Below are 72089 nucleotides of genomic sequence, written 5' to 3' on the forward strand. Positions count from 1 at the left end.
TGGTTATATACATTTAACCAGCCAGAACAGAGTCAGTGCCCTCAACTGAAGAGACAGTTAATCTCCTGGTTATGTATATTTAAACAGCCAGCACAGCGTAAATGCCCGAAACTGAGGAGATTTTAAATCCCCTGGTTATATATATTACACCAGCCAGCACAGAGTCAGTGCCCTAAACTGAGGAGAGAGTTAATCCACTGGTTATATATGTTTAACCAGCCAGCACAGCGTAAATGCCCTAAACTGAGGAGAGTGTAAATCTCCTGGTTATATATATTTAACCAGCAGGGTCAGAGTCAGTGCCCTAGACTGAGGAGAGTGTAATTGTCCTGTTTATATATATTTAGCCAGACAGCACAGACTCAGTGCCCTAAACTGAGAAGAGGGTAAATCTCCTAGTTATATATATTTAACCAGCCAGCACAAAGTCAGTGTCCAAAACTGAGGAGAGTGAAAATCTCCTGGTTATATATAGGTAAAGAGCTAACACAGTTACACCACCCAAAACTGAGGAGAGTGTAAATCTCCTGGTTATATATACTTAACCAGACAACACAGAGTCAGTGCCCTAAACTGAGGAGAGTGTAAATCTCCTGGTTATATATATTTAAACAGCCAGCACAGCGTAAATGCCCTAAACTGAGGAGAGCGTTATTCACCTGGTTATATATATTTAGCCAGCCAGCACAGACTCAGTGCCCTAAACTGAGCAGACTGTAAATCTCCTTGTAATATATATTTAACCAGCCAGCACAGCGTAAGTGCCCTGAACTGAGGAGAGAGTAAATCTCCTGGTTATACATATTTAACAAGCCAGTATAGAGTCATTGCCCCAAACTGTGTAGAGTGCAAATCTCCCGGTTATATATATTTTACATTCAGGCGCAGAGTCAGTGCCCGAAACTGAGGAGAGTGTAAATCTGCTGGTTAGATATATTTAACCAGCAAGCGTAGAGTAAGTGCCCTAAACTGAGGAGAGTGTAAATCTCCTGGTTATATATATTTAAACAGCCAGCACAGAGTCAGTGCCCTAAACTGAGGAGAGCGTAAATCTCCTGGTTAAAAATATTTAAACAGCCAGCACAGAGTCAGTGCCCTAAACTGAGGAGAATGGACATCTTCTGGTTATATATATTTGACGAGCCAGCACGGAGTCAGTGCCCGAAACTGAGGAGAGTGTAAATCTCCTGGTTATATATATTTGAACAGCCAGCACAGAGTCAGTGCCCTAAACTGTGGAGGGTGCAAATCTTCTGGTTATATATATTTAACCAGCCAGCACAGAGTCAGTGCCCGAAACTAAGGACAGTGTAAATCTCCTGGCTTTATGCATGCAACCAGCCAGCACGGCCTCAGTGCCCTAAACTGTGGAGATTTATAAATCTCATGGTTATATATATAATTAACCAGCCAGCACAGAGTCATTGCCCTAAACTGAGGAGAGGGTAAATCTCCTGGTTATATATATTTAAATAGCCAGCACAGTTTCAGTGCCCTTAACTGAGGAGAGGGTAAATCTCCTGGTTATATCTATTTAACCAGACAGCATAGAGTAAGTGCCCTAAACTGAGGATAGTGTAAATCTCCTGGTTATATATTTATAAACAGCCAGTACAGCGTAAGTGCCATGAACTGAGGAGAGAATAAATCTCCTGGTTATATATATTTAACCAGCCAGCACAGAGTCAGTGCCCCAAACTGAGTAGAGTGCAAATCTCCTGGTTATATATCTGTAAACAGCCAGCACAGAGTCAGCGCCTGAAACTGAGGAGAGTGTAAATCTCCTGGTTATATATATTTAACCTGCAGGGTCAGAGTCAGTGCCCTAAACTGAGGACAGTGTTATTCTCTTGGTTATATATATTTAGCCAGCCAGCACAGAATCAGTGCCCTAAACTGAGGAGAGTGTAAATCAGACTCAGTGCCCTAAACTGAGGAGAGTGTAAATCTCCTGGTTATATATATTTAACCAGCCAACACAGACTCAGTGCCCTAAACTGAGGATGGCGTAAATCTCCGGTTTGTATATTTGTAAACAGCCAGCACAGCGTAAGTGCCCTGAACTGAGGAGACAGTAAATCTCCCGGTTATATATATTTTACCAGCAGGCGCAGAGCGAGTACCCGAAACTTAGGAGAGTGTAAATCTCGTGATTAGAAACATTTAACTACATAGCACTGACTTAGTGCCCTAAACTGAAGAGAGTGTAAATCTCCTGGTTATATATATTTAGCCAGCCAGCACAGAGTCAGTGTCCTAAACTGAGGAGAATGTAAATCTCCTGGTTATATATATTTAACCAGCCAGCACAGAATCATTGCTCTAAACTGAGGAGAATTTAAATCCCCTGGTTGTATATATTTAAACAGCCAGCACAGAGTCAGTGCCCTAAACTGCGGAGAGTGTTATTCTCCTTGTTATATACGTTTAAGCAGACAGCACAGAGTCAGTGGCCTATACGGAGGAGAGTGTAAATCTCCTGGTTATATATCTTTACCCAGCCAACACAGAGGAAGTGCCCTAAACTGAGGAGAGCGCAAATCTCCTGGTTATATATAGTGAAACAGTCAGCACAGAGGAAGTGCTCTAAACTGAGGAAATGGGAAATCTTTGTGTTATATATATTTAACCAGCCAGCACAGAGTCAGTGACCGAAAGTGAGGAGAGCGTAAATCTCCTGGTTTTATATATATTTAAATAGGAAGCGCAGATTCAGTGCACTAAACTGAGGAGAGGGTAATTCCCCTGGATACATATATTTAACCAGCCAGCACAGAGTCCTTGCACTTACCTGAGGCGTGTGTAAATCTCCTGGTTATATATATATAACCAGCCTGCACGGAGTCTGTGCCCTAAACAGAGGAGAGTGTATAACTCCTCGTTATATATTTATATAACCAGCCAGTACAGAGTCATTGCCCTAAACTGAGGAGAGGGTAAATCTCCTGGTTATATATATTTAAATAGCCAGCACAGTTTCAGTGCCCTTAACTGAGGAGAGGGTAAATCTCCTGGTTATATCTATTTAACCAGACAGCATAGAGTAAGTGCCCTAAACTGAGGATAGTGTAAATCTCCTGGTTATATATATTTAACCCGCCAGCACAGAGTCATTGCACTAAACAGAGGAGAGTGTAAATCTCCTTGTTTTATATATTTTACCAGCCAGCACAGACTCAGTGCCCTAGACTGTGGAGAGGGGATATCTCCTGGTTATATCTATATTTCAAATGCCAGCACAGAGTCAGTGCCCTAAAATGAGGAGAGGGTAAATCTCCTGGTTATATATATATTCAACCAGCCAGCAGAGAGTCAGAGCCCCAAACTGAGGAGAGTGTAAATCTCCTGGTTATATATATTTAAACAGCCAGCACAGAGTCAGTGCCCTAAACTGATGAGAGGGGAAATCTACTGGTTAAATCTATATTAAATCTGCCAGCACAGAGTCATTGCCCTAAACAGAGGAGGGTGTAAATCTTCTGGTTATATATATTTAACCAGCCAGCACAGACTCAGTGCCCGAAATTGAGGAGTGTGTAAATCTCCTGGTTATATATATTTAACCAGACAGCACAGAGTCATTGCCCTAAACTGAGGAGAGTGCAAATCTCTTGGTTATATATATTGAACCAGCCAGCACAAAGATATAGCGCTCAACTGAGGAAGGTGTAAATTTCCTGGTTATATATATTTAACTAGCCAGCATAGACTCAGTGCCCTAAACTGAGGAGAGTGTAAATCTCCTGGTTATATATATTTAAACAGCCAGCACAGAGTCATTGCCCTGAACTGAGGAGAGTGTAAATCTCCTGGTTATATATATTTAAACAGCCAGCACAGAGTCATTGCCCTGAACTGAAGAGAGTGTAAATCTCCTGGTTATATATATTTAAACAGTCAGCGCAGAGTCAGTGCCCTAAACTGAGGAAAGTGTAAAACTCGTGGTTATATATATTCAACTCACCAGCACAGAATCAGTGCCCTAAACAGAGGAGAGTGTAAATCTCCTGGTTATATATATTTAAACAGCCAGCACAGAGTCAGTGCCCTAAACTGAGGAAAGTGTAAAACTCGTGGTTATATATATTCAACGAGCCAGCACAGAGTCAGTGCCCTAAACGTAGGGGAGTATAAATCTCCTGGTTAGATATATTTAAACAGCCAGCTTAGAGTCAGTGCCCGAAACTGATGAGAGTGTAAATCTTCTGGTTGTGTATATTCAACCACCCAGCACAGATTCAGTGCCCTCAACTGAGGAGAGGGTATGTCTCCTGGTTATATATATTTAAACGGACAGCACAGATTCAATGCCCTAACCTGAGGAGAGTTTAAATCTCCTGGTTATATATATTTAACCAGACAGCACAAAGATATAGCTCAACTGAGGAGAGTGTAAATCTCCTGGTTATATATATTTAACGAGCCAGCACAGAATCAGTGCCCTAAACTGAGGAGAGTGTAAATCTCCTGGTTATATATATTTAACCAGCCAGAACGGAGACATTGCCCTTAACTGAGGAGAGTGTAAATCTCCTGGTAATATATATTTCACCAGCCAGGACAATGTCAGTGCCCTGATGAGAGTATAAATCTTCTGGTTGTGTATATTCAACCAGCAAGCACAGAGACATAGCACTAAACTGTGGAGAGTCTAAATCTGCTGGTTATATATATTTAAACAGCTAGCACAGAGTCAGTGCCCTAAACTGAGGAGAAGGTAAATTCCCTGGTTATATTTATTTAAGAGCCAGCACAAAGTCAGTGCCCTAAACTGAGGAGAGCGTAAATATTATGGTTATATATATTTAACCAGACAACACCGAGTCAGTGCCCTAAACGGAGTAGATTGTAAATCTCCTTGTTATTTTTATTTAAACAGCCAGCACAGAGTCATTGCCTTAAACTGAGGAGAGTGTAAATCTCCTGGTTATATATATTTAACCAGCCAGCACAGAGTCATTGCCTTAAAGTGAGGAGAGTGTAAATCTTCTGGTTGTGTATATTCAACCAGCCAGCACAGATTCAGTGCCCTAAACTGAGGAAAGTGTAAAACTCGTGTTATATATATTCAACGAGCCAGCACAGAGTCAGTGCCCTAAACTTAGGGGAGTATAAATCTCCTGGTTAGATATATTTAAACAGCCAGCTTAGAGTCAGTGCCCGAAACTGATGAGAGTGTAAATCTTCTGGTTGTGTATATTCAACCACCCAGCACAGATTCAGTGCCCTCAACTGAGGAGAGGGTAAGTCTCCTGGTTATATATATTTAATCGGCCAGCACAGATTCAATGCCCTAACCTGAGGAGAGTTTAAATCTCCTGGTTATATTTATTCAACCATCCAGAACAGAGTCAGTGCCATAAATTGAGGAGAGTGTAAATCTCCTGGTTTTATATATATATTTAACCAACCATCGCAGATTCAGTGCCCTAAACTGAGGAGGGTTAAAATCTCCTGGTTATATATATTTAACCAGTCAGCACAGAGTCATTGCCCTAAACTGAGGAGAGTATTAATCTCCTGGTTATATTTATTCAACCATCCAGCACAGAGTCAGTGCCTAAATTGAGGAGAGTGTAAATCTCCTGGTTATATATAATGAACCAGCCCGCACAGAGTCAGTGCCCTAAACTGAGGAGAGTGTAGATCTTCTGGTTATGTATATATTTAAGAAGCCAGCATAGAGTCATTGCCCTAAACTGTGGAGAGTGTAAATCTCCTTGTTATATATTTTTAAATAGCCAGCACAGAGTCAGTGCACTAAACGGAGGAGAGGGTAAATCTCCTGGTTAGATATATTTAACCAGCCAGCACAGACTCATTGCCAGAAGTGAGGAGAGTGTAAATCTCCTGGTTATATATATTCAACAAGAAAGCACAGAGTCAGTGTCCTAAACTGGGAAAAGGGAAAATCTCCTGGTTATATATGTTTAAACAGCTAGCGCTGAGTCTGTGCCCTAAACTGAGGAGAGGGTAAATCTCCTGGTTATATCTATTCAACCAGCCCGCACAGAGTCAGTGCCCTGAACTGAGGAGAGTGTAAATCTCCTGGTTATATATATTTCACCAGCCAAAACGGAGACAGTGCCCTTAACTGAGGAGAGTGTAAATCTCCTGGTAATATATATTTCACCAGCCAGCACAATGTCAGTGCCCTAAACTGAGGAGAGTGTAAATCACCTGGTTATATATATTTAAACAACCAGCACAGAGTCAGTGCCCTAAACTGAGGAGAGGGAAAATCTCCTGGTTACATATGTATTACTAGCCAGAACAATGTCATGGCGCAAAACTGAGGAGAGTGTAAAAATCCTGGTTTTATATATATATTTAACCAGCCAGCGCAGAGTCAGTGCCATAAACTGAGGAGAGTGTAAATGTCCTGGTTATATATATTTAACCAGCCCGCATAGAGTCATTGCGCCAAACTGCGGAGAGTGTAAATCTCCTTGTCATATATTTTTTAAACAGCCAGCACAGAGTCAGTGCCCTCAACTGAGGAGAGGGTAAGTATCCTGGTTAGATATATTTAATGGGCCAGCACAGACACATAGCGCTAAACTGAGGAGAAAGTAAATCTCCTGATTAGAAATATTTAAACAGCCAGCACAGACTCAGTGTCCTAAAGTGCGGAGAGGGGAAATCTCATGGTAATATATATTTAAACAGCCAGCACAGAATCATTGCCTTAAAGTGAGCAGAGTGTAAACAGCCAGCACAGACTCAATGCCCTAAACCGAGGAGAGTGTAAATCTCCTGGTTATATATATTTAACCAACCAGTACAGAGTCAGTGCCCAAAACTGAGGAGAGTGTAAATCTCCTGGTTATATATTTTTAACCAACCAGCACAGAGTCATTGCCCTAAACTGAGGAGAGTGTAAATCTCCCGGTTATATATATTTACCAGCAGGCACATAGTCAGTGCCCTAAACTGACGAGAGTATAAATATCCTGGCTATATATATTTAAACAGCCAGTGCAGAGTCAGGCCTGAAACTTAGGAGAGTGTAAATCTTCTTGTTATGTACATTTAACCAGCCAGCACAGATTCAGGGCCCTCAACTGAGGAGAGGGTAAGTCTCCTGGTTATATATATTTAAACGCCCAGCACAGATTCAGTGCCCGAACCTGAGGAGAGTTTAAATCTCCTGCATATATATATATATATATATATAACCAGCCAGCACAGAGTCATTGCCTTAAACTGAGGAGCGTGTAAATCTCCTGGTTATATATATTTAAACAGCCAGCCCAGCCCTAAAGTGAGGAGAGGCGTACTCTCCTGGTTATATATATTTAAACAGCCAGTATAGAGACATTGCCCTAAACTGAGGAGAGTTAAAATCTCCTGGTTATATATATTAAACCAGCCAACATAAGTCAGTGCCATAAACTGAGGAGAGGGTTAATCTCCTGGTTACATATATTTAACCTGACAGTGCAGAGTCAGTGCCCTAAACTGAGCAGAGTTAAAATCTCCTGGTTATATATATTAAACCAGCCTGCACAGAGTCATTACCCTAAACTGTGGAGAGTATAAATCTCCTGGTTATATATATGTAACCAGCCAGCACAGATTGAGTGACCTAAACTGAGGAGAGTGTAAATCTTCTGGTTATGTATATTCAAACAGCCAGCACAGAGTCAGCGCTCTCAACTGAGGAGATGGTAGGTATCCTGGTTATATATATTTTACCGGCCAGCACAGAGACATAGCACTAAACCGAGGAGAGTGTAAATCTCCTGGTAACATTTATATAAACAGCCAGCACAGAGTCAGTGCCCTAAACTGAAGAGACTGTAAATCTCATTGTTATGTACTTATTATTCCAGCCAGCACAGAGTCATTGCTCTGAACTGAGTAGAGTGTAAATCCCCTGGTTATATATATTTAAACAGCCAGCACAGAGTCATTGCCCTAAACTGAGGAGAGTGTAAAACTCGTGGTTATATATATATAACGAGCCAGCACAGACTCAGCGCCCTAAACTGAGGAGAGTTAAAATCTCCTGGTTATATATATTAAACCAGCCAGCACAGAGTCATTGCCCTAAACAGTGGAGTGTACAAATGTCCTGGTTATATATATGTAACCAGCGAGCACAGACTCAGTGCCCTAAACTGAGGAGAGGGTAAATCTCCTGGTTATATATATTTAACCAGCCAGCACAGAGTCATTGCCTTAAACTGAGGAGGGTGTTAATCTCCTGGTTATACATATTTAAACAGACAACACAGAGTCAGTGCCCTAAACTGAGTAGAGTGTAAATCCCCTGGTTATATATATTTAAACAGCCAACATCGACTCAATGCCCTAAACTGAGGGGAGTTTAAATCTCCTGGTTATATATATTTAAACAGCCAGCACAGAGTCAGTGGCCTAAACTGAGGAGAAGGTAAATTCCTTGGTTATATTTATTTAACCAGCCAGCACAGAGTCAGTGCCCGAAACTGAGGTGAGTATAAATCGCCTGGTTATATGTATTTAACCAACCAGCAGAGAGTTAGTGCCTTAAACTGAGGAGACTGTAAATCTTCTGGTTATATATATTTAACCAGCCAGCACATCGTAAGTGCCATAAACTGAGGAGAGTGCAAATCTCCCGGTTATACATTTTTAACCAGCAGGCGCATAGTCAGTGCCCTAAAGTGAGGAGAGTGTAAATATCCTGTTTATATATATTTAACCGGCCATCACAGATTCAGTGCCCTAATCTGAGGAGACTGTAAATCTTCTGGTTATATACATTCAACCAGCCAGCACAGAGTCGCTGCCAAACACTGAGGTGAGTGTAATTCACCTGGTTATATATAGTTAACCAGCCAGAACAGATTCAGTGCCCGAAACTGAGGGGAGAGCATAAATCTCCTGGTTATACATATTCAAACAGTGAGCACAAAGGAAGTGTCCTAAACTGAGGAGAGGGGAAATCTTCTTGTTATATATATTTAAACAGCCAGCACAGCATAAATGCCCTAATTTGAGGAGAGTGTGAATCTCCTGGTTATACATATTCAAACAGTGAGCACAAAGGAAGTGTCCTAAACTGAGGAGAGGGGAAATCTTCTTGTTATATATATTTAAACAGCCAGCACAGTGTAAATGTCCTAATTTGAGGAGAGTGTAAATCTCCTGGTTATATATATTTAGCAAGCCAGCACGAAGACAGTGACCTAAACCGAGGAGAGGATAAATCTCCTGGTTTTATAGATATATATTTCACCAGCCAGCACAGAGTCATTGCCCTGAACTGAGGAGAGTGTAAATCTTCCGGTTATATATATTTAACCAGCCATCACAGATTCAGTGCCCGAAACTGAGGAGAGTGTAAATCTCCTGGTTATGTATGTCCAACCAGCCAGCACAGTCAGTACCCTAAACTGAGTAGAGTGTAAATCCCCTGGTTATATATATTTAACCAGCCAGTACAGAGTCAGTGCCCTAAACTGTGGAGAGAGTAAATTTCCTGGTTGTATATATTTAACCAGCCAGCATGGCATAAGTGCCCTAAACTGAGGTCAGTGTAAATTTCCTGGTTATGTATATTGAACCAGCCAGCACACAGTCATTGCCCGAACTGAGGAGATTGCAAATCTCCAGATTTATATATTTAACCAGCCAGCGCAGAGTCAGTGCCCGAAACTTAGAACAGTGTAAAACTCCTGGTTATATACATTTAACTTGCCAGCACAGAGTCATTGCCCTAAACTGTGAAGAGTGTGTAATCTCCGAGTTATATATATTTAACCAGCCAGCTTAGAGTAAGTGCCCTAAACTGAGGGTAGTGGAAATCTCCCGGCTAGATATATTCAACCAACCAGCACAGAGTCAGTGCCCTAAACTGAGGAGACTGTAAATCCTCTGGTTACGTATATTTAACCAGCCAGCACAGACTCATTGCCCTCAACTGAAGAGAGTGTATATCCACTGGTTTTATATATTTGACCAGCCAGCACAGACTCAGTGACCTAAACTGTTGAGAGGGTAAATCTCATGGTTATACATATATTTAAAGAGCCAGCACAGAGTCATTGCCCTAACCTGCGGAGATTGTAAATCTCCTGGTTTTAAATATTTAACCGGTCAGCAAAGATTCAGTGCCCTAAACTGAGGAGAGTGTAATTCTAATGGTTATATATATTTAACCAGCAAGCACAATGTCAGTGCCATACACTGCGGACAGTGTAAATCGCCTGGTTATGTATATTTAACCAGCCAGCGCAGAGTCACTGCCCGAAACTGAGGAGAGTGTAAATCTCCTGGTTATATATATTTAACCAGCCAGCGCCGAGTCAGTGCCCTAAACTGAGGGGAGAGAGTAAATCTCCGATTTATATATATTCAAATAGTCAGCACAGAGGTAGTGTCCTAAACTGAGGAGAGGGGAAATCTTCTTGTTAATTGTATTGAACCAGCCAGCACAGCGTCAGTGACCGAAACTGAGAAGAGTGAAAATCTCCTGGTTATGTATATTTAATTTCCAGCACAGAGTCATTGCCCTGAACTGAGGAGAGAGTAAATCTCCTGGTCATATATATTTAAACAGCCAGCACAGAGTCAGTGCACTAAACTGAGGGGAGAGCGTAAATCTCCTTTTTATATATATTCAAATATTCAGCACAGAGGTAGTGTCCTAAACTGAGGAGAGGGGAAATCTTCTTGTTATATGTATTTAACCAGGAAGGACAGCGTCAGTGACTGAAACTGAGAAGAGTGAAAATCTCCTGGTTATGTATATTAAAGAGCTCGCACAGAGTCAGTGCCCTAAACTGAGGAGAGTGTAAATCTTCTGGTTATATATATTCAACCAGCCAGCACAGAGTCACTGCCCGAAACTGGGGAGAGTGTAAACCTCCTGGTAATATATATTTAACCAGCCAGAGCCGAGTCAGTGCCCTAAATTGAGGGGAGAGCGTAAATCTCCGATTTTTATACATTCAAAAAGTCAGCACAGAGGTAGTGTCCTAAACTGAGGAGAGGGGAAATCTTCTTGTTATATGTATTTAACCAGCCAGCACAGTGTCTATGACCGAAACTGAGAAGAGTGAAAATCTCCTGGTTATGTATATTTTAAAAGCCAGCACAGAGTCATTGCCCTAAACTGAGGAGAGTGTAAATCTTCTGGTTATATATATTTAACCAGACAGCGCAGAGTGAGTGCCCTAAACTGGGGAGGGTGTAAATCTCCAGCTTATTTCAGTAGATTTCAGAATCTCGTGGGGGCGGCACGGTGGTGCAGTGGTTAGCACTGCTGCCTCGCAACACCTGAGACCCGGGTTCAATTCCCGCCTCAGGCGACTGACTGTGTGGAGTTTGCACATTCTCCCCGTGTCTGCGTGGGTTTCCTCTGGGTGCTCCGGTTTCCTCCCACAGTCCAAAAATGTGCAGGCCATGTTAATTGGCCATACTAAATTGCCCATAGTGTTAGCTAAGGGGTAAATGTAGGGGTATGGGTGGATTGCGCTTTGGCGGGTTGGTGTGGACTTGTTGGGCCGAAGGGCCTGTTTCCACACTGTAAGTAATCTAAAAAATCTAAATCATTGCCTTAAACTGAGGAGAGTGTAAATCTCCTAGTTATATATATTCAACCAGTCAGTGCACTAAACTGAGGAGAGGATAAGTCTCCTGCTTTTTTATATAAATATATTTAACCAGCCATCACAGAGTCATTGCCCTAAACTGAGGAGAGTGTAAATCTCCTGGTTCTATATATTTAACCAGCCAGCTCAGACTCAGTGCCCTACATTGAGGAGAGGGTAAATCTGCTTGTTATATATATTTAACCAGCCAGCACAAAGTCAGTGCCCTAAACTGAGGAGAGTGTAAATCTCCTGGTGATATATATTAAAGAGTTAGCGCAGAGTCAGTGCCCTAAACTGAGGAGACTGTAAATCTTCTGGTTATACATATTCAACCAGCCAGTACAGAGTCACTGCCCGAAACTGAGGAGAGTGTAAACTTCCTGGTTAAATATATTTAACCAGCCAGGGCCGAGTCATTGCCCTAAACTAAGGGGAGAGCGTAAATCTCCTACTTATGTATATTCAAGCAGCCAGCACAGAGGTAGTGCCCTAAAGTGAGTAGACTGTAAATCTCCTGGTTACATATATTTAACCAGACAGCGCACAGTCAGTGCCCGACACTGAGGAGAGTGTAAATCTCCTGGTTATATATACTTAAACAGCCAGCACAGCGTAAATGCCCTAAACTGAGAAGAGTGTAAATCTCGTGGTTATATATATTTAACCATCCAGCACAGACTCAGCGCCCTAAACTGAAGAGAGTGTAAATCTCCTGGTTATGTGTTTATTTAATCAGCCAGCACAGAGTCATTGCTCGAAACTGAGGAGAGTGTATATCTCCTGGTTATATATATTTAAACAGCCAGCACAGAGTCAGTGCCCCAAACTGAGGAGAGTGTAAAACTCGTGGGTATATATATTTAACAAGCCAGCACAGAGTCAGTGCTCTGAACGGAGGAGAGTGTAAATCTCCTCGTTATTATATTTTGACAGCCAACACAGAGTCATTGCCATGAACTGAGGAGAGAGTAAATCTCCTGGTTATATATATTTAACCAGCCAGCACATAGGCAGTGCACTAAACTGAGGAGAGCGTAAATCTCCTGGTTCTATATATTTAAACAGCCAGCACACCGTGAATGCCCGAAACTGAGGAGAGTGTAAATCTCCTGGTTATATATATTTAACCAGCCAGCACAGAGACAGTGCCCGAAATTGCGGAGAGGGTAAATCTCCTGGTTTTTATATATATATATATATATAAATTTAACCAGCCAGCACAGAGTCATTGCCCGAAACTGAGGAGAGTGTAAATCTCCTGGTTATACATATTCAACCAGCCAGTACAGAGTCAGTGATCTAAACTGAGGAGAGGGTAAATCCCCTGGTTATGTATATTTAACCAGCCAGCACAGAGTCACTGCCCGAAACTGAGGAGAGTGTAAACCTCCTGGTTATATATATTTAACCAGCCAGCGCCGAGTCAGTGCCCTAATCTGAGGGGAGAGCGTAAATCTCCTTTTTATATATATTCAAATAGTCAGCACAGTGGTAGTGTCCTCAACTGAGGAGAGGGGAAATTTTCTTGTTATATGTATTGAACCAGCCAGCACAGCGTCAGTAACCGAAACTGAGAAGAGTGAAAATCTCCTGGTTATGTATATTTAAAAAGCCAGCACAGAGTCATTGCCCTGAACTGAGGAGAGAGTAAATCTCCTGGTTATATATATTTAACCAGCCCGCACATAGTCAGTGCACTAAACTGAGGAGAGTGTAAATCTCCTGGTCCTATATATTTAAACAGCCAGCACAGCGTAAATGCCCAAAACTGAGGAGAGTGTACTTCTCCTGGTTATATATTTTTAACCAGCCAGCACGAAGTCAATGCCCTAAACCGAGGAGAGGATAAGTCTCCTGCTTTTATATATATATATATATATACTTTTATATATATAAATATCTATTTAAACAGCCAGCACAGAGTCATTGCCTGAAACTGAGAAGAGTGTAAATCTCCTGGTTCTATATATTTAACCAGCCAGCTCAGAAATAATGCACTACATTGAGGAGAGGGTAAATCTCCTGGTGAGATATATATATAAATTTAAATCGCCAGCTCAGAGTCATTGGCCTAAACTGAGGAGAGTGTAAATCTTCTGGTTATATATATTTAACCAGCCAGTACAGAATCAATGATCTAAACTGAGGAGAGGGTAAACCCCCTGGTTATGTATATTGAACCAGACAGCACAGAGTCATTGCCCTAAACTGAGGAGAGTGTAAATCTTCTGGTTATATATATTTAACCAGACAGCGCAGAGTGAGTGCCCTAAACTGGGGAGGGTGTAAATCTCCAGCTTATTTCAGTAGATTTCAGAATCTCGTTGGGGCGGCCCGGTGGTACAGTGGTTAGCACTGCTCCCTCACAACCCCAGAGACCCGGGTTCAATTCCCGCCTCAGGCGACTGAGTTTGCACATTCTCCCCCTGTCTGCGTGGGTTTCCTCTGGGTGCTCCGGTTTCCTCCCACAGTCCAAAAATGTGCAGGCCAGGTTAATTGGCCATACTAAATTGCCCATAGTGTCAGCTCAGGGGTAAATGTAGGGGTATGGGTGGATTGCGCTTTGGCGGGTTGGTGTGGGCATGTTGGGCCGAAGGGCCTGTTTCCACACTGTACGTAATCTAAATCATTGCCTTAAACTGAGGAGAGTGTAAATATCCTGGTTATATACATTTAACCAGCCAGCACAGACTCAGTGCCCTAAACTGAAGAGAATGTAAATCTCCTGGTTATGTATTTATTTAATTAGCCAGCACAGAGTCATTGCTCTAAACTGAGGAGAGTGTATATCTCCTGGTTATATATATTTAACCAGCCAGCGCCGAGTCAGTGCCCTAATCTGAGGGGAGAGCGTAAATCTCCTTTTTATATATATTCAAATAGTCAGCACAGAGGTAGTGTCCGAAACTGAGGAGAGGGGAAATCTTCTTGTTATATGCATTTAACCAGCCAGCACAGCTTCAGTGACCGAAACTGAGAAGAGTGAAAATCTCCTGGTTATGTATATTTAAAAAGCCAGCACAGAGTCATTGCCCTGAACTGAGAAGAGTGTAAATCTCCTGGTTATATATATTTAACCAGCCAGCACATAGTCAGTGCCCTGAACTGAGGAGAGAGTAAATCTCCTGGTTATATACATTTAACCAGCCAGCACAGAGTCATTGCCCTAAACTGAGAAGAGTGCTAATCTCCTGGTTCTATATATTTAACCAGTCAGCTCAAAAATAATGCCCTACATTGAGGAGAGGGTAAATCTCCTGGTTATATATATATATATATATAAATTTAACGAGCCAGCACAGAGTCATTGGCCTAAACTGAGGAGAGTGTAAATCTTCTGGTTCTATATATTTAACAAGACAGCGCAGAGTGAGGGCCCTAAACTGAGGAGAGTGTAAATCTGCTGGCTATATATATTTAACCAGCCAGCACAAAGTCAGTGCCCTAAACTGAGGAGAGTGTAAATCTCCTGGTTATACATATTTAACCAGCCAGCACAAAGTCAGTGCCCTAAACTGAGGAGAGTGTACATCTCCTGGTTATATATATTAAATAGCTAGCACAGAGTCAGTACCCTAAACTGAGGAGACTGTAAAACTTCTGGTTATACATATTCGACCTGCCAGTACAGAGTCACTGCCCGAAACTGAAGAGAGTGAAAACCTCCTGGTTCTCTATATTTAACCAGCCAACGCCGAGTCAGTGCCCTAAACTGAGGGGAGAGCGTAAATCTCCTATTTATATATATTCAAACAGTCAGCACAGAGGTAATGTCCTAAACTGAGGAGAGTGTAAATCTCTGGGTTATACAAATTTGACCAGCCAACACAGAGTCAGTGCACTAAACTGAGGTTAGTGTAAGTCTCCCGGTTAGATATATTCAACCAGCCAGCACAGAAACATTGCCTTAAACTGAGGAGAGTGTAAATCTCCTGGTTATATATATTTAACCAGACAGCGCAGAGTCAGTGCCCTAAACTAAGGAGAGTGTCAACCACCTGGTGAGATATATTTATCCAGCCAGCGCTGACTCAGTGCCCTAAACTGAGAAGACTGCAAATCTCCTTGTTATATTTATTTAATGAGCCAGCACAGAGTCATTGCCCGAAACTGAGCAGAGTGTAAATCTTCTGGTTATATATATTTAACCAGACAGCGCAGAGTCATTGCCCGAAACTGAGGAGAGTGTAAATCTCCTGGTTATATATATTTAACCAGCAAGCACTGAGTCAGTGCCCAAAACTGACGTCAGTGTAAATGTCATGGTTCTATATATATTTAACCAGCCAGCGCAGCCAGCCAGCACTGAGTTATATATACTTTAACAGGCCAGCACAGAGTCAGTGCCCGAAACTTAGGAGAGTGTAAATCTCTGGGTTATATATATTTAACCAGCCAGCTTAGAGCCAGTGCCCTAATCTGAGGGTAGTGTAAGTCTCCCGGCTAGATATATTCAACCAACCTGCACAGTGTTCGTGCCCTCAACTGGGGAGAGGGAAAGTATCCTGGTTATATATATTTAACCAGCCAGCACAGATTCAGTGCCCTAAACTGAGGAGAGTGTAAATCTCCAAGTTATCAATTTAAACAGCCAGCACAGAGTCAGTGCCCTGAACTGAGGAGAGGTTAATTCTCCTGGTTATATATATTTAACCAGCCAGTACAGAAGCAATGATCGAAACTGAGGAGAGGGTTAATCCCTTGGTTATGTATATTGGACCAGCCAGCACAGAGTCAGTGCCCTAAACTGAGCAGCGGGTAAATATCCTGGTTATATATATTTAAACAGCCAGCACAGCGTAAATGCCCAAAATTGAGGAGAGTGGAAATCTCCTGGTAACATATATTTAACCAGCCAGCACAGAGTCATTGCCCTAAGCTGAGGAGAGTGTAAATCTCCAAGTTATCAATTTAAACAGCCAGCACAAAGTCAGTGCCCGAAATTGAAGAGAGGGTAAATCTCCTGATTATATATATTCAACCAGCCAGCTGAGTCAGTACCCTATACTGAGTAGAGTGTAGATCACCTTTTTATATATATTTAACCAGCGAGTACAGATTCAGTGGTCTAAAGTGTGGAGAGGGTCAATCCCCTGGTTATATATATTGAACCATCCAGCACAGAGTCATTGCCCGAAACTGTGAAGAGTGCAAATCTCCTGGTTATATATTTTTAACCAGCCAGCACAGACTCAGTGCCCTAAACTGAGGAGAGTGTAAATCTCCTGGTTATATATATTTAACCAGCCAGCACAGACTCAGTGCCCGAAACTGAGGAGAGTGTAAATATCCAGGTTACACATATTTAAACAGCCAGCACAGAGTCAGTGCCATAAACTTAGGGGAGTATAAATCTCCTGGTTAGATATATTTAAACAGCCAGCTTAGAGTCAGTTCCCAAAAGTGATGAGAGTGTAAATCTTCTGGTTGTGTATATTCAACCACCCAGCACAGATTCAGTGCCCTCAACTGAGGAGAGGGTAGGTCTCCTGGTTATATATATTTAAACGGCGAGCACAGATTCAATGGCCTAACCTGAGGAGAGTTTAAATCTCCTGGTTATATATATTTAACCAGCCAGCACAAAGATATAGCGCTCAACTGAGGAGCGTGTAAATCTCCTGGCTGGATATATTCAACCAGCCAGCACAGAGTCATTGCCCTAAACTGAGAAGAGTGTAAATCTTCAGGTTACATATATTTAACCAGATAACACAGAATCTGTGCCCTAAACGAGGAGAGTGTAAATCTTCTGGTTATAAATTTTCAACCAGCCAGCACAGATCCATTGCCCGAAACTGAGGAGAGTGTAAATCTCCTGGTTGTATATATTTTAACAGCCAGCACAGAGTCAGTGCCCTAAACTGAGGAAAGGGTAAATCTCCTGGTTATGTATATGCTTAAACTGCCAGCACAGAGTCATTGCCCGAAACTGTGGAGAGTGTAAGTCTCCCATTTATCAATGTAAACAGCCAGCACAGAGTCAGTGCCCTAAACTGAGGAGAGGGTAAATCTCCTGGTTATATATATTTAACCAGCCACACAAAGTCAGTGCCCTAAACTGAGGAGAGTGCAATTATCCTGGTTATATAAATTAAAAAACCCAGCACAGATCATGTGCCCGAAACCGAGGAGAGTGTAAATCTCCTGGTTATATATATTTAACCACCCTGCACAGACTTAGTACCCTTAACAGAGCAGACTTTAAATCTCCTGGTTATATATATATTAAACCAGCCAGCACCGAGTCAGTGCCTTAAACTGTGGACGGTGTCAATCTCCTGGTTATATATATTTAACCAGCCAGCACAGACTTAGTACCCTTAACAGAGCAGACTTTAAATCTCCTGGTTATATATATATTAAACCAGCCAGCACCGAGTCAGTGCCCTAAACTGAGGAGAGTGTAAATCTCCTGGTTATATATATTTAACCAGCCAGTACAGAGTCAGTGATCTAAACTGAGGAGAGGGCAAATCTCCTGGTTATTTGTATTTAACCAGCCAGCACAGACTCAGTGCCCTAAACTGAGGAGAGTGTAAATCTCCTGGTTGGATACATTTAACCAGCCAGCACAGATTCAGTAACCTAAACTGAGGAGAGTGTAAATCTTCTGGTTATGTATATTTAACCAGCCAGCACAGACTTAGGGCCCTAAACTGTGCAGACGGTAAATCTCCTGGTTAAATATATATTGTCCAGCCAGCACAGTGTCATTCCCCAAAACTGAGGAGAGTGTAAATCTTCTGGTTATATATATTTAACCAGATAACACAGAGTCAGTGCCCTAAACTGGGGAGAGTGTAAATCTCCATGTTATATATATTGAACTAGCCAGCACCGAATCATTGCCTTAAACTGAGGAGAGTGTAAAACACCTGGTTATATATATTTAAACAGCCATCACAGAGTCATTGCCCTGGACTGAGTAGAGGGTAAATCTCCTGGTTATATATATTTTAACAGCCAGCACAGAGTCAGTGCCCTAAACTGAGGAGAGTGTAAATTTCCTGGTTATATATTTTAACCAACCAGCACAGAGTCATTGCCCTAAACTGAGGAGAGTACAAATCTCCCGGTTATATATATTTACCAGCAGACGCATAGTCAGTGCCCTAAACTGACGAGAGTATAAATATCCTGGTTATATATATTTAAACAGCCAGCGCAGAGTCAGGCCTGAAACTTAGGAGAGTGTAAATCTTCTTGTTATGTACATTTAACCAGACAGCACAGATTCAGTGCCCTCAACTGAGGAGAGGGTAAGTCTCCTGGTTATATATATTAAACCAGCCATCACAGATTGAGTGACTTAAACTGAGGAGAGTGTAAATCTTCTGGTTATATATATTTACAGAGTCAGTGCCCTAAACTGAGGAGAGTCTAAATCTCCTGGTTATATATATATTTAACCAGCCAGCATAGCGTTATTGCCCTAAACTGCGGAGAGTGTAAATCTCCTTGTAATATATTTTTAAACAGCCAGCACAGACTCAGTGCACTAAACGGAGGAGAGGGTAAATCTCCTGGTTAGATATATTTAACCAGCCAGCACAAAGTCAGTGCCCTTAACTGAGGAGAGGGTAAATTTCCTGGTTATATTTAACCAGCAGGTGCAAAGTCAGTGCCCAAAACTGAGGAGAATGTAAACCACCTGTTTTATATATTTAAACAGCTAGCGCTGAGTCCGTGCCCTAAACTGAGGAGAGTGTAAATCTCCTGGTTATATATATATTTAACCAGCCAGCACGGACTCAGTGTCTGAAATTGAGGAGAGGGTAAATCTCCTGGTTATATATATACATAAATTTAACCAGCCAGCACAGAGTCATTGGCCTAAACTGAGGAGAGTGTAAATCTGCTGGTTATATATATTTAACCAGCCCGCACAATGTCAGTGCCCTAAACTGAGGAGAGTATAAATCTCCTGGTTACATATATTAAACCACCCAGCACAGATTGAGTGACCTAAACTGAGGAGAGTGTAAATCTTCTGGTTATGTAAATTCAAACAGCCAGCACAGAGTCAGCGCCCTCAACTGAGGAGAGGGTAGTTATCCGGGTTATATATATTTAACCGGCCAGCACACATTCAGTGCCCTAACCTAAGGAGAGTTTAAATCTCCTGGATATATATATATATATATGTATATATATATATATATATATATATATATATATTTAACCAGCAAGCACAGAGACATGGCACTAAACTGAGGAGAGTGTAAATCTCCTGGTTATATATATATTTAAACAGCCAGCACAGAGTCAGTGCCCTAAACTGAGGAGAAGGTAAATTCCCTGGTTATATTTATTTAAGAGCCAGCACAAAGTCAGTGCCCTTAACTGAGGAGAGTGTAAATCTCCTGGTTATATGTATTTAAATAGCCAGCACAGTTTCAGTGCCCTAAACCGAGGAAAGCGTAAATCTTATGGTTATATATATTTATCCAGACAACACCGAGTCAGTGCCCTAAACAGCGTAGGTTGTAAATCTCCTGGTTATATATATTTAACCAGCCAGCACAAAGATATAGCGCTCAACTGAGCAGAGTGTAAATCTCCCGGTTATGTATAATGAACAAGCCCGCACAGAGTCAGTGCCCTAAACTGAGCAGAGTGTTAATCTCCTGGTTATATTTATTTAACCATCCAGCACAGAGTCAGTGCCATAAACTGTGGAGAGTGTAAATCTCCTTGTCATATATTTTTAAACAGCCAGCACAGAGTCAGTGCCCTAAACTGAGGAGAGTGTAAATCTCCTGGTTATATATATTTAACTAGCCAGCACCGAATCATTGCTTTAAACTGAGGAGAGTGTAAAACACCTGGTTATATATATTTAAACAGCCATCACAGAGTCATTGCCCTAAACTGAGTAGAGGGTAAATCCCCTGGATATATATATTGAATCAGCCAACACAGAGTCGTTGCCCTAAACTGTGGACAGTGTCAATCTCCTGGTTATATATATTTAACCAGCCAGCACAGACTTAGTACCCTTAACAGAGCAGACTTTAAATCTCCTGGTTATATATATATTAAAACAGCCAGCACCGAGTCAGTGCCTTAAACTGAGGAGAGTGCAAATATCCTGGTTAAATACAATTAACCAGCCAGTACATTTTCAGTGACCTAAATTGAGGAGAGTGTAAATCTTCTGGTTATGTTTATTCAACCAGACAGCACAGACTTAGTGCCCTAAACTGTGCAGACGGTAAGTCTGCTGGTTGAATATATATTTAACCAGCCAGCACAGAGTCATTGCCCTAAACCGCGGAGAGTGTAAATCTCCTGGTTATATAAATTTAAACAGCCAGCACAGATCATGTGCCCTGGACTGAGTAGAGGGTAAATCTCCTGGTTATATATATTTTACCAGCCAGCACAGAGTCAGTACCCAATACTGAGAACAGTGTAAATCCCCTGGTTATATATGTTTAAACAACCAGCATGGAGTCAGGGCCCGAAACTGAGGAGAGTGTAAATCTCCTGGTTATATATATTTTACCAGCCAGTACAGAGTCAGTGATCTAAACTGAGGAGAGGGCAAATCTCCTGGTTATTTGTATTTAACCAGCCAGCACAGACTTAGTGCACTAAACTGAGGAGAGTGTAAATCTCCTGGTTATATATATTTAATCAGCCAACACAAACTTCGTGCCCTTAACAGGGCAGACGTTAAATCTCCGTGTTAAATATATATTTAACCAGCCAGCACCGAGTCAGTGCCTTAAACTGAGGAGAGTGTAAATCTCCTGGTTTTATATATTTAACCAGCCAGCACAGACTCAGTAACCTAAACTGAGGAGAGTGTAAATCTTCTGGTTATATATGTTTAATCAGCCAACACAAACTTCGTGCCCTTAACAGAGCAGACGTTAAATCTCCTTGTTAACGATATATTTAACCAGCCAGAACCGAGTCAGTGCCTTAAACTGAGGAGTGTGTAAATCTCCAGGTTATATATATATTTAACCAGCCAGCACAGACTCAGTGCCCTAAACTGAGGAGAGTGTAAATCTCCTGGTTGGATACATTTAACCAGCCAGCACAGATTCAGTAACCTAAACTGAGGAGAGTGTAAATCTTCTGGTTATGTATATTTAACCAGCCAGAACAGACTTAGGGCCCTAAACTGTGCAGACGATAAATCTCCTGGTTAAATATATATTGTCCAGCCAGCACAGAGTCATTCCCCAAAACTGAGGAGAGTGTAAATCTTCTGGTTATATATATTTAAACAGATAACACAGAGTCAGTGCCCTAAACTGAGGAGAGTGTAAATCTCCTGGTTATATATATTTAACCAGCCAGTAAAGAGTCAGTGATCTAAACTGAGGAGAGTGTAAAACACCTGGTTATATATATTTAAACAGCCAGCACAGAGTCATTGCCCGAAACTGAGGAGAGTGTAAATCTCCCGGATATCAATTTAAACAGCTAGCACAGAGTCATTGCCCTAAATGGAGGAGAGTGTAAATATTCTTGTTATATATATTTAAACAGCCAGCACAGAGTCATTGCCTTAAACTGAGGAGAGTGTAAAACACCTGGTTATATATATTTAACCAGCCAGCACAGATTGAATGACATAAACTGAGGACGGGGTAAATCTCCTAGTTTATATATACACAACGAGCCAGCACAGAATCAGTGCCCGATACTAAGGTGAGAGTAAATCTCCTGGTTATATATAAATAACGAGCCAGCGCAGAGTCATTGACCAAAACTGAGGATAGTATAAGTCTCCTGGCTAGATATGTTCAACCAGCCAGCACAGACTCAGAGCTCAAAACTGAGGAGAGGGTAAAACCCCTTGTTGTATATATTTAACTAGCCAGCACAGAGTCATTGCCCTAAATTGAGGAGCGCGTAAATCTTCTGGTTACATATATTTAAACAGCCAGCACAGAGTCATTGCCCTAAACTGAGGAGAGTGTAAATTTCCTGGTTATTTAACCAGCCAGCACAGATTCAGTGCCCGAAACTGAGGAGAATGTAAATCTCCTGTTTATATATATTTAAACAGCCAGCACAGAGTCAGTGCCCTAATTTGAGGAGAGGGTAAATCTCCTGGTTATATATATTTAACCAGCCAGCACAGAGTCATTGCCCTAAACTGAGAAGAGTGTAAATCTCCCAGTTATCAATTTAAACAGCCAGCACAAATTCAGTGCCCTAAACTGAGGAGAGGGTAAATCTCCCGGTTATATATATATTTAACCAGCCAGCACAGAGCCAATGGCCTAAACGGAGGAGAGTGGAAATCTCCTGGTTATATATATTCAACCAGCCAGAAGAGTCAGTGCCCAAAACTGAGGAGAGTGTAAATCTACTGGTTATATATATTCAACCAGATAACACAGATTCAGTGCCCTAAACTGTGTAGAGTGTAAATTTCCTGTTTATATATATTTAGCCAGCCAGGACAGACTCAGTGCCCTAAACTGAGGCGAGGGTAAATCTCCTGGTTATATATATATTGAACCAGCCAGCACAGAGTCAATGCCCTCAACTAAGGAGAGTGTAAATCTCCTGGCGATATATATTCAACCAGACAGCAGAGTCAGTGCCCTATACTGAGGAGCGTGTAAATCTCCTGGTTATATATATTTAACCACCCAGTACAGAATCAGTGATCTAAACTGAGGAGAGGGTAAATCCCCTTGTTGTATATATTGAACCAGCCAGCACAGAGTCATTGCCCTAAACTGTGGAGAGTGTTAATCTCCTGGTTATATGTAATTAACCAGCCAGCACAGAGTCAGTAACCTATACTGAGAACTGCGTAAATCTCCAGGTTATGTATATTTAACCAACCAGCACGGAGTCAGTGCCCGAAACTGCGGAGAATGTAAATCTCCGGGTTATATGTATTTAACCAGCCAGCTTTGAGTCAGTGCCCTAAACTGAGGAGAGGGTAAATCTCCTGGTTATATACATTTATCCAGCCAGCACAGACTTAGTGCCCTAAACTGAGAAGACTGTAAATCTTCTGGCTATATATATTCAACAAGCCAGCACAGACTCAGTGCCCGAGATTGAGGAGAGTGTAAATCTCCTAGTTATATATATTCAACCAGCCAGCAGTCAGTGCCCTAAACTGAGGACAGTGTAACTCTCCTGGTTATATATTTTTAACCAGCCAGCACGGAGTCACTGCCCTAAACTGAGGAGAGTGTAAATCTCCTTTTTTTATATATTTAACCAGCCAGCTCAGACTCAGTGCCCTAAACTGAGAAGAGTGGAAATCTCCTGGCTATATATATTTAACCAGCCTGCACATATCCAGTGCCCTAAACTGAGGAGAGGGAAAATCTCCTTGTTATATATATTTAACCAGCCTGCACGGAGTCAGTGCCCATAACTGAGGTGAGTGTAAATCTCCTTGTTACACATATTCAACCAGCCAGCAGTGTCAGTTCCCTGAACTGAGGAGAGCATAAATCTTCTGGTTATATATATTTAAACAGCCAGCACATAGTCAGTGCCCTCAACTGAGGAGAGGGGAAATCTCCTGGTTATATATATTTCACTAGACAGCACAGAGTCAGTGCTCTAAAATGAGGAGAGCGTAAATCTCGTTGTTGTATAAATTTCAATAGCCAGCACAGAGTCATTGCCCAAAACTGAGGAGAGTGTAGATCTCCTGGTTATATATATTTACACAAGCAGCACAGTGCCATTGCCCGAAACTGAGGAGCAATGAAATCTCCTTGTTATATATATTTAACCAGCCTGTACGGAGTCAGTGCCCGAAACTGAGGAATGTGTACATCTCCTGGTTATTTGTATTCATCTAGTCAGCACAGAGTAAGTGCCCTAAACTGAGGAGAGGGGATATCTCCTGGTTATGTATATTTAAACAGCCAGCACAGAGTGAGTGCCCTGAACAGAGGAGAGGGGACATCTCCTGGGTATATATATTCAACCAGCCAGCACAGAGTGAGTGCCCTATACAGAGGAGAGCATAAATCTCCTGGTTATATATATTTAACCAGATAACACAGTGTCAGTGCCCTAAACTGACTAGAGTGTAGATCTCCTGGTTTTATATATATTTCACAAGACAGCACAGATTTCCTTCACCTAAACTGTGGAGAGTGAAAATCTCCTGGGTATATATATTTAAAAGTCCAGCACAGAGTCATTGCCCTAAACTGAGGAGAGTGTAAATCTCCTGGTTATATCTATTTAACCAGCCAGCACAAATTCTGTGCCCGAATCTGAGGAGAGGGTAAATCCACTTGTTATATATATTTAACCAGCCACCACAGAGTCATTGCCCTAAACTGAGGAGAGTGTAAATCTCCTGGTTATATATATTTAACCAGCCAGAACAGAGTCATTGCCCTAAACTGAGGAGAATGTAAATATTCTGGTTTTATATATTTAACCAGATAACACAGACTCAGTGCCCGAAACTGAGAAGAGTGTAAATCACCTGGTTATATATACTTCACCAGACAGCACAGAGTCAGTGCTCTAAACTGAGGAAAGCGTAAATCTCCTGGTTGTATAAATTGCAAAAGCCAGCACAGAGTCATTGCCCGAAACTGAGGAGTGTGCAAATGTCCTGGTTATATATGTTTAACCAGCCAGCTCAACGTCATTGCCCTAAACTGAGGAGAGAGTTATTCTCCTGGTTATATATATTTATACAACCAGCACAGTGTCATTGCCCTAAACTGAGGAGAATGTAAATCTCCTGGTTATATATATTTAACCAGCCAGCACAGAGTCAATGCCCTCAACTGAGGAGATGTAAATCTCCTGGTTATATATATTTCACCAGACAGCACAGAGTCAGTGCTCTAAACTGAGGAAAGCATAAATCTCTTTGTTGGATAAATTTCAAAAGCCAGCACAGAGTCATTGCCTTAAACTGAGGAGAGTGTAATTCTCCTGGTTATATATATTTATACAACCAGCACAGTGTCATTGCCCAAAACTGAGGAGAGGGGAAATCTCCTGGTTATATATATTTAACCAGCCAGCACAGAGTGAGTGCCCTAAACTGAGGAGAGGGGAAATCTCCTGGTTATATATATTTTAGCAGCCGGCACAAAGTCAATGCCCTAAACTGAGGGGAGTGTAAATCTCCTAGTTATACATATTCAAACAGCCAGCAGTGTCAGTGCCCTTAACTGAGGAGAGTGTAAATCTTCTGGTTATATATATTCAACCAGCCAGCACTGAGTCAGTGCCCTAAATTGAGGAGAGGGGAAATCTCCTCGTTATATATATTTCACCAGCCAGCACAGCGTAAGTGCCCTAAACTGAGGAGAGTGTAAATCTCCTGGTTATATATATATTTATACAACCAGCACAGTGTCATTGCCCTAAACTGAGGAGAGGGTAAATGTCCTGGATATATATATTTAACCAGCCAGCACAGAGTCAGTGCCCAAAACTGAGGAGAGTGTAAATCTCCTGGTTATATATATTTAGCCAGTCAGAACAGAGTAGGTGCCCTCAACTGAGGAGAGGGGAAATCTCCTGGTTATATACATTTTAACAGCCAGGACAGAGTGAGTGCCCTGAACTGAGGAGAGGGGAAATCTCCTGGTTATATATTTTTAACCAGCCAACACAGAGTCACTACCCCAATCCGACAAGAGTGTAAATCTCCTGGTTATATATATTTACCCAGGCAGCACGGAGTCAGTGCCCTAAATCGAGGAGAGGGGAAATCTCCTGGTTATGTATATTTTACCAGCCAACACAGTGTCATTGCATTAAGCTGAGGAGAGTGTAAATCTCCTGGTTATATATATTTAACCAGACAAAACAGAGTCAGTGCCCGAAACTGAGGAGAGTGTAAATCTTCTGGTTATATATATTCAACCAGCCAGCACGGAGTCTGTGCCCTCAACTGAGGAGAGGGTAAATCTCCTGGTTAAATATATTTAAACAGACAGCTCAGACTCAGTGCCCTAAACTGAGAAGTCTGTAAATCTTCTGGCTATATATATATTCAACAAGCCAGCACCGACTCAGTGCCCTATACTGAGGAGAGTGTAAATCTCCTCGTTATATATGTTCAAACAGCCAGCAGTCAGTGCCCTACACTGAGAAGAGTGGAAATCTCCTGGTTATATATTTTTAACCAGCCAGCACGGAGTCACTGCCCTAAACTGAGGAGAGTGTAAATCTCCTTCTTATATATATATTTAAGCAGCCAGCACAGAGTCAGTGCCCTCAACTGAGGGGAGGGTGACTCTCCTGGTTATGTACATATTTAACCAGCCAGCACAGGCTCAGTGCCCGAAACTGAGGAGAGGGGAAATCTCCTGGCTATATATATTCAACCAGCAAGCACTGAGTCAGTGCCCTCAACTGAGGAGAGGGGAAATCTCCTGGTTATATATATATCACCAGACAGCACAGAGTCAGTGCTCTAAACTGAGGAAAGCATAAATCTCCTTGTTGGATAAATTTTAATAGCCAGCACAGAGTCATTGCCTTAAACTGAGGAGAGGGGAAATCTCCTGGTTATATATATTTAACCAGCCAGCACTTCCCCAAACTGAGGAGAGTGTAAATCTCCTGGTTACATATATTTAACCAGCCAGCGCAGAATCAGTGCCCAAAACTGAGGAGAGTTTAAATCTTCTGGTTATATATATTCAACCAGCCAGCACAGAGTCAGTGGCCTAAACTGAGGAGAGAATAAATCTCATGGTTATAGATATTTAAACAGCCAGCACAGAATCAGTGCTCAAAACTGAGGAGAGGGTAAATCTCCTGGTTATATATATTTAACCAGCCAACACGGCGCCAGTGACCATAACTGAGGAGAGTGAAAATCTCCTGGTTATATATATTTAACCAGCCAGCACAGACTCAGTGCCCCAAACTGAGGAGTGTGTAAATCTCCTCGTTATATATATTTAGCCAGCCAGCACAGAGTCATTGCCCTAAACTGTGGAGAGTGTAAATCTCCCGTTTATCAATGTAAACAACCAGAACAGACAGTGCCCTAAAGTGAGGAGAGGGAAAATCTCCTGGTTATATATACATATTTAACCAGCCAGCAAAGAGACTATGCCCTAAACTGAGGAGTGTGAAAATCTCCTGGCTATGAATATTAAACCAGCCAGCAGAGTCAGTGTCCTCAACTGAGAAGAGTGTAAATCTCCTGGTTTTATATATATATATATATATTTAACTAGCCAGCACAGAGTCAATGCCTTAAACTGAGGAGAGGGTAAATCTCCTGGTTATATATATTTAACCAGCCAGCACAGAGTCAATGCCTTAAACTGAGGAGAGGGTAAATCTCCTGGTTATATATATTTAAACAGCCAGCACAGACTTAGTGCCCTAAACTGTGCAGATGGTAAATCTCCTGGTTAAATATATATTTAATCAGCCAGCACAGAGTCATTTCCCTAAACTGAGGAGAGTATAATTATCCTGGTTATATAAATTTAAACAGCCAGCACAGAGTCAGTGCCCTAAACTGAGGAGAGTGTAAATCTCCTGGTTATATATATTTAACCAGCCAGCACAAAGTCAGTGCCCTAAACTGCGGAGAGTGTTAATCTCCTGGTTATATATATATTTAACCAACCAGCACAGAGTCAGTGCCCTGCACTGAGGAGAGTGTAAATCTCCTGATTATATATATTTAACCAGCCAGTACAGATTTAGTGATCTAAACTGAGGAGTGGGTAAATCCCCTGGTTATATATATTTAAATAGCCAGAACAGACTTAGTGCCCTTAACAGAGCAGACGTTAAATCTCCTTGTTAATATATACCTAATTAGCCAGCACCGAGTCAGTGCCTTCAACTGAGGAGAGTGTAATTATCCTGGTCATATGTATATTTAAGCAGCTAGCACAGATTCAGTGGCCTAAACTGTGCAGACGGTAAATCTCCTGGATATATATATTTAACCGGCCAGAACAGAAACAGTGCCCTAAAGTGAGGAGAGGGGAAATCTCCTGGTTATATATGTTTAACCAGCCAGCACAGACTCAGTGCCCTAAAATGCGAGAGTGTAAATCTCCTAGTTATATATATTTGACCAGCCAGCACAGACACAGTGTGCTAAACTGAGGAGAGTGTAAATCTCCTGGTTATATATATTTAACAAGCCAATGCAGAGTCAGTGCCCTGAACTGAGGAGAGTGTAAATCTCCTGGTTATATTTACATTTAAGCAGCCAGCAGAGAGTCAGTGCCCTAAACTGAGGACAGTGTAAATCTCCTGGTTATATATATTTAACGAGCCAGCAGAGTCAGTGCCCTGAACTGAGGAGAGTGTAAATCTCCTGGTTATATATATTTAACCGGCCAGAACAGATACAGTGCCCTAAAGTGAGGAGAGGGGAAATCTCCTGGTTATATATATTTCACCAGCCAGCACAGAGTCATTGCACTACACAGTGGAGAGTGTAAATCTCGTTGTTTTATATATTTTACCAGCCAGCACAGACACAGTGCCCTCTACTGAGGAGAGGAGAAATCTCCTGGTTATGTATATTTCACCAGCCAGCACAGAGTCATTGCCCGAAACTGAGGAGAGTGTAAATCTCCTTGTTATATTTATATATTTAACAAGCCGGCACTGAGTCATTGCCCTAAACTGAGAGAGCGTAAATCTCCTGGTGATATATTTTTAAATAGCCAGCGCAGATTCAGTGCCCTAAAGTGAGGAGAGGGTAAATCTCCTGGTGATATATATTTGAATAGCCAGCGCAGATTCAGTGCCCTAAAGTGAGGAGAGGGTAAATCTCCTGGTGATATATATTTAACCAGCCAGCACAGAATCATTGCCCTAAACTGAGTAGAGTGTAAATCCCCTGGTTATATATATTTAAACAGCCAGCAAGACTCAGTGCCCTAAACTGAGGAGAGTGTAAAACTCGTGGTTTTATATATTTAACTCGCCAGCACAGAGTCAGTGCCCTCAACTGAGGAGAATGTAAATCTCCTGGTTATATTTATTTTAACACCAGCACAGAGTGAGTGCCCTAAACTGAGGAGATTGCAAATATCCTGGTTTTATATATACTTAAACCGCCAGCACAGCGTAAGTGCCCTAAACTGAGGGTAGAGTAAGTCTCCTGGCTAAATATATTCAACCTGCGAGCACAGAGTCAGTGCCCTAAACTGAGGAGAGTGTAAATCTCCTGGTTATATATATTTAACCAGCCAGCACAGACTCAGTGCCCTAAACTGAGGAGAGTGGAAATCTTCTGGTTATGTATGTTCAACCAGCCAGAACAGACTCTGTGCCCTCAACTGAGGAGAGGGTAAGTCTCCTGGTTATATATATTTAACCGGCCAGCACAGACTCAGAGCCCAAAACTGAGGAGAGGGTAAAACCCCTTGTTGTATATATTTAACTAGCCAGCACAGAGTCATTGCCCTAAACTGAGGAGAGTGTAAATCTCCTGGTTATATATATTCAACCAGTCAGCACAGACTCAGTGCCCTAAAATGCGAGAGTGTAAATCTCCTAGTTATATATATTTGACCAGCCAGCACAGACACAGTGTGCTAAACTGAGGAGAGTGCAAATCTCCTGGTTATATATATTTAACAAGCCAATGCAGAGTCAGTGCCCTGAACTGAGGAGAGTGTAAATCTCCTGGTTATATTTACATTTAAGCAGCCAGCAGAGAGTCAGTGCCCTAAACTGAGGACAGTGTAAATCTCCTGGTTATATATATTTAACGAGCCAGCAGAGTCAGTGCCCGAAACTGAGGAGAGTGTAAATCTCCTGGATATATATATTTAACCGGCCAGAACAGATACAGTGCCCTAAAGTGAGGAGAGGGGAAATCTCCTGGTTGTATATATTTCACCAGCCAGCACAGAGTCATTGCACTACACAGTGGAGAGTGTAAATCTCGTTGTTTTATATATTTTACCAGCCAGCACAGACACAGTGCCCTCTACTGAGGAGAGGAGAAATATCCTGGTTATGTATATTTCACCAGCCAGCACAGAGTCATTGCCCGAAACTGAGGAGAGTGTAAATCTCCTTGTTATATTTATATATTTAACAAGCCGGCACTGAGTCATTGCCCTAAACTGAGAGAGCGTAAATCTCCTGGTGATATATTTTTAAATAGCCAGCGCAGATTCAGTGCCCTAAAGTGAGGAGAGGGTAAATCTCCTGGTGATATATATTTAACCAGCCAGCACAGAATCATTGCCCTAAACTGAGTAGAGTGTAAATCCCCTGGTTATATATATTTAAACAGCCAGCAAGACTCAGTGCCCTAAACTGAGGAGAGTGTAAAACTCGTGGTTTTATATATTTAACTCGCCAGCACAGAGTCAGTGCCCTCAACTGAGGAGAATGTAAATCTCCTGGTTATATTTATTTTAAAACCAGCACAGAGTGAGTGCCCTAAACTGAGGAGATTGCAAATATCCTGGTTTTATATATACTTAAACCGCCAGCACAGCGTAAGTGCCCTAAACTGAGGGTAGAGTAAGTCTCCTGGCTAAATATATTCAACCTGCGAGCACAGAGTCAGTGCCCTGAACTGAGGAGAGTGTAAATCTCCTGGTTATATATATTTAACCAGCCAGCACAGACTCAGTGCCATAAACTGAGGAGAGTGGAAATCTTCTGGTTATGTATGTTCAACCAGCCAGAACAGACTCTGTGCCCTCAACTGAGGAGAGGGTAAGTCTCCTGGTTATATATATTTAACCGGCCAGCACAGACTCAGAGCCCAAAACTGAGGAGAGGGTAAAACCCCTTGTTGTATATATTTAACTAGCCAGCACAGAGTCATTGCCCTAAACTGAGGAGAGTGTAAATCTCCTGGTTATATTTATTTTAAAACCAGCACAGAGTGAGTGCCCTAAACTGAGGAGATTGCAAATATCCTGGTTTTATATATACTTAAACCGCCAGCACAGCGTAAGTGCCCTAAACTGAGGGTAGAGTAAGTCTCCTGGCTAAATATATTCAACCTGCGAGCACAGAGTCAGTGCCCTAAACTGAGGAGAGTGTAAATCTCCTGGTTATATATATTTAAACAGCCAGCACAGACTCAGTGCCCTAAACTGAGGAGAGTGGAAATCTTCTGGTTATGTATGTTCAACCAGCCAGAACAGACTCTGTGCCCTCAACTGAGGAGAGGGTAAGTCTCCTGGTTATATATATTTAACCGGCCAGCACAGACTCAGAGCCCAAAACTGAGGAGAGGGTAAAACCCCTTGTTGTATATATTTAACTAGCCAGCACAGAGTCATTGCCCTAAACTGAGGAGAGTGTAAATCTCCTGGTTATATATATTTAACCAGCCAGCACACACTCAGTGCCCTAAACTGAGGAGAGTGGAAATCTTCTGGTTATGTATGTTCAACCAGCCAGAACAGACTCTGTGCCCTCAACTGAGGAGAGGGTAAGTCTCCTGGTTATATATATTTAATTGGCCAGCACAGAGTCAGTGCCCTAAACTGAGGAGAGTTTAAATTGCCTGGTTACATATATACTTAACCAGCCAGCAATCATTGCACTAAAGTGAGGAGATTGTAAATCTCCTGGTTATATATATTTATCCAGCCAGCACAGACTCAGTGCCCTAAACTGAGGCGAGTGTAAATCTCCTGGTTATATATATTCAATCAGCCAGCACAGAGTCATTGCCCTAAGTTGTGGAGAGTGCAAATTTCCTGGTTATATATATTTAAACTGCCAGCACGGCGTAAGTGCCCTAAACTGAGGTCAGTGTAAAGCTCCTGGTTATATATATTGAACCAGCCAGCACAGAGTCAGTGCCCTAAACTGAGGAGATTGCAAATCTCCAGGTTATATATATTTAAACAGCCAGCGCAGAGTCAGTGCCCGAAACTGAGGAGAGTGTAAATCTCCTGGTTATATACATTTAACCAGCCGGCACAGACTCAGTGCCCTAAACTGAAGAGAGTGTAAATCTCCTGGTTATGTATTTATTTAACCAGCCAGCACAGAGTCATTGCTCTAAACTGTGGAGAGTGTCAAACTCGTGGGTATATATATTTAACAAGCCAGCACAGAGTCAGTCCTGTAAACGAAGGAGAGTGTAAATCTCCTGGTTATATATATTTTAACAGCCAGCACAGAGTCAGTGCCCTCAACTTAGGAGAGTTTAAATCTCCGGGTTATACATATTTGACGAGCCAGCTTAGAGTCAGTGCCCTAAACTGAGGTTAGTGTAAGCCTCCCGGCTAGACATATTCAACAAGCCAGCACAGAGTCAGTGCCCTAAACTGAGAGTTTAAATCTCCTGGTTATATATATTTAACCAGCCAGCACAGATTCAGTGACCTAAACTGAGGAGAGTGTTAGTCTTCTGGTTATATATATTTAACCAGACAGCGCAGAGTGAGTGCCCTAAACTGAGTAGAGTGTAAATCTCCTGGTTATATATATTGAACCAGCCGGCACAGAGTCATTGCTCTAAACTGTGGAGAGTGTCAAACTCGTGGGTATATATATTTAACAAGCCAGCACAGAGTCAGTCCTGTAAACGAAGGAGAGTGTAAATCTCCTGGTTATATACATTTAACCAGCCAGCACTGAGTCATTGCACTAAATTGAGGAGAGCGTAAATCACCTGGTCATATATATTTAACCAGCCAGCACAAAATCAATGCCCTAAATTGAGGAGAGGGGAAATCTCCTGGTTATATATATTTAACCTGCCAGCACAGACTCAGTGCCCTAAACTGAGGAGAGAGTAAATCTCCTGGTTATATATATTCAACCAGCCAGCACAGAGTCAGTGCCCTAAACTGAGGAGAGAGTAAAATTCCTGGTCATATATATTTAACGAGCCAGGACAAAGTCAGTACCCCAAACTGAGGAGAGGGTAAATCTCCTGGTTTTATATATTGAAACAGCCAGCACAGAGTCATTGCCCTAAACTGTGGAGAGTATAAATTTCCTGGTTATATATATTTCAACAACCAGCACGGCGTAAGTGCCCTAAACTGAGGTCAGTGTAAATCTCTTGGTTATATATATTGAACGAGCCAGCACAGAGTCATTGCCCTAAACTGAGGAGAGTGGAAATCTTCTGGTTATATATATTTAACCAGCCAGCACAGAGTCATTGCCCTAAACTGAGGAGAATGCAAATCTCCAGGTTATATATATTTAAAAAGCCAGCACAGAGTCAGTGCTCTAAACGAAGGAGAGTGTAAATCTCCTGGTCAGATATATTTTAACAGCCAGCACAGAATCAGTGCCCTCAAGTTAGGAGAGTGTAAATCTCTGGGTTATACATATTTGACCAGCCAGATTAGAGTCAGTCCCCTAAAATGAGTTTAGTGTAAGTCTCCCGGCCAGATATATTCAACCAGCCAGCACAGATTCAGTGCTCTAAACTAAGGAGAGTGTAAATCTCCTGGTTATATATATTTTAACAGGCCAGCACAGAGTCAGTGCCCGAAACTTAGGAGAGTGTAAATCTCCGGGTTATATATATTTAACCAGTCAGCTTAGAGTCAGTGCCCGAAACTGAGGGTAGTGCAAGTCTCCCGGCTAGATATATTCAACCAACTAGCACAGAGTCAGTGCCCTAAACTGAGGAGAGTGTAATTCTCCTGGTTATATATATTTAACCAGCCAGAACAGATTCAGTGACCTAAACTGAGGAGAGTGTAAATCTTCTGGTTATGTATTTATTTAACCAGCCAGCAGAGTCATTGCCCTAAACTGTGGAGAGTGTAAATTTCCTGGTTATATATATTTAAACAGCCAACACGGCGTAAGTGCCCTAAACTGAGGTCATTGTAAATCCCCTGGTTATATATATTGAACCAGCCAGCACAGAGTCATTGCCCTAAACTGAGGAGAGTGTAAATCTCCTGGTTATATATATTGAACGAGCCAGCACAGAGTCATTGCCCTAAACTGAGGAGAGTGTAATTCTCCTGGTTATATATATTTTAACAGCCAGCACAGAGTCAGTGCCCTAAACTGAAGAGAGTGTAAATCTCCTGGTTATGTATTTATTTAACCAGCCAGCACAGAGTCAGTGCTCTAAACGAAGGAGAGTGTAAATCTCCTGGTTGTATATATTTTAACAGCCAGCACAGAGTCAGTGCCCTCAACTTAGGAGAGTGTAAATCTCCGAGTTATACAAATTTTACCAGCCAGCTAAGAGTCAGTGCCCTAAACTGAGGTTAGTGTAAGTCTCCCGGCTAGATATATTCAACCAGCCAGCACAGAGTCAGTGCCCTAAACTGAGGAGAGTGTAAATCTCCTGGTTATATATATTTAACCGGCCAACACAGATCCAGTGCCTGAAACTGAGGAGAGTTTAAATCGCCTGGTTATATATATTTAAAAAGCCAGCACAGACCCAGTGCCCTTAACTGAGGAGAGTGTAAATCTTCTGGTTATGTATGTTCAACCAGCCAGAACAGACCCAGTGCCCTAATCTGAGGAGAGTGTAAATCTCCTGGTTATATATATTTATGCAGCCAGCACAGAGTCAGTGCCCGAAACTGAGGAGAGGGTAAATCTCCTGGTTATAGATATATATTTAAAAATACAGCACAGAGTCTTTGCCCTAAACTGAGGAGAGCGTAATACTCCTGGCTATATATATTTAAATATATTTAAATAACTGAGGAGAGGGTAAATCTCCGGGTTTTATATATATATATATATATATATATAAAACCAGCCAGTACAGAGTCTTTGCCCTAAACTGAGGAAAGTGTTAATCTTCTGGTTATATATTTTTCACCAGCCAGCACAGAGTCAGTGCCCTAAACTGAGGAGAGGGAAAATCTCATGGTTACATATATTTAACAATCCAGCATGGAGTCAGTGCCCTAAACTGAGGAGAGTGTAAAGCTCCTGGTTATATATATTTGAACAGCCAGCACAGAGTCAGTGCCAGAAACTGAGGAGAGTGTAAATCTCCTGGTTATACATATACTTAACCAGCCAGCACAGAGTCAGTGCCCTAAACTGCAGCGAGTGCAAATCTCCTGGTTATATATATTTAACCAGTCAACACAGAGACAGTGCACTAAACTGACGACAGTGTAACTCTCCTGGTTATATATATTTAACTAGCCAGCACAGACTCAGTGCCCTAAACTGAGGAGAGGGGAAATCTCCTGGTTATATACATATATTTAACCAGCCAGCACAGAGTCATTGCTCTAAACTGAGGAGAGCGTAAATCTCCTTGTTATATATGTTTAACCAGACAGTGCAGAGTCAGTGCCCGAAACTGAGTAGAGGATATATCTCCAGGTTATATATATTTAACCAGACAGCATGGAGTCATTGCCCTAAACTGAGGAGAGTGTAAATCTCCTGGTTATATATGTTTAACCAGCCAGCACAGATTCAATGCCATAAACTGAGGACAGTGTAAATCTCCTGGTTATATATATATTCAACCAGCCAGCACAGACTCAGCGCCCTAAAATGCGAGAGTGTAAATCTCCTAGTTATATATATTTGACCAGCCAGCACAGACACAGTGCGCTAAACTGAGGAGAGTGTAAATCTCCTGGTTATATATATTTAACCAGCCAGCACAGATTCAGCGCCATAAACTGAGGACAGTGTAAATCTCCTGGTTATATATATTTAACAAGCCAACGCAGAGTCAGTGCCCTAAACTGAGGAGAGTGTAAATCTCCTGGATATATATATTTAACCAGCAGGTGCAGACTCAGTGCCCTAAACTGAGGAGAGTATAAATATACTGGTTTTATATATATATATATAAACAGCCAGCGCAGAGTCAGTGCCTGAAACTTAGGAGAGTGTAAATCTTCTGGTTAGATACATTTAACCAGCCAGCACAGATTCAGTGCCCGAAAGTAAAGAGAAGGTAAATCTCCTGGTTATGTGTTTATTTAACCAGCCAGCACAGTGTAAGTGCCCTAAACTGAAGAGAGTGTAAATCTCCTTGGTATATATAATTTACCCGCCCGCACAGAGTCAGTGCCCTAAACTGAGGAGAATGTAAATCTCCTGGTTATATATATATTTAACCAGCCAGCATAGAGTCATTGCCCTAAACTGCGGAGAGTGTAAATCTCCTGGATATAGATATTTAACCAACCAGCGCAGACTCAGTGCCCTAAACTGAGGAGACTGTAAATCTTCTCTTTATATATATTTAACCAGACAGCATGGAATTATTGCCCTAAACTGAGGACAGTGTAAATCAACTGGTTACATGTATTTTATGAGCCAGCACAAACTCAGTGCCCTAAACTGAGGAGATTGCAAATCTCCAGGTTATATATATTTGACCAGCCAGCACAGACTCATTGCGCTATACTGAGGAGAGGGGAAATCTCCGGGTTATATCTATATTTAACCAGACAACACAGAGTCAGTGCCCTAAACTGAGTAGAGTGTAAATCTCCTGGTTATATATATTTAACCAGACAACACAGAGTCAGTGCCCTAAACTGAGTAGAGTGTAAATCTCCTGGTTATATTTACATTTAAGCAGCCAGCAGAGAGTCAGTGCCCTAAACGGAGGAGAGTGTAAATCTCCTGACAATAAATATTCAACCATCCAGCACAGTGTAAGTGCCCGAAACTGAAGAGAGTGTAAATCTCCCGGTTATGTATTTATTTAACCAGCCAGCAGAGTCATTGCTCTAAACTGTGGAGAGTGTAAATCTCCTGGTTATATATATTGAACCAGCCAGCACACTGACCTCAGTTTAGGGCACTTACGCCGTGTTGGCTGTTTCAATATATATAACCAGGAGATTTACACTCTACTCAGTTTAGGGCACTGACTCTGTGTTGTCTGGTTCAATATATATAACCAGGAGACTTACCCTCTCCTCAGTTTAGGGCACTGACTCTGTGCTGGCTGGTTGAAAATATATAACCAGGAGATTTGCCCACTCCTCAGTTTAGGGCACTGAGTCAGTAATGGCGGGTTAATTGTCTATCACCAGGAGATTTACACTCTCAGCAGTATTGGGCACTGATTCTGGGTTGTCTGGTTAAATATATATAACCAGGAGATTTTCACTCTCTTCAGTTTAGGGCAATGACTCTGTGCTGGCTCGTTAAATATATATAACCAGCGGATTTACCCTCTCCTCAGTTTAGGGCACTGAATCAGTGCTGTCCGGTAATACATATATAACCAGGAGACTTACCCTCTCCTCAGTTGAGGGTACTGACTCTGTGTGGGCTGGTTGAATCAATATAACCGGAAGATTTACACTCTCCTTAGTTTAGGTCACTGACTCTGTGTTGTCTGGTTAAATATATATAACCAGAAAATTTATGCTCTCCTCAGTTTTTGGCACTGACTCTGCGCTGGCTAGTTAAAATATATATAAAACCACGATATTTACAATCTCCTCAGTTAAGGGCAATGACTATGTGCAGACTCATTAAATATATATATATAATACCATAGATTTACCGTCTCCTCACTTTAGGTCACAGAGTCTGTGTCTGCTGGTTAAATATATATAACCAGGAGATTTTCACTCTCGTCAGTTTTGGTCACTGGCACTGTGATGTCTAGTTAAATATATATAACCAGGAGATTTACGCACTCCTCAGGTTAGTGCAAGGACTGTGTACTAGCTGTTTAAATATATATAACCAGATTTACCCTCTCCTCCTTTTTGGGCACTAACTCAGCGCTGGATATTTAAATATATATCACCAGGGGTTTTCCCCTCTCCTCAGTTTAGGGCATAGACTCTGTGCTGGCTGGTTGAATATATATAACTAGGAGATTTATACTCTCCTCAGTTTAGGTCACTGACTCTGTGCTGGCTGGTTAACTATATATAACCAGGAGATTTACCCTCTCCTCAGTTTAGGGCAATGACTCTGTGCTGGCTTTTTAAATATATATAACCAGGAGATTTACCCTCTCCTCAGTTTAGGGCACTGACTCTGTGCTGGCTGTTTAAATATTTTTAACCAGGAGATTTGCACTCTCCTCAGTTTTGGGCACTGACTCCGTGCTGGCTGGTCGAATATATATAACCAGAAGATTTACACTCTCTTCAGTACAGGCCACTGAGTCTGTGCTGGCTGGTTAAATATGTACATAACCAGGAGATTTACCCTCTCCTCAGTCGAGGGCACTGACTCTGTGCTGTCTGGTTAAAAATATATAACCAGGAGATTTACACTCTCCTCATTTTAGGGCACTGACTGCTGGTTGGTTGAATACATATAACTAGGAGATTTACACTCTCCTCAGTACAGGGCACTGAGTCTGTGCTGGCTTGTTGAATATAAATAGCCAGGAGATTTACAGTCTTCCCAGTTTAGGGCACTAATTCTGTGCTGGCTGGTTAAATATATATAACCAGGAGATTTACACTCTCCTCAGTTTCGGGCACTGACTCCGTGCTGGCTGGTTGAATATATATAACGAGAAGATTTACACTCTCCTCCGTTTAGGGCACTACTTCTGTGCTGGCTGGTTAAATATATATAACCAGAAGATTTACACTCTCCTCAGTTTAGGGCCCTGACTCTGTGCTGGCTGTTTAAATATATGTTACCAGGAGATTTACACACTTCTCAGTTTAAGGCACTGAGTCTGTGCGGCTGTTTAAATATATATACCGAGGAGATTTACACTCTCTTCAGTTGAGGGCAATGACTCTGTGCTGACTGTTTAAATATATGTTGCCAGGAGATTAACACTCTCCTCAGTGAAGACAATGTCTCTGTGCTGGCTGGTTAAATATATATAACAAGGGGATTTACCCTCTCCTCAGTTTCGGGCACTGATTCTGTACTGGCTGGTTAAATATATACAACCAGGACATTTACACTCTCCTCAGTTTAGGGCACAGACTCTGCTGGCTGGTTGAATATATATAGCCAGGAGATTTACACTCTCCTCAGTTAGGGCACTTACGCTGTGCTGGCTGTTTAAATATATATAACCAGGAGATTTACACTCTCCTCAGTTTAGGGCACTGAGTCTGTGCTGGCTGTTTAAATATATATAACCAGGAGATTATCGCTGTCCTCAGTTTAGGGCACTGACTCTGTGCTGGCTGCTTAAATATTTATATCCAGGAGTTTACACTCTCCTCAGTTTAAGGCACTGACTCTGTGCTGGCTGGTTGAATATATCTAGCCCGGAGATTTACACTCACCTCAGTTTAGGCCACTGAATCTGTGCTAGCTGCTTAAATATACATATGACCAGGATAATTACACTCTCCTCAGTTGAAGGCACTGACTTGGTGCTGGCTGATTAAGTATATATTTAACAAGGAGATTTAACGTCTGCTCTGTTAAGGGCACTAAGTCTGTGCTGGCTGTTTAAATATATATAACCAGGAGATATACCCTCTCCTCAGTTTAGGGCACTGATTCTGTTCTGGCTATTTAAATATATATAACCAGGAGATTTACCCTCTCCTCAGTTTAGATCACTGACTTTGTGCTGGCTGGTTAAATATATATAACCAGGAGATTTACCCTCTCCTCAGTTTCTGGCACATGATCTGTGCTGGCTGTTTAAATTTATATAACCAGGATAATTTTACTCTCCTCAGTTTAGGGAAATGACTCTGTGCTGGCTGATTAAATATATATTTAACCAGGAGATTTACCATCTGCACAGTTTAGGGCACTAAGTCTGTGCTGGCTGGTTAAATATATATAACCAGGAGATTTCCACTCTTCTCAGTTTAGGGCACTGACTGCTGGCTGTTTGAACATATATAACGAGGAGATTTACACTCTCCTCAATATAGGGCACTGAGTCTGTGCTGGCTTGTTGAATATATATATAGCCAGAAGATTTACAGACTTCTCAGTTTCGGGCACTGACTCTGTTTTGTCTGGTTAAATATATATAACCAGGAGATTTACACTCTCCTCAGCTTAATGCAATGACACTGTGTTGGCTGATAAAATATACATAACCAGGAGATTTCCCCTCTACTCGATTTAGGGCACTTACTCTGTGCTGACTGGCTAAATATATATAACCAGGAGATTTACACATTCCTCAGTTTCGGGTACTGACTCCGTGCTGCCTGGGTAAATATATATAACCAGGAGATTTACCCTCTCCTCAGTTTAGGGCATTGACTTTGTGCTGGCTGCTAAAATATATATAACCAGGAGATTTATACTCACGTTGGATTGGGTTGTGACTCCGTGCTGGCTGGTTAAAAATATATAACCAGGAGATTTCCCCTCTCCTCAGTTTAGGGGGCGGAATCTGCGCTCGCTGGTTAAATATATATAACCAGGAGATTTCCCCTCTCCTCAGTTGAGGGCACCTACTCTGTTCTGACTGGCTAAATATATATAACCAGGAGATTTACACTCTCCTCAGTTTTGGGCACTGACTCAGTGCTGGCTGGTTGAATATATATAACCAGAAGATTTACACTCTCCTCAGTTAAGGGCACTGACACTGCTGGCTGTTTGAATATGTATAACTAGGAGATTTACACTCACCTCAGTTTACGGCATTGACTTTGTGCTGGATGCTAAAATATATATAAGAAGGAGATTTACACTCTCCTCAGTTTGGGGAAGTGACTCCGTGCTGGCTGGTTAAAAATATATAACCAGGAGATTTCCCCTCTCCTCAGTTTTGGGCAATGACACTGTGCTGGTTGTATAAATATATATAACCAGGAGAATTACACTCTCCTCAGTTTAAGGCAATGACTCTGTGCTGGCTTTTGAAATTTATCCAACAAGGAGATTTATGCTTTCCTCAGTTTAGAGCACTGACTCTGTGCTGTCTGGTGAAATATATATAACCAGGAGATTTACATCTCCTCAGTTGAGGGCATTGACTCTGTGCTGTCTGGTGAAATATATATAACCAGGAGATTTACATCTCCTCAGTTTAGGGCAATGACACTGTGCTGTTGGAAAAATATATATAACCAGGAGAATAACTCTCTCCTCAGTTTAGGGCAACGACGTTGAGCTGGCTGGTTAAATATATATAACCAGGACATTTGCACACTCCTCAGTTTCGGGCAATGACTCTGTGCTGGCTTTTGCAATTTATACAACCAGGAGATTTTCGCTTTCCTCAGTTTAGAGCACTGACTCTGTGCTGTCTGGTGAAGTATATATAACCAGGTGATTTACACTCTTCTCAGTTTCGGGCATTGAGTCTGTGTTATCTGATTAAATATATAAAACCAGAATATTTACATTCTCCTCAGTTTAGGGCAATGACTCTGTGCTGGCTGGTTAAATATATATCACCAGGAGATTTACACTCTCCTCAGTTTAGTGCACTGACACTGTGTTATCTAGTTAAATATATATAACCAGAAGATTTACACTCTCCTCAGTTTAGGGCAATGACTCTGCGCTGACTGTTTAAATATATATAAGAAGGAGATTTACCTTCTCCTCAGTTTAGGGCACTGACTCTGTGCTGGCTGTTTAAATATTTTTAACCAGGAGATTTGCACTCTCCTCAGTTGTGGGCACTGATTCTGTGCTGGCTGTTTAAATATCTATAACCAGGAGATTTATTCTCTCCTCAGTTTAGGGCACTGACTCTGTGCTGGCTGGTTAAATAGATATAACCAGGAGAATTACACTCTCCTCAGTTTAGGGCAATGACTCTGTGCTGGACTTTTAAATATATATACCCAGGAGATTTTCACTCTCCACAGTTTAGGTGAAGGAAATCTGTGCTGTCTTGTGAAATATATATAAAACCAGGAGATCTACACTCTAGTCAGTTTAGGGCACTGACACTGTGTTGTCTGGTTGAATATATATACCCATGAGATGTCCCCTCTCCTCTGTTCAGGGCACTCACTCTGTGCTGGCTCTTTAAATATATATAACCAGGAGATATCCCCTCTCCTCAGTTTAGGGCACTTACTCTGTGCTGACTAGATGAATACAAATAACCAGGAGATTTACACATTCCTCAGTTTCGGGCACTGACTCCGTGCTGCCTGGTTAAATGTATATAACAAGGAGATTTCATTGCTCCTCAGTTTCGGGCAATGGCACTGTGCTGCTTGTGTAAATATATATAACCAGGAGATCTACACTGTCCTCAGTTTCGGGCGCTGACTCTGTGCTGTCTGGTGAAATATATATAACCAGGAGATTTCCCCTCTCCTCAGTTTAGGGCACTGACTCTTCTGGCTGGTTGAATATATATAACCAGGAGATTTCCACTCTCCTCCGTTTTGGCCATTGGCTCTGTGCTGGCTGGTTAAATATATATATAACCGGGAGATTTACCCTCTCCTCAGTTTAGGGCACTGACTTTGTGCTGGCTGTTTAAATTGATAACTGGGAGATTTACACTCTTCTCAGTTTAGGGCAATGACTCTGTGCTGGCAGGTTAAATATATATAACCAGGAAATTTACACTCTCCTCAGTTTAGGGCACTGACTTTGTGCTGGCTGTTTAAATTGATAACTGGGAGATTTACACTCTTCTCAGTTTAGGGCAATGACTCTGTGCTGGCAGGTTAAATATATATAACCAGGAAATTTACACTCTCCTCAGTTTAGGGCAATGACTCTGTGCTGGCTGTTTAAATATATGTAACCAGAAGATTTACGCTCTCCTCAATTTAGGGCAATGACTCTGTGCTGGCTAGTTAAATATATACAACAAGGGGTTTTACCCTCTCCTCAGTTTTGGGCTCTGAGTCTGTGCTGGCTGGTTGAACATATCTAGCCAGGAGACTTATACTATCCTCAGTTTCGGTCACTGACTCTGAGCTGGCTCGTTAAATATATATAACCAGGAGATTTACTCTCACCTTAGTATCGGGCACTGATTCTGTGCTGGCTCGTTGAGTATATATAAACTAGGAGATTTACCCTATCCTCAGTTTATGGCATTCAATCTGTGCTGGCTGGTTAAATATATATAACCAGGAGATTTACACTCTCCTCAGTTTAGGACAATGACTCTGTGCTGGCTGTTTAAATACATATAACCAGGTGTTTTACACTCTCCTCAGTTTAAGGCAATGACTCGGTGCTGGCTGTTTAAATATATATAACCAGGAGATTTACACTCTCCTCAGTTTAGGGCACTGACTCGGTGCTGGCTGTTTAAATATATATAACCAGGTGTTTTACACTCTCCACAGTTTAGATTACTGACTCTGTACTGGCTGGTTAAATATATATAACCAGGAGATTTACACTCTCCTCAGTTTCGGGCACATGATCTGTGCGGGGTTTTTAAATTTATATAACCAGGATAATTGCACTCTCCTCAGTTTAGGGCACTGACTTTGTGTGGCTGGTTAAATATATATAACCAGGAGATTTACCCTCTCCTCAGTTTAGGGCACTGACTCTGTGCTGGCTGTTTACATTGATAAATGGGAGATTTACACTCTCCACAGTTTCGGGCACTGACTCTGTGCTGGCTGTTAAAATATATATAACCAGGAGATTTACACTCTCCTCAGTTTTGGGCACTGACTCAGTGCTGGCTGGTTGAATATATATAACCAGAAGATTTACACTCTCCTCAGTTAAGGGCACTGACACTGCTGGCTGTTTGAATATGTATAACTAGGAGATTTACACTCACCTCAGTTTACGGCATTGACTTTGTGCTGGATGCTAAAATATATATAAGAAGGAGATTTACACTCTCCTCAGTTTGGGGAAGTGACTCCGTGCTGGCTGGTTAAAAATATATAACCAGGAGATTTCCCCTCTCCTCAGTTTTGGGCAATGACACTGTGCTGGTTGTATAAATATATATAACCAGGAGAATTACACTCTCCTCAGTTTAAGGCAATGACTCTGTGCTGGCTTTTGAAATTTATCCAACAAGGAGATTTATGCTTTCCTCAGTTTAGAGCACTGACTCTGTGCTGTCTGGTGAAATATATATAACCAGGAGATTTACATCTCCTCAGTTGAGGGCATTGACTCTGTGCTGGCTGGTTAAATATATATAACCAGGAGATTTACATCTCCTCAGTTTAGGGCAATGACACTGTGCTGGTTGTATAAATATATATAACCAGGAGAATAACTCTCTCCTCAGTTTAGGGCAACGACGTTGAGCTGGCTGGTTAAATATATATAACCAGGACATTTGCACACTCCTCAGTTTAGAGCACTGACTCTGTGCTGTCTGGTGAAGTATATATAACCAGGTGATTTACACTCTTCTCAGTTTCGGGCATTGAGTCTGTGTTATCTGGTTAAATATATAAAACCAGAATATTTACATTCTCCTCAGTTTAGGGCAATGACTCTGTGCTGGCTGGTTAAATATATATAACCAGAAGATTTACACTCTCCTCAGTTTAGGGCAATGACTCTGCGCTGACTGTTTAAATATATATAAGAAGGAGATTTACCCTCTCCTCAGTTTAGGGCACTGACTCTGTGCTGGCTGTTTAAATATTTTTAACCAGGAGATTTGCACTCTCCTCAGTTGTGGGCACTGATTCTGTGCTGGCTGTTTAAATATCTATAACCAGGAGATTTATTCTCTCCTCAGTTTAGGGCACTGACTCTGTGCTGGCTGGTTAAATAGATATAACCAGGAGAATTACACTCTCCTCAGTTTAGGGCAATGACTCTGTGCTGGACTTTTAAATATATATACCCAGGAGATTTTCACTCTCCACAGTTTAGGTGAAGGAAATCTGTGCTGTCTTGTGAAATATATATAAAACCAGGAGATCTACACTCTAGTCAGTTTAGGGCACTGACACTGTGTTGTCTGGTTGAATATATATACCCATGAGATGTCCCCTCTCCTCTGTTCAGGGCACTCACTCTGTGCTGGCTCTTTAAATATATATAACCAGGAGATATCCCCTCTCCTCAGTTTAGGGCACTTACTCTGTGCTGACTAGATGAATACAAATAACCAGGAGATTTACACATTCCTCAGTTTCGGGCACTGACTCCGTGCTGCCTGGTTAAATGTATATAACAAGGAGATTTCATTGCTCCTCAGTTTCGGGCAATGGCACTGTGCTGCTTGTGTAAATATATATAACCAGGAGATCTACACTGTCCTCAGTTTCGGGCGCTGACTCTGTGCTGTCTGGTGAAATATATATAACCAGGAGATTTCCCCTCTCCTCAGTTTAGGGCACTGACTCTTCTGGCTGGTTGAATATATATAACCAGGAGATTTCCACTCTCCTCCGTTTTGGCCATTGGCTCTGTGCTGGCTGGTTAAATATATATATAACCGGGAGATTTACCCTCTCCTCAGTTTAGGGCACTGACTTTGTGCTGGCTGTTTAAATTGATAACTGGGAGATTTACACTCTTCTCAGTTTAGGGCAATGACTCTGTGCTGGCAGGTTAAATATATATAACCAGGAAATTTACACTCTCCTCAGTTTAGGGCACTGACTTTGTGCTGGCTGTTTAAATTGATAACTGGGAGATTTACACTCTTCTCAGTTTAGGGCAATGACTCTGTGCTGGCAGGTTAAATATATATAACCAGGAAATTTACACTCTCCTCAGTTTAGGGCAATGACTCTGTGCTGGCTGTTTAAATATATGTAACCAGAAGATTTACGCTCTCCTCAATTTAGGGCAATGACTCTGTGCTGGCTAGTTAAATATATACAACAAGGGGTTTTACCCTCTCCTCAGTTTTGGGCTCTGAGTCTGTGCTGGCTGGTTGAACATATCTAGCCAGGAGACTTATACTATCCTCAGTTTCGGTCACTGACTCTGAGCTGGCTCGTTAAATATATATAATCAGGAGATTTACTCTCACCTTAGTATCGGGCACTGATTCTGTGCTGGCTCGTTGAGTATATATAAACTAGGAGATTTACCCTATCCTCAGTTTATGGCATTCAATCTGTGCTGGCTGGTTAAATATATATAACCAGGAGATTTACACTCTCCTCAGTTTAGGACAATGACTCTGTGCTGGCTGTTTAAATACATATAACCAGGTGTTTTACACTCTCCTCAGTTTAAGGCAATGACTCGGTGCTGGCTGTTTAAATATATATAACCAGGAGATTTACACTCTCCTCAGTTTAGGGCACTGACTCGGTGCTGGCTGTTTAAATATATATAACCAGGTGTTTTACACTCTCCACAGTTTAGATTACTGACTCTGTACTGGCTGGTTAAATATATATAACCAGGAGATTTACACTCTCCTCAGTTTCGGGCACATGATCTGTGCGGGGTTTTTAAATTTATATAACCAGGATAATTGCACTCTCCTCAGTTTAGGGCACTGACTTTGTGTGGCTGGTTAAATATATATAACCAGGAGATTTACCCTCTCCTCAGTTTAGGGCACTGACTCTGTGCTGGCTGTTTACATTGATAAATGGGAGATTTACACTCTCCACAGTTTCGGGCACTGACTCTGTGCTGGCTGTTAAAATATATATAACCAGGAGATTTACACTCTCCTCAGTTTTGGGCACTGACTCAGTGCTGGCTGGTTGAATATATATAACCAGAAGATTTACACTCTCCTCAGTTAAGGGCACTGACACTGCTGGCTGTTTGAATATGTATAACTAGGAGATTTACACTCACCTCAGTTTACGGCATTGACTTTGTGCTGGATGCTAAAATATATATAAGAAGGAGATTTACACTCTCCTCAGTTTGGGGAAGTGACTCCGTGCTGGCTGGTTAAAAATATATAACCAGGAGATTTCCCCTCTCCTCAGTTTTGGGCAATGACACTGTGCTGGTTGTATAAATATATATAACCAGGAGAATTACACTCTCCTCAGTTTAAGGCAATGACTCTGTGCTGGCTTTTGAAATTTATCCAACAAGGAGATTTATGCTTTCCTCAGTTTAGAGCACTGACTCTGTGCTGTCTGGTGAAGTATATATAACCAGGTGATTTACACTCTTCTCAGTTTCGGGCATTGAGTCTGTGTTATCTGGTTAAATATATAAAACCAGAATATTTACATTCTCCTCAGTTTAGGGCAATGACTCTGTGCTGGCTGGTTAAATATATATCACCAGGAGATTTACACTCTCCTCAGTTTAGTGCACTGACACTGTGTTATCTAGTTAAATATATATAACCAGAAGATTTACACTCTCCTCAGTTTAGGGCAATGACTCTGCGCTGACTGTTTAAATATATATAAGAAGGAGATTTACCCTCTCCTCAGTTTAGGGCACTGACTCTGTGCTGGCTGTTTAAATATTTTTAACCAGGAGATTTGCACTCTCCTCAGTTGTGGGCACTGATTCTGTGCTGGCTGTTTAAATATCTATAACCAGGAGATTTATTCTCTCCTCAGTTTAGGGCACTGACTCTGTGCTGGCTGGTTAAATAGATATAACCAGGAGAATTACACTCTCCTCAGTTTAGGGCAATGACTCTGTGCTGGACTTTTAAATATATATACCCAGGAGATTTTCACTCTCCACAGTTTAGGTGAAGGAAATCTGTGCTGTCTTGTGAAATATATATAAAACCAGGAGATCTACACTCTAGTCAGTTTAGGGCACTGACACTGTGTTGTCTGGTTGAATATATATACCCATGAGATGTCCCCTCTCCTCTGTTCAGGGCACTCACTCTGTGCTGGCTCTTTAAATATATATAACCAGGAGATATCCCCTCTCCTCAGTTTAGGGCACTTACTCTGTGCTGACTAGATGAATACAAATAACCAGGAGATTTACACATTCCTCAGTTTCGGGCACTGACTCCGTGCTGCCTGGTTAAATGTATATAACAAGGAGATTTCATTGCTCCTCAGTTTCGGGCAATGGCACTGTGCTGCTTGTGTAAATATATATAACCAGGAGATCTACACTGTCCTCAGTTTCGGGCGCTGACTCTGTGCTGTCTGGTGAAATATATATAACCAGGAGATTTCCCCTCTCCTCAGTTTAGGGCACTGACTCTTCTGGCTGGTTGAATATATATAACCAGGAGATTTCCACTCTCCTCCGTTTTGGCCATTGGCTCTGTGCTGGCTGGTTAAATATATATATAACCGGGAGATTTACCCTCTCCTCAGTTTAGGGCACTGACTTTGTGCTGGCTGTTTAAATTGATAACTGGGAGATTTACACTCTTCTCAGTTTAGGGCAGTGACTCTGTGCTGGCAGGTTAAATATATATAACCAGGAAATTTACACTCTCCTCAGTTTAGGGCACTGACTTTGTGCTGGCTGTTTAAATTGATAACTGGGAGATTTACACTCTTCTCAGTTTAGGGCAATGACTCTGTGCTGGCAGGTTAAATATATATAACCAGGAAATTTACACTCTCCTCAGTTTAGGGCAATGACTCTGTGCTGGCTGTTTAAATATATGTAACCAGAAGATTTACGCTCTCCTCAATTTAGGGCAATGACTCTGTGCTGGCTAGTTAAATATATACAACAAGGGGTTTTACCCTCTCCTCAGTTTTGGGCTCTGAGTCTGTGCTGGCTGGTTGAACATAGCTAGCCAGGAGACTTATACTATCCTCAGTTTCGGTCACTGACTCTGAGCTGGCTCGTTAAATATATATAACCAGGAGATTTACTCTCACCTTAGTATCGGGCACTGATTCTGTGCTGGCTCGTTGAGTATATATAAACTAGGAGATTTACCCTATCCTCAGTTTATGGCATTCAATCTGTGCTGGCTGGTTAAATATATATAACCAGGAGATTTACACTCTCCTCAGTTTAGGACAATGACTCTGTGCTGGCTGTTTAAATACATATAACCAGGTGTTTTACACTCTCCTCAGTTTAAGGCAATGACTCGGTGCTGGCTGTTTAAATATATATAACCAGGAGATTTACACTCTCCTCAGTTTAGGGCACTGACTCGGTGCTGGCTGTTTAAATATATATAACCAGGTGTTTTACACTCTCCACAGTTTAGATTACTGACTCTGTACTGGCTGGTTAAATATATATAACCAGGAGATTTACACTCTCCTCAGTTTCGGGCACATGATCTGTGCGGGGTTTTTAAATTTATATAACCAGGATAATTGCACTCTCCTCAGTTTAGGGCACTGACTTTGTGTGGCTGGTTAAATATATATAACCAGGAGATTTACCCTCTCCTCAGTTTAGGGCACTGACTCTGTGCTGGCTGTTTACATTGATAAATGGGAGATTTACACTCTCCACAGTTTCGGGCACTGACTCTGTGCTGGCTGTTAATATATATATAACCAGGAGATTTACACTCTCCTCAGTTTTGGGCACTGACTCAGTGCTGGCTGGTTGAATATATATAACCAGAAGATTTACACTCTCCTCAGTTAAGGGCACTGACACTGCTGGCTGTTTGAATATGTATAACTAGGAGATTTACACTCACCTCAGTTTACGGCATTGACTTTGTGCTGGATGCTAAAATATATATAAGAAGGTGATTTACACACTCCTCAGTTTGGGGAAGTGACTCCGTGCTGGCTGGTTAAAAATATATAACCAGGAGATTTCCCCTCTCCTCAGTTTTGGGCAATGACACTGTGCTGGTTGTATAAATATATATAACCAGGAGAATTACACTCTCCTCAGTTTAAGGCAATGACTCTGTGCTGGCTTTTGAAATTTATCCAACAAGGAGATTTATGCTTTCCTCAGTTTAGAGCACTGACTCTGTGCTGTCTGGTGAAATATATATAACCAGGAGATTTACATCTCCTCAGTTGAGGGCATTGACTCTGTGCTGGCTGGTTAAATATATATAACCAGGAGATTTACATCTCCTCAGTTTAGGGCAATGACACTGTGCTGGTTGTATAAATATATATAACCAGGAGAATAACTCTCTCCTCAGTTTAGGGCAACGACGTTGAGCTGGCTGGTTAAATATATATAACAAGGACATTTGCACACTCCTCAGTTTCGGGCAATGACTCTGTGCTGGCTTTTGCAATTTATACAACCAGGAGATTTTCGCTTTCCTCAGTTTAGAGCACTGACTCTGTGCTGTCTGGTGAAGTATATATAACCAGGTGATTTACACTCTTCTCAGTTTCGGGCATTGAGTCTGTGTTATCTGGTTAAATATATAAAACCAGAATATTTACATTCTCCTCAGTTTAGGGCAATGACTCTGTGCTGGCTGGTTAAATATATATCACCAGGAGATTTACACTCTCCTCAGTTTAGTGCACTGACACTGTGTTATCTAGTTAAATATATATAACCAGAAGATTTACACTCTCCTCAGTTTAGGGCAATGACTCTGCGCTGACTGTTTAAATATATATATAAGAAGGAGATTTACCCTCTCCTCAGTTTAGGGCACTGACTCTGTGCTGGCTGTTTAAATATTTTTAACCAGGAGATTTGCACTCTCCTCAGTTGTGGGCACTGATTCTGTGCTGGCTGTTTAAATATCTATAACCAGGAGATTTATTCTCTCCTCAGTTTAGGGCACTGACTCTGTGCTGGCTGGTTAAATAGATATAACCAGGAGAATTACACTCTCCTCAGTTTAGGGCAATGACTCTGTGCTGGACTTTTAAATATATATACCCAGGAGATTTTCACTCTCCACAGTTTAGGTGAAGGAAATCTGTGCTGTCTTGTGAAATATATATAAAACCAGGAGATCTACACTCTAGTCAGTTTAGGGCACTGACACTGTGTTGTCTGGTTGAATATATATACCCATGAGATGTCCCCTCTCCTCTGTTCAGGGCACTCACTCTGTGCTGGCTCTTTAAATATATATAACCAGGAGATATCCCCTCTCCTCAGTTTAGGGCACTTACTCTGTGCTGACTAGATGAATACAAATAACCAGGAGATTTACACATTCCTCAGTTTCGGGCACTGACTCCGTGCTGCCTGGTTAAATGTATATAACAAGGAGATTTCATTGCTCCTCAGTATCGGGCAATGGCACTGTGCTGCTTGTGTAAATATATATAACCAGGAGATCTACACTGTCCTCAGTTTCGGGCGCTGACTCTGTGCTGTCTGGTGAAATATATATAACCAGGAGATTTCCCCTCTCCTCAGTTTAGGGCACTGACTCTTCTGGCTGGTTGAATATATATAACCAGGAGATTTCCACTCTCCTCCGTTTTGGCCATTGGCTCTGTGCTGGCTGGTTAAATATATATATAACCGGGAGATTTACCCTCTCCTCAGTTTAGGGCACTGACTTTGTGCTGGCTGTTTAAATTGATAACTGGGAGATTTACACTCTTCTCAGTTTAGGGCAGTGACTCTGTGCTGGCTGTTTAAATATTTTTAACCAGGAGATTTGCACTCTCCTCAGTTGTGGGCACTGATTCTGTGCTGGCTGTTTAAATATGTATAACCAGGAGATTTATTCTCTCCTCAGTTTAGGGCACTGACTCTGTGCTGGCTGGTTAAATAGATATAACCAGGAGAATTACACTCTCCTCAGTTTAGGGCAATGACTCTGTGCTGGACTTTTAAATATATATACCCAGGAGATTTTCACTCTCCACAGTTTAGGTGAAGGAAATCTGTGCTGTCTTGTGAAATATATATAAAACCAGGAGATCTACACTCTAGTCAGTTTAGGGCACTGACACTGTGTTGTCTGGTTGAATATATATACCCATGAGATGTCCCCTCTCCTCTGTTCAGGGCACTCACTCTGTGCTGGCTCTTTAAATATATATAACCAGGAGATATCCCCTCTCCTCAGTTTAGGGCACTTACTCTGTGCTGACTAGATGAATACAAATAACCAGGAGATTTACACATTCCTCAGTTTCGGGCACTGACTCCGTGCTGCCTGGTTAAATGTATATAACAAGGAGATTTCATTGCTCCTCAGTTTCGGGCAATGGCACTGTGCTGCTTGTGTAAATATATATAACCAGGAGATCTACACTGTCCTCAGTTTCGGGCGCTGACTCTGTGCTGTCTGGTGAAATATATATAACCAGGAGATTTCCCCTCTCCTCAGTTTAGGGCACTGACTCTTCTGGCTGGTTGAATATATATAACCAGGAGATTTCCACTCTCCTCCGTTTTGGCCATTGGCTCTGTGCTGGCTGGTTAAATATATATATAACCGGGAGATTTACCCTCTCCTCAGTTTAGGGCACTGACTTTGTGCTGGCTGTTTAAATTGATAACTGGGAGATTTACACTCTTCTCAGTTTAGGGCAATGACTCTGTGCTGGCAGGTTAAATATATATAACCAGGAAATTTACACTCTCCTCAGTTTAGGGCACTGACTTTGTGCTGGCTGTTTAAATTGATAACTGGGAGATTTACACTCTTCTCAGTTTAGGGCAATGACTCTGTGCTGGCAGGTTAAATATATATAACCAGGAAATTTACACTCTCCTCAGTTTAGGGCAATGACTCTGTGCTGGCTGTTTAAATATATGTAACCAGAAGATTTACGCTCTCCTCAATTTAGGGCAATGACTCTGTGCTGGCTAGTTAAATATATACAACAAGGGGTTTTACCCTCTCCTCAGTTTTGGGCTCTGAGTCTGTGCTGGCTGGTTGAACATATCTAGCCAGGAGACTTATACTATCCTCAGTTTCGGTCACTGACTCTGAGCTGGCTCGTTAAATATATATAACCAGGAGATTTACTCTCACCTTAGTATCGGGCACTGATTCTGTGCTGGCTCGTTGAGTATATATAAACTAGGAGATTTACCCTATCCTCAGTTTATGGCATTCAATCTGTGCTGGCTGGTTAAATATATATAACCAGGAGATTTACACTCTCCTCAGTTTAGGACAATGACTCTGTGCTGGCTGTTTAAATACATATAACCAGGTGTTTTACACTCTCCTCAGTTTAAGGCAATGACTCGGTGCTGGCTGTTTAAATATATATAACCAGGAGATTTACACTCTCCTCAGTTTAGGGCACTGACTCGGTGCTGGCTGTTTAAATATATATAACCAGGTGTTTTACACTCTCCACAGTTTAGATTACTGACTCTGTACTGGCTGGTTAAATATATATAACCAGGAGATTTACACTCTCCTCAGTTTCGGGCACATGATCTGTGCGGGGTTTTTAAATTTATATAACCAGGATAATTGCACTCTCCTCAGTTTAGGGCACTGACTTTGTGTGGCTGGTTAAATATATATAACCAGGAGATTTACCCTCTCCTCAGTTTAGGGCACTGACTCTGTGCTGGCTGTTTACATTGATAAATGGGAGATTTACACTCTCCACAGTTTCGGGCACTGACTCTGTGCTGGCTGTTAATATATATATAACCAGGAGATTTACACTCTCCTCAGTTTTGGGCACTGACTCAGTGCTGGCTGGTTGAATATATATAACCAGAAGATTTACACTCTCCTCAGTTAAGGGCACTGACACTGCTGGCTGTTTGAATATGTATAACTAGGAGATTTACACTCACCTCAGTTTACGGCATTGACTTTGTGCTGGATGCTAAAATATATATAAGAAGGTGATTTACACACTCCTCAGTTTGGGGAAGTGACTCCGTGCTGGCTGGTTAAAAATATATAACCAGGAGATTTCCCCTCTCCTCAGTTTTGGGCAATGACACTGTGCTGGTTGTATAAATATATATAACCAGGAGAATTACACTCTCCTCAGTTTAAGGCAATGACTCTGTGCTGGCTTTTGAAATTTATCCAACAAGGAGATTTATGCTTTCCTCAGTTTAGAGCACTGACTCTGTGCTGTCTGGTGAAATATATATAACCAGGAGATTTACATCTCCTCAGTTGAGGGCATTGACTCTGTGCTGGCTGGTTAAATATATATAACCAGGAGATTTACATCTCCTCAGTTTAGGGCAATGACACTGTGCTGGTTGTATAAATATATATAACCAGGAGAATAACTCTCTCCTCAGTTTAGGGCAACGACGTTGAGCTGGCTGGTTAAATATATATAACAAGGACATTTGCACACTCCTCAGTTTCGGGCAATGACTCTGTGCTGGCTTTTGCAATTTATACAACCAGGAGATTTTCGCTTTCCTCAGTTTAGAGCACTGACTCTGTGCTGTCTGGTGAAGTATATATAACCAGGTGATTTACACTCTTCTCAGTTTCGGGCATTGAGTCTGTGTTATCTGGTTAAATATATAAAACCAGAATATTTACATTCTCCTCAGTTTAGGGCAATGACTCTGTGCTGGCTGGTTAAATATATATCACCAGGAGATTTACACTCTCCTCAGTTTAGTGCACTGACACTGTGTTATCTAGTTAAATATATATAACCAGAAGATTTACACTCTCCTCAGTTTAGGGCAATGACTCTGCGCTGACTGTTTAAATATATATATAAGAAGGAGATTTACCCTCTCCTCAGTTTAGGGCACTGACTCTGTGCTGGCTGTTTAAATATTTTTAACCAGGAGATTTGCACTCTCCTCAGTTGTGGGCACTGATTCTGTGCTGGCTGTTTAAATATCTATAACCAGGAGATTTATTCTCTCCTCAGTTTAGGGCACTGACTCTGTGCTGGCTGGTTAAATAGATATAACCAGGAGAATTACACTCTCCTCAGTTTAGGGCAATGACTCTGTGCTGGACTTTTAAATATATATACCCAGGAGATTTTCACTCTCCACAGTTTAGGTGAAGGAAATCTGTGCTGTCTTGTGAAATATATATAAAACCAGGAGATCTACACTCTAGTCAGTTTAGGGCACTGACACTGTGTTGTCTGGTTGAATATATATACCCATGAGATGTCCCCTCTCCTCTGTTCAGGGCACTCACTCTGTGCTGGCTCTTTAAATATATATAACCAGGAGATATCCCCTCTCCTCAGTTTAGGGCACTTACTCTGTGCTGACTAGATGAATACAAATAACCAGGAGATTTACACATTCCTCAGTTTCGGGCACTGACTCCGTGCTGCCTGGTTAAATGTATATAACAAGGAGATTTCATTGCTCCTCAGTATCGGGCAATGGCACTGTGCTGCTTGTGTAAATATATATAACCAGGAGATCTACACTGTCCTCAGTTTCGGGCGCTGACTCTGTGCTGTCTGGTGAAATATATATAACCAGGAGATTTCCCCTCTCCTCAGTTTAGGGCACTGACTCTTCTGGCTGGTTGAATATATATAACCAGGAGATTTCCACTCTCCTCCGTTTTGGCCATTGGCTCTGTGCTGGCTGGTTAAATATATATATAACCGGGAGATTTACCCTCTCCTCAGTTTAGGGCACTGACTTTGTGCTGGCTGTTTAAATTGATAACTGGGAGATTTACACTCTTCTCAGTTTAGGGCAGTGACTCTGTGCTGGCTGTTTAAATATTTTTAACCAGGAGATTTGCACTCTCCTCAGTTGTGGGCACTGATTCTGTGCTGGCTGTTTAAATATGTATAACCAGGAGATTTATTCTCTCCTCAGTTTAGGGCACTGACTCTGTGCTGGCTGGTTAAATAGATATAACCAGGAGAATTACACTCTCCTCAGTTTAGGGCAATGACTCTGTGCTGGACTTTTAAATATATATACCCAGGAGATTTTCACTCTCCACAGTTTAGGTGAAGGAAATCTGTGCTGTCTTGTGAAATATATATAAAACCAGGAGATCTACACTCTAGTCAGTTTAGGGCACTGACACTGTGTTGTCTGGTTGAATATATATACCCATGAGATGTCCCCTCTCCTCTGTTCAGGGCACTCACTCTGTGCTGGCTCTTTAAATATATATAACCAGGAGATATCCCCTCTCCTCAGTTTAGGGCACTTACTCTGTGCTGACTAGATGAATACAAATAACCAGGAGATTTACACATTCCTCAGTTTCGGGCACTGACTCCGTGCTGCCTGGTTAAATGTATATAACAAGGAGATTTCATTGCTCCTCAGTTTCGGGCAATGGCACTGTGCTGCTTGTGTAAATATATATAACCAGGAGATCTACACTGTCCTCAGTTTCGGGCGCTGACTCTGTGCTGTCTGGTGAAATATATATAACCAGGAGATTTCCCCTCTCCTCAGTTTAGGGCACTGACTCTTCTGGCTGGTTGAATATATATAACCAGGAGATTTCCACTCTCCTCCGTTTTGGCCATTGGCTCTGTGCTGGCTGGTTAAATATATATATAACCGGGAGATTTACCCTCTCCTCAGTTTAGGGCACTGACTTTGTGCTGGCTGTTTAAATTGATAACTGGGAGATTTACACTCTTCTCAGTTTAGGGCAATGACTCTGTGCTGGCAGGTTAAATATATATAACCAGGAAATTTACACTCTCCTCAGTTTAGGGCACTGACTTTGTGCTGGCTGTTTAAATTGATAACTGGGAGATTTACACTCTTCTCAGTTTAGGGCAATGACTCTGTGCTGGCAGGTTAAATATATATAACCAGGAAATTTACACTCTCCTCAGTTTAGGGCAATGACTCTGTGCTGGCTGTTTAAATATATGTAACCAGAAGATTTACGCTCTCCTCAATTTAGGGCAATGACTCTGTGCTGGCTAGTTAAATATATACAACAAGGGGTTTTACCCTCTCCTCAGTTTTGGGCTCTGAGTCTGTGCTGGCTGGTTGAACATATCTAGCCAGGAGACTTATACTATCCTCAGTTTCGGTCACTGACTCTGAGCTGGCTCGTTAAATATATATAACCAGGAGATTTACTCTCACCTTAGTATCGGGCACTGATTCTGTGCTGGCTCGTTGAGTATATATAAACTAGGAGATTTACCCTATCCTCAGTTTATGGCATTCAATCTGTGCTGGCTGGTTAAATATATATAACCAGGAGATTTACACTCTCCTCAGTTTAGGACAATGACTCTGTGCTGGCTGTTTAAATACATATAACCAGGTGTTTTACACTCTCCTCAGTTTAAGGCAATGACTCGGTGCTGGCTGTTTAAATATATATAACCAGGAGATTTACACTCTCCTCAGTTTAGGGCACTGACTCGGTGCTGGCTGTTTAAATATATATAACCAGGTGTTTTACACTCTCCACAGTTTAGATTACTGACTCTGTACTGGCTGGTTAAATATATATAACCAGGAGATTTACACTCTCCTCAGTTTCGGGCACATGATCTGTGCGGGGTTTTTAAATTTATATAACCAGGATAATTGCACTCTCCTCAGTTTAGGGCACTGACTTTGTGTGGCTGGTTAAATATATATAACCAGGAGATTTACCCTCTCCTCAGTTTAGGGCACTGACTCTGTGCTGGCTGTTTACATTGATAAATGGGAGATTTACACTCTCCACAGTTTCGGGCACTGACTCTGTGCTGGCTGTTAAAATATATATAACCAGGAGATTTACACTCTCCTCAGTTTCGGGCAATGGATCTGTGCTGGCTGGTTGAAAATTTATAACCAGAAGATTTACACTCTCCTCGTTTAGGGCACAGATTCTGTGTTATCTGGTTAAATATATGTAACCTGAAGATTTACACTCTTCTCAGTTTAGGGCATTGACTCTGTGCTGGCTGGTTGAATATATCCAGCCAGGAGATATACACTCTCCTCAGTTTCGGGCCCTGACTCCATGCTGGTTGGTTAAACATATATAACCAGGGGATTTACACTGTTCTCAGTGTTGGGTACTGACTCTGTGCTGGCTGGTAAAATATATATAACCAGGAGATTTACCCTCTACTCAGTCCAGGGCACATGATCTGTGCTGGCTGTTTAAATTTATATAACCAGGAGATTTACACTCTCCGCGGTTTAGGGCAATGACTCTGTGCTGGCTGGTTAAATATATATTCAACCAGCAGACTTACCGTCTGCACAGTTTAGGGCACTAAGTCTGTGCTGTCTGGTTGAATAAACATAACCAGAAGATTTACACTCTCCTCAATTTAGGTCACTGAATCTGTGCTGGCTGGTTAAATGTATTTAACCAGGATATTTGCACTCTCCTCATTTTAAGGCACTGACTCGGTGCTGGCTGGTTAAATATATATATAACCAGGAGATTTAAAGTCTGCTCTGTTAAGGGTACTAAGTCTGTGCTGGCTGGTTAAATATATATAGCCAGGAGATTGACACTGTCCACAGTTTAGGGAAACGACTCTGTGTTGGCTGATTCAATATATATATCCAGGGGATTTACCCTCTCCTCAGTTTAGGGCACTGACTCTGTGCTGGCTGTTTAAATATATATAACAAGAATATTTACACTCTCCTCAGTTTAGGGCAATGACTCTGTGCTAGCTGTTTAAATTAATATCCGGGAGATTTACACTCTCCTCAGTTTCGGGCAATGACTCTGTGTTATCTGGTTAAATATATGTAACCTGAAGATTTACACTCTTCTCAGTTTAGGGCAATGACTCTGTGATGGCTGTTTAAATATATATAACCAGGTGTTTTACACTCTCCTCAGTTTAAGGCAATGATTCGGTGCTGGCTAGTTAAATATATATAACCAGGAGATTTACACACTCCTCAGTTTAGGGCACTGACTCTGTGTTATCTCGTTAAATATATATAACCAGAAGATTTATACTCTCCTCAGTTTTGGGGAATGACTCTGTGATGGCTGTTAAAATATATATATATCACCAGGAGATTTACACTCTCCTCAGTTTCAGGCAATGGATCTGTGCTGGCTGGTTAAATATATAGAACAAGGGGATTTACCCTCTCCTCAGTTTAGGGCACTAAATGTGTGCTGGCTGGTTGAATATATCCAGCCAGGAGATTTACACTCTCCTCAGTTTCGGGCACTGACTCTGCGCTGGCTCGTTAAATATATATAACCAGGAGATTTACTCTCACCTCAGTTTCGGGCACCCCGATTCTGTGCTGGCTCGTTGAGTATATACAACCTAGGATATTTACCCTGTCCTCAGTTTATGACACTGAATCTGTGCTGGTTGGTTAAATATATATAACCAGGAGATTTACGCTCTCCTCAGTTGAAGGCAATGACTCGGTGCTGGCTGGTTAAATATATATAACCGGGAGATTTACACTCTCCTCATTTTAGGACAATGACTCTGTGCTGGCTGGTTAAAAATATATAACAAGGGGATTTACCCTCTCCTCAGTTTCGGGCAATGAATGTGTGCTGGCTGTTTAAATATATATAACCAGGTGTTTTACACTCTCCTCAGTGTCGGGTACTGATTCTGTGCTGGCTGGTAAAATATATATAACCAGGAGATTTATCCTTACTCAGTCCAGGGCACATGATCTGTGCTGGCTGTTTAAATTTATATAACCAGGAGATTTACACTCTCCTCCGTTTAGGGCAATGACTCTGTGCTGGCTGGTTAAATATATATTCAACCAGGCGACTTTCCGTCTGCACAATTTAGGGCACTAAGTCTGTGCTGTCTGGTTGAATATACATAACCAGAAGAATTACACTATCCTCAATTTAGGTCACTGAAACTGTGCTAGCTGGTTAAATGTATTTAACCAGGATATTTGCACTCTCCTCAGTTTAAGGCACTGACTCGGTGCTGGCTGGTTTAATATATATTTAACGAGGAGATTTAAAGTCTGCTTTGTTCAGGGCACTAAGTCTGTGCTGGCTGGTTAAATATATATCACCAGGAGATTTACACTGTCCACAGTTTAGGGCAATGACTCTGTGTTGGCTGATTCAATATATATAACCAGGGGATTTGCACTCTCCTCAGTTTAGATCACTAACTCTGTACTGGCTGGTTAAATATATATAACCAGGAGATTTACACTCCCCTCAGTTCAGGGCACTGACTCTGTGCTGGCTGGTTGAATATATATAGCCAAGAGATTTACTCTCTCCTCAGTTTGGGGCACTGACTCTGCTGGCTGGTTGAATATATATAGCCAAGAGATTTACTCTCTCCTCAGTTTGGGGCACTGACTCTGCTGGCTGGTTCAATATCTTTAGCCTGGAGGTTTACACTCTACTCAGTTTAGGGCATTGACTCTGTGCTGGCTGGTTTAATATATATTTAACCAGGAGATTTAAAGTCTGCTCTGTTAAGGGCACTAAGTCTGTGCTGGCTTGTTAAATATATATAACCAGGAGATTTACACTCTCCTCAGTTTAGGGCAGTGACTCTGTGTTATCTGGTTAAATATATGTAACCAGAAGATTTACACTCTCCTCATTTTAGGGTAATGACTCTGTGCTGGCAGGTTAAAAATATACAACAAGGGGATTTACCCTCTCCTCAGTTTCGGGCAATGAATGTGTGCTGGCTGGTTGAATATATCCAGCCAGGAGATTTACAGTCTCCTCAGTTTAGGGCACTGACTCAAAGCTGGCTGGTTAAATACATACAACCCGGAGATTTACACTCTCCTCAGTTTCGGGCACTGACTCCATGCTGGTTGTTTAAACATATATAAGCAGGCGATTTACACTGTTCTCAGTGTAGGGTACTGACTCTGTGCTGGCTGGACAAATATATATAACGAGGAGATTTACCCTCTACTCAGTCCAGGGCACATGATCTGTGCTGGCTGTTTAAATTTATATAACCAGGATATTTACATTTTCCGCGGTTTAGGGCAATGTCTCTGTGCAGGCTGGTTAAATATATATTCAACCAGCAGACTTACCGTCTGCACAGTTTAGGGCACTAAGTCTGTGCTGTCTGGTTGAATAAACATAACCAGAAGATTTACACTCTCCTCAATTTAGGTCACTGAAACTGTGCTGGCTGGTTAAATGTATTTAACCAGGATATTTGCACTCTCCTCAGTTTAAGGCACTGACTCGGTGCTGGCTGGTTTAATATATATTTAACCAGGAGATTTAAAGTCTCCTCTGTTAAGGGCACTAAGTCTGTGCTGGCTGGTTAAATATATATTACCAGGAGATTTACACTGTCCACAGTTTAGGGCAACGACTCTGTGTTGGCTGATTCAATATATATATCCAGGGGATTTACACTCTCCTCAGTTTAGGGCAATGACTCTGTGCTGGCTGGTTGAATATATATAACCAGGAGATTTACACTCTCCTCAGTACAGGGCACTGAACTCTGCTGGCTGGTTGAATATATATAGCCAGGAGATTTACACTATCCTCAGTTTCGGGCATTGACTCTGTGCTGGCTGGTTAAATATATATATATATATAAAACCATGAGATTTACCCTCTCCTCAGTTTAGGGCACTGACTTTGTGCTGGCTGGTTAAATATATTTAACCAGGATATGTACCCTCTCCTCAGTTTAGGTCACTGACTCTGTGCTGACTCGTTAAATATATATAACCAGGAGATTTACACTCACCTCAGTTTAGTGCAATTACTCTGTTCTGGCTGGTTTAATATAGAAAACCAGGAGATTTAAACTCTCCTCAGTTATGGGCACTGATTCTGTGCTGGCTGTTTAAATATCTATAAGCAGGAGATGTATCCTCTCCTCAGTTTAGGGCACTGACTCTGTGCTGGCTGGTTAAAAATATATAACAAGGAGATTTCTTCTCTCCCCAGTTTATGGCCCTGAATATGTGCTGGCTCGTTAAATATATATAGCCAGGAGATTTACACTCTGCTCAGTTTAGGGCACTGACTGTGAATTGTCTGGTAAAATTTATAGAACGAGGAGATTTACACTCTCCTCAGTGTATAGCACTGACTCTGTGCTGGTTGGTTAAATATATATAACTAGGAGATGTACATTCGCCTCTGTTTTGGGCACTGACTCTGCGCTGGATATTTAAATATATATCACCAGGAGATTTATGCTCTCCTCAGTTTAGGGCACTGACTCTGTGCTGGCTGGTTAAATATATATAACCAGGAGATTTACACTCTCCTCGGTTTAGGGCAATGACTCTGTGCTGGCTTGTGAACTATATATAAAACCAGGAGATTTCTCCTCTCCTCTGTTCAGGGCACTTACTCTGTGCTGATTGGATGAAAAGATATAACCAGGAGATTTACACATTCCTCAGTTTCGGGCACTGACGCTGTGCTGGCTGGTTAAATATATATAACCAGGAGATTTCCCCTCTCCTCAGTTTAGGGTACTGACTCAGTGCTGGCTCGTTGAATATGTATAACCTAGGAGATTTACCCTGTCCTCAATTTAGGGCACTGAATCTGTGCTGGCTGGTTAAATATATACAGCCAGGAGATTTACTCTCTCCTCAGGTTAGTGCATTGACACTGTTCTGGCTGGTTGAATATATATAACCAGGAGATTTAAACTCTCCTCAGTTTCGGGCACTGAATATGTGCTGGCCGGTTAAATATATATAACCAGGTGACTTACCCTCTCCTCAGTTTAGGGCAATGACTCTGTGTTGGCTGTTTAAATATATATAACTTGGTGTTTTACACTCTCCTCAGTTTAAGGCATTGACTCTGTGCTGGCTGGTTAAATAGATATAACCAGAAGATTGACACTCTCCTCAGTTTAGGCCACTGACTCTGCGCTGACTGTTTAAATTTATATATCTAGGAGCTTTTCGCTGTCCTCAGTTTAGGGCAATGAGTCTGTGCTGGCTGGTTAAATGTATATAACCGGGAGTTTTACCCTCTCCTCAGTTCAGGGCACTGTCTCTGCGCTCGATGTTTCAACATATATTACCAGGAGATTTAAGCTGTCCTCAGTTTATGGCACTGAATCTGTGCTGGCTGGTTAAATGTATCTAACCAGGAGTTTTACACTCTCCTCCGTTTAGGGCAATGATACTGTGCTGATTGGTTCAATATTTATAACCAGGGGATTTACCCTCTCCTCAGTTTAGATCACTGAATCTGTACTGGCTTGTTAAATATATATAACCAGGAGATTTACACTCTCCTCAGTGCAGAGCACTGACTCTGCTGGGTGGTTGAATACATATAGCCAGGAGATTTTCCCTCTCCTCAGTTTAGGGCACTGACTCTGTGCTGATTGGTTCAATATTTATAACCAGGGGATTTACCCTCTCCTCAGTTTAGGACACAGACTCTGTGCTGGTTGTTTAAATTGATATCCGGGAGATTTCCCCTCTTCTAAGTTTAGGGCAATGACTCAATGTTGGCTGGTTCAGTATACATAACCAGGAGATTTACACTCGACTCAATTTAGGGCACTGAGTCTGTGCTGGCTATTTAGATATCTATAAGCAGGAGTTTACACTCTCCTCAGTTTAAGGCAATGACTCTGTGGTGGCTGGTTAAATATATATACTTGAAACCAGGAGATTTACCCTCTCCTCAGTTTATGGCACTGACTTTGTGCTGGCTGGTTAAATATATATTACCAGGAGATTTATACGCTCCTCAGTTTAGTGCAATGACTCTGTGCTAGCTGGTTAAATATATGTAACCAGGAGATTTACACTCTCGTCAGTTTTGTGCACTGACTCTGTGCTGGCTGGTAAAACATATATATCCAGCAGATTTACACTCTCCTCAGTTTAGGGCAATGATTCTGCACTGTCTTGTAAAATATATATAACCAGGAGGTTTACACTCTCCTCAGTTTAGGGCACTCAATCTGCACTGGCTGGTTAAATATATATTACCAGGAGATTTACACTCTCCTTAGTTTCGGGCACTGTCTCTGTGCTGGCCTGTTTAATATATATATATAACCCGGAGATTTTCCCTCTCCTCAGTTTAGTGGACTGTCTCTGTGCTGGCTGTTTAAAAAGATATTTCCCGGAGATTTAGAATCTCCTCAGTTTCGGGCACTGATTGTATGGAGGCTGGTTAAACTTTTTAAAACGTGAATATTTAGAGTCTCCTCAGTTTGGGGCATTGACTCTGGGCTGGCTGGTTAAATAAACATATACAAGCAGGTGATTTAGAGTCTCTAGTTTAGGGCACTGACTGTGTGTTGGCTAGTTTAATATATATAACCAGGAGATTTAGAGTCTTCTCAGTTTAGGGCACTGACTTTCTGCTGGTGAGTTAAATAAATACATGTAACCAGGAGATTTAGAGTCTCCTCACTTCAGGGCACTGAATCTGTGATGTCTGGTTAAATATGTATAACCAGAATATTTATAGACTCCTCAGATTAGGGCACTGACATTGTGCTGGCTGGTTAAATAAATACATATAATCAGGAGATTTAATGTCTTCTCAGTTTAGGGCACTGACGCTGTGCTGGCTTGTTCAATAAATTTTTATAACCAGGAGATTTAGAGTCTCCTCATTTTAAGGCACTGATTCTATGCTGGTTGATTAAATAAATATGTACAACCACGAGATTTAGATTCTGCCCATTATAGGGCACCGACTTTGTGCTGGTTGGTTAAATAAATATCTAAAACCAAGAGGTTTAGATTCTCTTCATTAAAGGGCACTGACTCTGCGCTGTCCATATATATAACCAGGAGATATAGAGTCTCCTCAGCTTAGGCCACTGACTGTGGACTGGCGGGTTACATACATTTATACAACTAGGAGATTTACAGTTTCCTCAGTTTAGGGCTCAGACTATGTGCTATATAGATATATAACCAGCAGATTTAGAATCTCCTGAGTTTAGGGCATTGACTCTGTGCTGATGTTTAAATATATAAAACCAGGAGATTCAGAGTCTCCTCAGTTTAGGGCACTGACTCTATATATTTATTTAACCAGGCAGCATAATCAGGAGATTTAGTGTCTCCTCAGGTTAGGGCACTGACTGTGTTGGCTGGTTAAATATACACAACCAGGAGATTTAGAGTCTCCTCATTTAGGGGCACTGAATCTGTGCTGGCTGACTAAATAAATATACATCACCAGGAGATTTAGAACCTGCTCATTGTAGGGCACTGACACTGAGCTGGATAGTTAAGGAAAAACATATAACCAGGATATTTAGAGTCTCCTTAGTTTCGGGCACTGACTGAAGCTGGCGGGTTAAATAAATATATAACCAGGAGATTTAGAGTCACCTCAGTTTAGGGCTCAGACTATGTGATGGATGAATAAATACATAGATATAAAACCAGGAGAAAGTCAGTGCCCAAAACTGAGGAGACTCTCAATCTCCTGGTTACATATAATTAACCAGACAGCACAGAGTCAGTGCCCTAAACTGAGGAGACTCAAACTCTTGGTTATTTATGTGTATTTATCCATCCAGCACGTAGTCTGAGCCCTAAACTGAGGAGATTCGAAATCTTTTAGTTATAAATATATTTAATTAACCCACCAGCACAGAGACAGTGCCCTAAACTGAGGAGACTCTAAATTTCTGGTTATATATATTTAAACAGACAGCACAGAGACAGTGCCCTTTACAGAGGAGACTCTAAATCTCCTGTTGTTTAGAAATTAGTCAGCCAGCATAAAGTCAATGCTGACTCTGTGTTGGTTGGTTAAATAAATATATGTAACCAGGACATTTAGAGTCTCCTCAGTTTGGGGCACTGATTCTGGAATGGCTGGGTAAATCAATATATAACCAGGAGATATAGAGTCTGCTCATTTTAGGATCCAGACAATGTGCTGGCTGTGCCCATAACTGTGCAGACTCTAAATCTCCTGATTATATATATAATTATGTAACCAGCCAGCACAATGTCAGTGCCCTAAACTGAGGAGACTCTAAATCTCCTGATTATATATATATTTATGTAACCAGCCAGCACAATGTCAGTGCCCTAAACTGAGGAGACTCTAAATCTCCTGATTATATATATATATTTATGTAACCAGCCAGCACAATGTCAGTGCCCTAACGTGTGGAGAATTTAAATCTCCTGGATATGGATGTTTATTGAACCATCCTGCACAGAGTCTCTGCCTTGACTGAGGAGAATCTGAATCTCGTGGTTATATATATTTAAACAGACAGCATAGAGTCAGTGCCCTCACCTGAGGAGACTCTAAATCTCCAGGTTACACATATTTGTTTAACCAGCTTACACAGAGTCAGTGCCCAAACTGAGGAGAATTTAAATCTCCTGGTAATTTATATGTATTTATAAATTCAGCACATAGTCTGAGCCCTAAACTGAGGCAACTCTAAATTTCCTGGTTATATCTATTTATTTAATCCGCCAGCCCACAATCAGTGCCCCAAAATGAGGAGAATGTAAATCTCCTGGTTATATACATTTAACCAGATAGCGCAGAGTCAGTGCATTAACTGAAGAGATTCGAATCTCGTCGTTATATATGTATATTTAATCGTAGAGTTGAGAGTCAGTGCCCAAAACTGGGGAAACCCTAAATATCCTGGTTATTTTTATATAAACAGCAGGCACAGAGCCATTACACTAAATTGACAGACACTAAATCTCCTGGTTATATCTATTTGTTTAAGCAGCCAGCCCAGAGTCAGTATCCCAAACTGAGGAGACTCTAACCCTCCTGGCAAAATACATTTAACCAGCTAGCACAGAGTCAGTGCCCTAAATTGAACAGAATTTAAATCTCCTGGTTACATGCATATATTTAAGCAGCCAGCACAGAATCAGTGACCTAAAGTGAGGATTCTCTACATCTCCTGATTATGTATATTGACCCAGCCAGCCCAGAGTCAGTGCTCCAAACTGAGGAGACTTGAAATCTCCTGGCTATATATATGTATTAATCCATTCAACACATAGTCTGAACCCTAAACTGGGGAGACTGTAAGTCTCCTAGTTATATATATATTTATTTAAGCTGCCAGCCAACAGTCAGTGCCATAAACTGAGGAGACTCTCAGTCTCCTGGTTATATATATTTAACCAGCCAGCACCGAGTCTGTGCCCTATAATGATCAGACTCTAAATGTCCTGTTTGCATATATTTATTTAAACAGCCAGCTTACAATCAGTGCCCTAAACTGAGGAGTTTCTAAATTTCCTGGTTATATATATATTTAATCAGCCAGCCCAGACTCAGTGCTCTTAACTTAGTAGACTCTAAAGCTCCTGGTAGTATATATTTGTTAAACCAGCTAACACAAAGACAGTGCCCTAAACTGAAGAGATGCTAAATATCCTGGTTATATATATTTATTTAACCAGCCAGCAGCAAGTCAGTGACCTAAACTGAGGAGACTGTAATTATCCTGGTTATATATATTTAACCAGCCAACACCGAGTCAGGCTCCTAAACTGAGAAGATTCTATATATTCTGGTTGTATCTATTTATTTAACCAGTCAACCCAGAGTCAGTGTCCCAAACTGTGGAGACTCTAAATACTCTGTTTACAAAAAAATAACCAGCCACCACACAGTCATTGCCCTAAAAATAAGGAGTCTAAATCTCCTGGTTATATATTTATTTAATCAGCTAGCATAGAAACAATGCCCCAAAATGAGCAGACTCGAAATGTCCTGGTTACATCTGTTAATTTAAACAGCTAGCCCATAAGCAGTGCCCTAAACTGAGGAGTTTCTAAATTTCCTGGTTATATATATTTAAACAGACAGCACAGACTCAGTGCGCTTAACTGAGTAGATTCTAAATCTCCTGATAATATATATTTGTTTAACCAGCCAGCCAGCCCAGAATCAGTATCCCAAACTAAGGAGACTCTAACCCGCTGGCTATATACATTGAAAGAGACAGCGCAGAGTCAGTGCCCTGACTGAGGAGATGCTAAATCTCCTGGTTATAAATATTTATTTAATCAGCCAGCACAGAGTCAGTGTACTAAATCAAACAGAATTTAAATCTGCTGGTTACATGCATATATTTAACCAGCCAGCACAGATTCAGTAACCTAAAGTGAGGATTCTCTACATCTCCTGGTTATGTATATTGACCCAGCCAGCCCAGAGTCAGTGCTCCAAACTGAGGAGACTCTAAATATCCTGGATGTATGTATTTAAACAGACAGCAAAGAGGCAGTGCCCGAAACTGAGGAGACTCAAAATCTCCCGGCTATATATATGTATTAATCCATCCAGCACATACTCTGAGCCCTAAACTGAGGAGACTGCAAATCTCCTAGTTATATATATTTATTTAAGGCACCAGCCCACAGTCAGTGCTATAAACTGAGGAGACTCTCAGTCTCCTGGTTATATATATTTAAACAGCCAGCTCCGAGTCTGTGCCCTAAACTGAGGAGACTCTATATCTCCTGGATATATATATATATATATTTATTTAATCAGCCAGAACTGAGAGAGTGCCCAAAACTGAGGAGACGCTAAATATACAGGTTTTATATATTTAACCAGAAGGCACAGAGTCAGTGCCCTAAACTGAACAGGTTCTAAATCTCCTGGTTATATCTATTCATTTAACCAGCCAGCCCAGAGTCAGTGCCCCAAACTGTGGAGACTCTCAATATCCTGGTTATAAAAGTTTTAACCAGCCACCTCACAGTCAGTGCCTTAAAATGAGGAGTCTCTACATCTCCAGGTTATATTTAATTAACCATCTCGCACAGAGTCGGGGCCTTAAAATGTGTAGACTCTAAATCTCCTGGTTATATATATTTAACCTGCGTGCACAGAGTCTGTGCCCCAAACTGAGGAGACTCTAAATATCTTGGTACTGTTTCAGCATTTAACCAGCCAGCACAGGGTCAATGCCCTATAATGAGCAGAGTCTAAATGTGCTGCTTATATTTATTTATTAAACCATCCAGCACAGAGTCAGTCCCTAGACTGAGGAGACTCTAAATACCCTGGTTATATATATTTAAATGAACAGCATTGAGTCAGTGCACTAAACAGTGGGAGACACTAAATCCCCTGGTTGTAAAGATGTATTTAACCAGCCAGCACAGAGATAGTGCCCTTTAATGAGCTGACTCTACATCTCCTGGTTACATATATTCATTTAATCAGCTAGCACAGGGTCAGTCACCTAAACATGAGGAGACCCTCAATCTTCTGTGTATATATGATTATTTAATCACCCAGCACAGAGTCAATGCCCTAAACTGAGGAGAATCCGAATCAGATGGATTTATATACATTTTTATTCCACCAGCCAGCAGAAACTCAGTCCCCTTCAATGACGAGGCTCTGAATCTCCAGGTCATATATATTTAACCAGCCAACAGAATCAGTGCCCTAAACTGAGGAGACTCTAATTTTCCTTGTTTTCTATATTTATTAAAATGTAGAGTTGAGAGTCAGTGCCAAAAACTGGGGAAATCCTAAATATCCTGGTTACATATTTATATATTAAAACAGACAGCACAGAGTCAGTGCCCTTAACTGAGGAGACACAAAATCTCCTGGATATATCTATTTATTTAACCAGCCAGCCCAGAGTCAGTGCCTCAAACTGAGGAGACTCTAAATCTCCTGGTTATATATATTTAAACAGACAGGACAGAGTTAATGCCCTTAGCTGAGGAGACTCTAAATACTGTTCTATACACTTAACCAGCCAATACCGCGTCACTGCCCAAAAATGAGGAGAATGTGAAACTAGTGGTTATATATACTTATTTAACCAGCTAGAAGAATGTCAATGCCCTAACCTGAGGAGACTCTAAATCTCCTGTTTATATATATATTTATTTAACCAGCCAGCACAGTGTCAGTGCCCCATAATGTGCAGACTCTAAATCTTTGATGATATATATTCAACCATCCAGCATAGAGTCGGTGCCCTAAACTGAACAGACTCTAAATCTCCTGGTTTTACATATATTTATTGAACCATTCAGGACAAAGTCAATTCCCTAGACTCAGGAGATTCTGAATTTCCTAGTTATATATATTTATTTAACTAGCCAGCAAAAAGTCAGTTCCGAAACTGAGGAGACTCTAAATCTCCTGGATATGTGCAAACTCCACACAGTCAGTCACCTGTGACGGGAAACAAACCTGGGTCTCTGGCACTGTGAGGCAGCAGTGCTAACCACTGTGCCACCGTGCCACCCACATTGAGGAGATTCTAAATCTCCTGGTTTTGTGGCGACTCTAAATCTCCTAGTTATATCTATTTATTTAACCCACCAGCTCATGGTCAGTGCCCTAAAATGAGGAGAATCTAAATCTCCTGGTTATATATATTCAACCAGATAGTGCAGAGTCAGTGCATTAACTGAGAAGATTCTAAATCTCCTCATTACATTTATATATTTAATCAACCAGCACAGAGTCAGTGCCCTAAAATGAGGAGACTCTAAATCTCCTGGTTATATTTCTGTATTTAACCAGCCAGCACAGGGTCAATGCTCTATAATGAGCAGACTCTAAAATGAGGAGTCTCTACATCTCCAGGTTATATTTAATTAATCATCTCGCACAGAGTCAGTGCCCTAAACCGAGGAGACCCTAAATCGTCGGGTTATATATATTTATTTAATCAGCCAGCAGAATGTCAATGCCCTAACCTGAGGAGACTCTAAATCTCCTGTTTATATGTATTTATTTAACCAGCCAGCACAGTGTCAGTGCCCCATAATGAGCAGACTCTAAATCTTTGGTGATATATATTTAGCCAGCCAGCACAGAGTCTGTACCCTAAACTGAACAGACTCTAAGTCTCCTGGTTTTACATATATTTAATTAACCATCCAGCAAAAAGTCAATGCCCTAGACAGAGGAGATTCTGAATCTCCTGGTTATATATATTTATTTTACTAGCCAGCAAAATGTCAGTTCCCGAGACTGAGGAGACTCTAAATCTCCTCGTTATATTTCTGTATTTAATCAGGAAGCACGGAGTCAGTGCACTAAACTGAGGAGACCCAAAATCGTCTGTTTATATATTTATTTAACCAGCCAACACCAAGTCAGTGCCCTAAACTGAGGAGAATCTGAATCTAATGGTTATATATATTTATTTTACCAGCCAGCAGAATGTCAATGCCCTAACCTCAGGAGACACTAAATCCCCTGATTGTAAAGATGTATTTAACCAGCCAGCACAGAGATAGTGCCCTGTAATGAGCTGATTCTACATCTCCTGGTTACATATATTCAGTTAATCAGCCAGCACAGAGTCAGTGACCAAAACATGAGGAGACCCTAAATCTCTGGGTATATATATATTTATTTAACCACCCAGCACAGAGTCAATGCCCTAAACAGAGGAGAATCTGATTCACCTGGTTTTATATATATATATATATATTTATTCCACCAGCCAGCAGAAACTCAGTCCCCTTCAATGACGAGACTCTGAATCTCCAGGTCATATATATTTAACCAGCCAACAGAGTCAATGCCCTAAACTGAGGAGACTCTAAATTTTCTCGTTATATATATATCTATTAAAATGTAGAGTTGAGAGTCAGTGCCCAAAACTGGGGAAACCCTAAATATCCTGGTTATATATAAATTAAAACAGCAGGCACAGAGACAGTGCTCTAAACTGAGGAGACACTAAATCTCCTGGATATATCTATTTATTTCATCAGCCAGCCAAGAGTCAGTGCCCCAAACTGAGGAGACACTAAATCTCCTGGTTATATATATTTAAACAGACAGCACAGAGTTAATGCCCTTAGCTGAGGAGAATCTGAATCTAATGGTTATATATACTTATTGAACCAGCCAGCAGAATGTCAATGCCCTAACCTGAGGAGACTCTAAATCTCCTGTTTATATGTATTTATTTAACCAGCCAGCACAGTGTCAGTGCCCCATAATGTGCAGACTCTAAATCTTTGGTGATATATATTTAACCATCCATCATAGAGTCTGTGCCCTAAACTGAACAGACTCTAAATCCCATGGTTTTACATGTATTTATTGAACCATTCAGCACAAAGTCAATGCCTTAGACTGAGGAAACTCTGAATCTCCTGGTTATATATATTTATTTAACTAGCCAGCAAAAAGTCAGCTCCTGCAACTGAGGA

The sequence above is a fragment of the Chiloscyllium punctatum genome, chromosome 30 (assembly GCF_047496795.1).
Source record: "Chiloscyllium punctatum isolate Juve2018m chromosome 30, sChiPun1.3, whole genome shotgun sequence".
Classification (NCBI taxonomy): Eukaryota; Metazoa; Chordata; class Chondrichthyes; order Orectolobiformes; family Hemiscylliidae; genus Chiloscyllium; species Chiloscyllium punctatum.